This window comes from Cupressus sempervirens, chromosome 1, assembly GCF_028749045.1.
Source record: "Cupressus sempervirens isolate cs-2001-9-10 chromosome 1, ASM2874904v1, whole genome shotgun sequence".
NCBI classification, from domain to species: domain Eukaryota; kingdom Viridiplantae; phylum Streptophyta; class Pinopsida; order Cupressales; family Cupressaceae; genus Cupressus; species Cupressus sempervirens.
In genome coordinates, this window is record NC_143118.1 from 857,368,162 (window position 1) to 857,440,250 (window position 72,089).

Sequence of the window (72,089 nt, forward strand, 5' to 3'; positions counted from 1 at the left end):
AAAGCGAATTAGCATCAAAATCTGGGTAGACTCTTGTGATTTTGCTTATGCTATTTTCGCATCTTGCGCTTCCTTTCTTCTTCGTGTCTTCCATATGTTTTCTGAGGATTTTCCTATTTTGGTTGTATGCATTCTCAATATGGGTAGTTAAAATTTATTTGAGAAAACCTTATATGCATAGATCTAAAAGAGGTAACGGGGCAGGGGTTAAATTATAACCAAATTCTTTAGAAAATTTTACTGAGAAAATTTAGAGAGAAAATATTTTATAGGAAATTCTTAAAATTGTATATATATTCTTTGTGGAAAATATATATATTTTCAGATCTGCATAAATATACACTTATATATACATATAAATATATATGTTTATGTTGTATAAAATTTTGCACACACATACACACACACACACACACACACATATACATTTATATATATATACAAACGTATGTATATATATACATATATTTGTTTAATTGAAAAAAATGAATGTTAAATTGCAATTGAGAAAACCTTATTAAGAAATTGCATCACAATTCATGTCTGAGGAAAGCGTTTTAAAAATGCTATTAAAAATAATAATAATAAACATAAGTTTGGGCGGGTATATAACCCGTACCCCCTACACGCCCTACGGTGACACCATACCTGTAGTCATGGGCCTACGACGGTAGGCATGGGGTCGCACAGCTTTTTAATAGCTGGCAGTGACTATTATTAAAATAGTGTTAGTATGTGATAAAAGTTTTTTTTTTATATTATATGATATCAATCGAAATTGTTGTAATTCGATTTTATATTCTATTTTTTTATAAAATGTAATATTAATAATTATTTATATATTTATATATGTATGTATATATATGTATATATATATATGTATATATATATATGTATATATATATATATATGTGTGTATATATATATATATGTATGTATGTATGTATGTATGTATGTATGTAAATATGTTATTAATAAATTTAAATTATTATATAATTGATAAATGATTTATATTAAAGGTTCATCTTTTATAATGGTGAATTATTTTATAATATTACAATTTAACTATTAAGATTTAATTAATTGATTTAAATTATAAAAAATATATATGAAATTTAATTAATAGTTTGATGGGGGACGTTTTCAAACAAAATATTATAATTGGAAGATGGATTTTTTAGACTTATAAAGAAAAACCTTTATCCATCCAAAACAATACATGTGTTAGGTAAAACATGCAATTTCTCTACTCAATATCTAAAATTGAAATTGAAAACTAAGACCTCCACATTTAATTCAAAGATGTAATTTTAGCAAAACCAAAACATGTGCTTGCATTGTGTTTTCTCTATGCTATTTGCTTTGGGTTTTGGGTTGACTAGTGTTGACCAGTTATAGGACATCTACCAAAGGCTTGGGGGTTATGATTTTGATGTTGTGATGATGTCTTATTTTCGATCTTTATTAACCCAACCATGGTTATGTGATGGAATGCTCTATGTAATATTTGTAATTACTAATTGTTATAGTTTAGATTCTTATGTATGAGACACTTGACTTAACCATTTTTGAGTCATCGATTAGTTATCCTTGAGATATTTTCCAATCGCCATGATGGGACTAAAATGTTGATTTATGATGTCATGTTGTGACATGTTTTGACTCAACCATTTTGGAGTCTTCGATCAGTATGATTTGAGATATATTTTGGTTATTGAGAACCAATGGATACTTTTGATTTTCAGTGATGTTTCAGTTGCCAATAGAGAGTTGTTGTGGTCATAATTTTCTATGGATGCTTTTCAGTTGCTCATGGAGATTTGATGCTTTTATTGTGGATATTTGATGTTCTTATTATGGATTATCTTTTGATTTTTCTTCCTAGTCGCTTGTATAAGACTGGGGTGATTTATGATTCCATGAGCTTAGGGTAGTTTATCTGCTTGTAGTGTCGAGAAGTGGCTTGCAATGGGGGTCGGGGCCCTAAGAGGCTACCAGGGTAACTCATTGTAAGTTGTTTAATAAGTGAAAACATTCACACCTAATACTAACTAAATGAACCTAAAAAGATAATTGTTTTGTTCTCGCCCATGCCTCGAGGGCTAGTACAGACTAGGGTGGGTGTAGAGAGAATGCATGGTTGCGACCTTGCATTCCATAGTATGCCTTGTCAGTATGAGAGGATACTAGTGGCCACATGAGGATCAGTAGGGACCCATGGAGTTTAGCTAACTGCCAGGGTAACTTCTACATGATATATGCGATGACACTTTCCCACTTGCATAGTAGGTTTCCTACATGTCATTGTGTGCCTCTGGGGATTAGATGTTGGTTTTGTGATTGGAACCTTTAAGTTAGTATACTTTTAGGATTCCTGAACTTAGAGAATATTTATGCTATGTGATTTTGTTAACCTGTTTGGGAATTGAGATTATCTCCTCAGCATAGTGGGAGTGGACCACTTAGGTTCCACGCGATCGGGTGGTAGTTTTTTTCCACTCTTATCATTTGAGATCTGTCTGAGACACCGTGACTAATGCATTCTTTGTTGTCATCTATCTTCATAGATTATGATGGTGGACAGGTATCTTTACTTTGATGATTTTCATATGTTTAGATGATGTTATCTTATGCTTTACTTTGCATGTTAGATTACTTTCTGCATATGATATAGTGTATATAGGTGTGACATTCCTACTATGTTAATACTGATGATCTCTTTGGTGATTTGGAATGTTACGCACAGAGGGATGGCTAGGACCCACGATGGTCTAATGATGCTATTAACGGTTGGGAGGAACCGTGCACTTAGTTTATTATGCTTGATCTTTTATGATGGATGTATATATCTTCTATGATGATGTATCATGTGTACCATATGGTTATCTTTACTTTGATGTATCATTGATTAGAATAGGATGATGTACCTTATTCCACATATGTATATCCTTTTAAGCTTTTCATACCCTGTGACATGTACAGTGGATGATTGAGCATTTAGAAATGTAATGTATAAACATTGGACTTATCATTATTATTTCATGTGATTGTTGTATTAGATGGATTCAATAATGTTAGTTGATTTAGATGTAATTCAATGTTAAGGGATCCTTAAAGAATGTAATATGTTATGTATGTTATGTTTACTTTTAGATGGACATTTCTATTGCTTCCATTATTGTGTATAAGTTATAAGTGGTATTTACTTTCATGTTTTAAAAAAAAAATGCTACCAAACTTAGTGAAATTCTAGGTTAATTCTTTGGATCCCTTGGTGGGGCATTACACATCAAATTATTGGATTAAAAAAATTCTGAATCTGCATATTTTGATGTTGTGATAGTTAATTGTGCATATATGGGTAGAGATTGGTTTGAACACACTATTTTGGTGTATCACCCCCTTTCAGATTAGATTAGGTAGATTTTCTTCATTCATTCCTTCTCCCTTTTCCTTCTGAAGAGTAGTTAGATGCATCCTGATAGCAAAGGAAGTTAGCCTTCTCTAAAGAGTCAACCTCATTGTTCAAGTCCCACAACTTGGAGGTTGTTTCCATGTTTCACAAGGTTGACTTTGGCTAAAAACTTTAGGCAAGGTTGAAAAATTTTGTGAAATAGTTTTTGGCACATCTAGTGGGGCAAACATATCAAAAGATTTCAAGTTCACTGGTGTCAAAGAAGAATTTCAAGATTGATGCTGAGGAGATAGTGTTGCTCTCATTATTGCATGCCTCCAAGAGGCTCATTTTCAAGCACTTGGCAACTCTACCACAATTTCACATCTAGTTTCAAACCATATTTACTGTGATTCATGCCCAAATCTAAAACAAGGGCATCTTTTAGAGGTAAGTTTCAATACACAAATCTTTCATTTTTAAATCCTAGAAGAAGAAAGACTAGAGTATCTTTATCACCGGTTAGGAGTGTAGCATTAACACATACCCCTACAAGATCCATTTCCACTCCTCCTTTTGTTAGATCTCAAAAAGAATACCATCTGCTCATATTAATACATCACTTTCTTATATGGCTAGAGCTCATGTTTTTGCCACCTTTAATGGTGGAAGTCCTCTCCTATTGGCTCAAAGACATGCCATACCAGTATTTGGCTATCTAATTGCTCTTAGCATTTCCCATGCCTAGTAAATGAAAAAGGAGAAGTCACTCATTGCTTGGTTATCTATCTACCCAACTATGCATTAATGGTCATTGTTCCTATCTTCTTAGGGTTATTCTTTTGGAAAAAGATTGGATTTTCATTGCACCTAGATGTGTATAATGATTTGATTTTCTCCATATTTGCATGAATGTTCCCTATAACTTTAATGACAATAGTTGTAGTGTGACTTTCAGTTGAGGTTATTCCAATTATGATTGCACTAGAAAGGCACATTTTTGTAAACCTTCTCAGGGTTGATCTTTCTCTATTTTTATTGGCATGCTCATTGTAAATTCCCTTTGCCTCTAAACTTCATAACATTTTATTTTTTCCTCTTTAGGCATTGATATAATATGTGAGATTCATTTTCCTCTCATCAATGTATTGTGGATATCTATAATTTGCATGATTTTATCTCCTTTTTGACTAATGAATGGTATATTGTGAATTGTTCTTCCTTGTGTCACTCACTTAGCTATTTGATTTGCATGTGACTATTGGATTAAAACAAGTTTGAATCGACATGTTTTGATGTCATGATAGTTAATTATGCATGTATGGGTAGAGATTGGTTTGAACACACTATTTTGGTGTATCATCCCCTTTTAGATTAGATTAGGTAGATTTGTTTCATTCTGTTAGGTGCATCCTAGTAGCAAAGGAAGTTACCCTTCTCTAAAGAGTTAACCTTAGTGTTCAAGTCCCACAACTTGGAGCTTGTTTCCATGTTTCACAAGGTTTCTTTTGGGTAAAAACTTTAGGCAAGGGTGAAAAATTTTGTGACAATAGCTTTTGGAAATTCTAGTAGGGCAAATATATCAAAAGATTTCAAGATCACTAGTGTCAAAGAAGAATTTCAAGATTGATGCTAAGGAGATAGTGCTGCTCTTAGTATTGTAGGCCTCCAAGAGGCTCATTTTTAAGTACTTGGAAACTCTACCCCAATCTCACATCTAGTTTCAGACCATAGTTACTATGATTTATGCCCAAATATAAAACAAGGGCATCTTTTAGAGGTAAGTTTCAATACACAGAGCTTTCATTTTTAAATCCTAGAAGAAAAAATACTAGAGTATCTTTATCACTAGTTAGGAGTGTAGCATTAAAACATTCCCCTACAAGATCCATTTCCACTCCTCCTATTGTTAGATCTCAAAAAAGAATACCATCTACTCATATTAATACATCACTTTCTTATATGGCTAGAGCTCATACTTTTTCCACCTTTAATGGTGGAAGTCCTCTCCTATTGGCTCAAAGACATGACATACTAGTAGTTGTCTATCTGATTATTTTTAACATTTCCCATGCCTAGTAAATGCAAAAGGAACACTCAATCATTGCTTGGTTATCTATCTACCCAACTATACATCAATGGTCATTGTTCCTATATTCTTAGGGTTGTTCTTTTGGAAAAATATTGGATTTTCATTACATCTAGTTGTGTACAATAATTAGATTTTCTCTAAATTTGCATGAATGTTCCTTGTAGCTTTAATGATAGTAGTTGTAGAGAGACTTTTAGTCAAAGATATCCTACTTATGATTGCACTATAAAGGCACATTTTTTTAAACCTTCTTAGGGTCAATCTTTCTCTATTTTCCTTGGCATTGCTCTGGCATGCTCATTGTAAATTCCCTTTTCCTCTAAACTTCATAACATTTTATTTTATCCTCTTTAGCCATTGATATACTATGTGAGATTCATTTGCCTCTCATCAATGTATTGTGGATATATGTAATTTGCATGATTGTATCTCCTTTTGACTAATGAAGGGTATACTGTGAATTCTTCTTCCTTGTGTCACTCATTTGGCTATCTAATCTGCATGCGATTATTGGATTAAAACAAGTCTGAACTGCATATTTTGATGTTGTGATAGTTAATTGTGCATGATTTGGCAGAGATTGGTTTGAACACACTATTTTGGTGTATCACCCCCTTTTAGATTAGATTAGGTAGATTTTCTTCATTCATTCCTTCTCCCTTTTCCTTCTGAATAGTAGTTAGGTGCATCCTAATAGCAAAGGAAGTTAGCCTTCTCTAAAGAGTCAACCTCATTGTTCAAGTCCCACAACTTGGAGGTTGTTTCCATGTTTCATGAGATTGCCTTTGGGTAAAAACTTTAGGCAAGGGTGAAAATTTTGTGACAATAGTTTTTGGCACATCTAGTGGGGTAAACATATCAAAAGATTTCAAGTTCACTGGTGTCAAAGAAGAATTTCAAGATTGATTTTGAGGAGATAGTGCTGCTCTCAGTATTGTAGGCCTCCAAGAGGCTCATTTTAAAGCACTTGGCACCTCTACCCCAATCTCACATCTAGTTTCAAACCATAGTTACTATGATTCATGTCCAAATCTGAAACAAGGTCATCTTTTAAAGGTAAGTTTCAATACATAGAGCTTTCATTTTTAAATCCTAGAAGAAAAAAGACCAGAGTAACTTTATCACCAGTTAGGAGAGTAGCATTAGCACATACCCCTACAAGATCCATTTCCACTCCTCTATTATTAGATCTCAAAAATAATACCATCTACTCATATTAATACATCACTTTCTTATATGGCTAGAGCTCATGCTTTTTCCACCTTTAATGGTGGAAGTCTTCTCCTATTGGCTCAAAGACATGACATACCAGTATTAGCTCTTAAAAGTATGTACCTGAGTTTACTAGTGAAACTTCCATCTCTCCCTTAGAACACATCCAAAGTTTCAAATGTGTGTAATATATATGGAATATCTGAAGATGATGTTGCAGTCAAGTTTCTAGCTTCATCCATGAAAGGAAAAGCACTATAATGGTATAGAGGGTTGCCTCATAACTCTATAACAGATTCAGATGGGTTAGGAGCAGCCCTATGCAAACATTTTGAGGATAAAAATGACTATCTTTCACTCCTAGATTAGTTAACTACTATAAAGAGAGCACCCCATGAATACATGACTGAATTAAACTATAGATTCCAAAAAACATGGGATAGAATACCAACCCTAGTGAAGCCTACCCCTGGTAATGCTTTCTTACATTACCTTAGAGCCTTCAATAGTGATATTGTCACTATAATACAAATCATTGGAGGGGATACATTACCTGACGCTTATGATATAGCAATAAGGGTAGAGAATATTTTGATACAAGGAGGAAAGCTAGCTCCAAGGCCTCCTATGCCCTTCTTTCCTGATATGCCAAATCATCAACCATCAGTAGCCCATATTCCCACACCTTCTATATCACAACCCCTTTCTCTAGCCCCTCAAGCTTCCACATCATCTAGTGAATTAGAAGAGTTGAAGGCCTTAATGTAAGACAATGGGAAGAAGTTACAAATGCAAGATAAGAAGTTGGAAGATAGCTTCTTTGTGATTCAAAAGGTGAGCAACAAAGTGCTGACTTTGAAGAGATGGAAAGCTTAGGGTAATAGGGGGGTAATAGGGCTCCTCAATTGCAATATCAAATTCCTTCAAGTGGTAGGCCTTCAAATCATAATCAAGGGAATCCTTCTTTTTGTCAGAGTGGGTAGAATTTTCATGCTTCTACTTCAAATGCAAATCAAAGTAGGGCCTTAGTTCCTCAAAATAATATGGCTCAAGATCATGATTTTTGTCCCTCTTACAATTACTCCTATGCCCATTGTATGTGTCAAAAGGTTGAATCCAATTTATCTTTGGCCACTCAAGAACCTGTAGTAGGGAAATTATATAATGTAAACCAACCCAATGATGCTTCACATTTACAACAACAAGGTGATTATTCTTTCATGAATCATCAAATAGAAGAGCATTGTCATGTGAATCAAGATTCCATGACTCACAACACTAGGAGTAAGAGGAGAGCCATTGAAAATTCCCCCTCCTCCTAACTATGCCTTGACATCAAATTCAATACCTCATATATGAGCAGTAAATGATTAATCAAATGCTCCTCAGTAGAAAAGGCAAAATAATAGTAGAAAAGATGTGAATGGCACCCAAGTTATCCCATCTCAACCTCCTACACATGAAGCTCCCAAGATTCCTACCAAAGAACCTAATGCATCATTCAATGTGATAGAATAGGTGAAGAAAATAAATGTGGATATTTTCATGTGGGGTCTTGTTACTACTATACCCTTGCAAAAGAAGTTTCTACAACAAGAATTGGATAGCATTGAACCAAAGGATCTACCATTTAGCATGGAAAGTAGCACAAGTCTTGTACAACAATAAAAGGTAGGAGAAACAAGTAAGAAAATTAGACCTGCTCCATTTTATGTTTCTTTGATCATAGGGGATAGACTAGTCCACAATTGTATAATTGATTCAAGGGTTAGAAGTTTAGTAATGCCTAAGTGTGTAGCTGATGTGCTAGAAATAAAATATGAGCCCATTGTTAGGGATGTATTTAGTTGGATGGTAGTACTATAAAAATTGTAGGAATCCTTAGGAATGTTGAAATGGCCCTACATGCATGCCCTAGTTGTATTGTAGTTCAAGATATATCAGTTGTTTAAGTTAAGCCACACTTTGTCTTCTATCTTTCAAGAGATTTCATTTCCCAAATAGGTGGCTACATATCCTCTTATTGGTCATACATGTTTTTCAAAAAAAGCTATGGAACTAAAGCTTCAATCAAAGTAGAGCCCCTAGCCATCCATCATATTGAGCCCTACACTCAAGTAACCTCATCAATATGAATTTCACTACCCTAGAGATAAATGAAAATGATATAGTGCAAGAGCTTGCTACTTCCCTAGAAGAGATACCTAATTTTCACTTAGATGAGTGGGCCAATGCATATTAATTTGATCCTATATCAGAAACCCTTGAAATGGGCCTTTGTACTTATTGCATACTTGAAAAGGCTAGTCTTGTCCCTGACCTTATAAAGAACAAAGAGGATACAAGTGGGATATGGAGCATGTATTTTTATGGATCAAGGGATTGTGTGATGTTGGTTTCTCCTACACTAGAAAGGTACTACTTGTCTTTTAAGCTTCAATTTAGTTGTACTAGTAACATAGAAAAGTATGAGGCATCGATTCAAGGTCTCCTACTTGCTCTAAAAAGAGGAATTAAAGCATTAAGTATATATGAGGATAGTAAGTTGATTGTCAATCAATTGAGAAACTAGAATGTCACCAAAAATGGTTTTCTCAAGTCTTATAAACAAAGAGTTTGGGATTTTCTTCAAGGTTTCAATGCATTTAATATTTAAAGCATCCCTAGGAAAGAGAATAGACATGCTCATATAGAATTGTAGTAATGGGTGCATCTTATGATGTATGAAGGAGCGTTGAAGATGAGAGGAAGAAACAAATTAGAGTGGTGGTTAGGCCTACTATTCCTGATAATAATGTCAATTGGCAAGTGTTTGAATCTGATGCACAAATTGTGAGTTTCATGTAGAATGAAGTAAAGTTCAATTAAGGAGTCTTCATTATCTATATAGATTGAGGTTTGTGAGGGAGAATATTCTTCAACCCTAGAACAAGAACCCTATTCTAATTTTTTCTTTTTAGCAGCAGGTGTAGTAGGTGGGCTTTCTAAATAATTTCTCTTATAAAGAGGTGTAGGTTGTACACCTTTTGCCACAACATACCCAACCTTTTTTTGTAATTTATATTGTCCTGGTAATATGATTACTCTATTAGCCAACCTAGTTTCTACCTCAGCTACCTTTTCTGAATAAGTTTGGGTTGGGATTGCTTTCTTTTCATTCAAGGTTTGCATAAAACTAGCAAAATTGTTCATAAGAAAATCCATTTTGGTACCTCAATATTTCTTATCAACAAGGGGATTATATTTTGGCTCAAAAACATTGAAAAATTCAAGTACCTTATTGTATGTACTTTCCACTTTTCTTTCCTAACATTTTGTTCTTGCATTGAAAGCTGATTTCTAATTACATCTTCTAGGAAGTAAACAATATGTTCATGAGATTTGGCTCTTGTTCTCTACTTGAAAAAAATCATAAAAGCCCTTAGGATCTGTGAACCAAGAATGGGACTGGGTCATCTAATATTTAACTAGAAACTTTTTTAAATACCTCCAGCCCTTTTGACAAAAACAAAATTATGAATAATAGTGATATGAGGGAAAAATGTACCTTAAGACCTGCCAATCAGCTCCTTTTCTTCTAACACTCCTATCTATCATAAGATCTCTATAATCCCCACCTTCAAAGGTACTTGTTATGGCAGTACATTTGGTTTTCCAAGGAAATCATATACTCTAAATATAGTAGATACTACATATGGGATAATGTCCTCCCAATTATGGATTACCTTTAGTCATTTAGCATAATCCTTTGGTCCAATTAATTCCAATTGGGACTGAGGTATCCTAGGGTTATCTCCAGTCAGTAGAATTATGAGCTTGGAGGTGAAATACCTATCAAATCTGATGAAACTAGCATTAGTGACCTCCCATGTAATGTCTACACTCCACAACTAGACAGGAATATTTTCTCCATCTTTCTCTAACTCTAGTTTCATTTCTTTGGAGAAAAAGGTGATACCATTATATAAACATATATACATCAACATGGAATACCAACAAAAATGTTTTTCAACTTTTCCCTAACTTATACCTATTAGTCCATTATGAATTTATTCAGCTAAGTATGTGGCAAAATCAAATATTAAGCTAGTGCCATATTGCAGTGTCTAAGAAATGATAAACACAATAGATCCTTGGATATGCTCTTGTTCATCCATCTCAAATATCTTGCAAAGGGAAAAATAGAGTGCCTAAGCCCTAAGATTAAAATATTTCTTTAACAATGGCTCTGGGGTATTTGCAGTCACTGATGACAACTAACCTATCTTAATAAAATGTTCTTCTAGTGACCCTCTTCTTAAGTATGCCCTTTGTGCATCATATCTTTCTTGCAAGTCTTCCATGTCAATTTTCTCATGTATTGTATGATTAGGATTTAATTTTAAAACTTCCTTAATTAACTCTAGCAAAACCCTAAAAAGATTATCCCGAGCATGATTTTTGACTATCCTTGGTATGGGGTTGTATTTCTTCACCATTATTCTGAGTAAATCATCATCAAAGAAGACTCCTAGGAGAATTAACCCACCTATGTCAAATTCCCATACAATGTTTAAAGGAGTATCAAGTTTTCTTTTTGCAAACCACTTATGGAATAGCTTTAAACCCCCAAAAGATTTCTCAACATCCCTCAACCAATTTTCCTTGTCATAGAAACCCTTACTAACCAATAACCTAGGGTTTTTTGGTATCAATTCTTTTCCTTTGGAGGATTCATTGGTAGATTGTGGCATTTTTTCTAAAAATGTTGTTTATATTATCTTAATATGACTGGGATTTCTCAATTAACCAAAAGTTTTAGTACTTATCCAATTTTCCTATTTGGTTCACTAAATAATTTTTTTGCAATAATTCATGACTCTTAGAGAATGCACTTTGAGCTCTGAATATTTCCATAGATATCTAAGAATTTTGTAACCTTGGTATTAAATAATGATAAAAAATGAAAATCTTATGGCAATTGGTCTCACACAAAGTCACATTGATCAGAGTTAATGCTCTAATAGTCACATTTTAGGTCACACCATGAAATTTTAAAGCTAACCATTGATTTACATCAAGTCAGATGATCAAGCTTTAAAACTAAAAGGTTGCATTAACTTTTTTTGAAATAGGATAGGTGTCAAAACCTTGCTTCCCTACTTTTCTTAAAGTTTGATCAATTTTATAATGTAGGGAAGCAACAATCATTGATCTCCAAATGATCGATGATCGTGAAAGATTCTTATTATTAATGTATTTTCCTTAAGACTTCAAGCCCACTGAGCCAACTAGCCATCCACCTTTTCATACACAAAATACCCTAGCCAATCAAGATAAGGCATTTGGTACATAATCCATGTTAGCATTACTTGGAAACCTTCGAAACAACTGACCCCACATGTCCATGTGTCATAATGTTACTTCCATGCTTTCTTTAAAGCTCAATCCCCTTTATATTATGTAGAAGTGACAACCATCAATCTCCAAATGATCAATAGTTCCATAAGGTCTACTTTATTTTGATCTAGTCATCAACTATATCTAATGAGGTATAGCCAATCTACCAACTTTTTTTGACAACTTTCCAATTGTTCTGATATGTTTCCTTTATGCAACCCACAAAATAAATGACATCACCAATCCATGTGGCATCATTGTGCTTCCCTACTTTTGGTAAAGTTCTACCATCTTCATAATCTAGGGAAGTACCAATTGTTGATCTTCTTAAGATCTAATGGTTAGAAAATTTTCTCAATCTATAGTGTTTCAAAAGACTAAATAGGACCCTAAGGGACAAGTGTCATGACTATGCTTCCCCACTTTGCTTAAAGTTCTGACATTTTTAGAATGTGGGGATACTCCTATTGTTGATCTTCTTTTAGATCAATAGTTAGGAACTAAAATCTATAAAGGTTAAGCATTTTTAAAATAACATTGTACTAGTTAACTCAAAGTACAACCCATGGTTAAATGGAAAAATGTGCTGAGGTAAAAAAAAAATTAGGGAAAAATTGAAAGACATGCGTGAAAATTAAAAAATAAAGTTTTTTCAAGGGCACTTAGGGCTCATAAATGTTTCCCACATACTTTTGAAAATTTGAACAAATGCAACCCTATCTCTAAAACAAAGGGCACAAACAACATTAGGATAACACAAAATTAGAGGTTTTATCTAGGGAAAACATAATTTAAAACACATAACCCCTAATTTCAAATAGTCAATTGGATTTTCACTATAAATTGTAGATTTTTTTTAAAGGTGAAAAACCAGGCCGAGACAACCATCATCTTTTTCTCTTAATGTTAATCATATATGTGGTGGACAATTGAAATTGGTTAACCCACTTCTCATTGACATTAATTAAGTGCCTACTTTGGATTATTTTCCTGAAGATGAACCCTTGATGGGATTTTTAGGGGTATATAAAGATTTACCTAAGTTTCATCACAAGCGATGGAAGCCTTATTGTTTATGTAAAGATGCTTATTTTGGAGAACATGATAATTAGGATATTCTTCCTTTACTAATGAATCCTCCAATATGAAGTAATTTATTAATAACTAAGACTATTGATATTCAAATGGATGAGAATAATCCTTAAAAGATAATAAAGATTGGGAAATGTTTGAGTTAAGATGAACATGATAAATTGGTTTCCCTTTTACTTCAATTCAATGACATTTTTGCTTGGACATATTCTGATATGTCAGGTATAGATTCTAAGATTGTTACTCATAATATTTTTTTTAAACAAATATGAAACTTGTGAAGTAGAAAATTTGAAAGATGAATCCATGCATTGCTTTATTAGTTAAGAGTGAAGTTGAAAAATTATTGGATTATGGATTTATTCATACTATTGATTATTCAGATCAGATCTTAGACACTATGCTTATTTCAAAAGGAGAAAATAAGATAAGGATGTGTACTAATTTCAAATATTTAAATAAGCCATCCTTAAAGGATGATTTTTGGTTACACAACATTGATACGATTATGGATTCAACAGTGGATCATGCCTCGTTATATTTTATGGATCATTTTTTGGATAAAATCAAATCTTTATTCCTCAAAAAGATCAATTTAATACTACATTTATAACACCTTGGGGAACATTTTGTTGGGTCATGATGCCTTTTGGATTAAAAAATGTGGGAGCAACATATCAACAAGATATGACTTTGATTTTTCATGATTATATTCACAAGATCCTCATAGATTATGTGGATGATATCTTAGCAAAATGTATACAAAGAGAAGATCATGTTACTATTTTATAACAAATCTTTAAAAGGATTAGAAGTTACAACATGAGATTGAATCCTACAAAATGTGTTTTTGGAGTAGATTCTGATAAATTATTAGGATTTATAATCTCTAACAGAGGCATAGAAGTGGATATAGAAAAGATTGAAGCTATTATTAATATGCCTCTTCCTAAGAATATTTCTCAACTATGAAGTTTACAAAGTAAAATACAAGCTATTCATCGATTTATTTCTAATTTTGTTGATTGAACTATTCCTTTTACATCCTTTCTTAGAAAGGATAGAACTTTCTCTTGGAATGATGAATGTAAAAAAACCTTTGAGAAATTTAAGGAGCACCTTGCAGATCCTCCTATTTTGCAGCCAGCTCATTTTGATAAGCCATTTCATTTGTATACTTCAGCAACTCTGAAGGTCGTTAGTGCCTTGCTCATTCAAAATGATAATAATGGTAAGGAAAGACTTGTATATTAAATTAGTTGGACTTTACTCGATTATGAAACAAGATACACATATTTGGAAAGACAATGTCTAGCTATAGCTTATAAATTTCAAAAAATCTGGGCCTTATCTTATAAATTATGAAGTCAATGTGATTGTCAAGTGTGATCCTTTGGAACATCTTTTCTCACAAACTAATCTTTCTTGCTATTTGGAAAAGTGGGTGATTTTAATTAGAGAGTTTGATCTTAATTTCATTTATTATAAGTTTATTAAGGGACAAACTTTAACAAATTATCTAGCTGAAGCTCCTTCTCCTCATTTGGATACATGTTCTACTTCAATAGAATTTCTTGATAATAATATTTTAGCTATTCAACAAGATGATATTTGGGAATTGTATTTTGATGGATCTAAATGTAAGATAGGTTATGGTGTTGGTATTATTTTAATTCCTCCTATGAAAAATCAAATCCCTTTATTATACAAATTAACCTTTTCTTGTACTAATAACATTGCAGAGTATGAAGCTCTTATAGCTGGCCTACAAGTAGCTTCATCCATTAATACCAAACACTTGCAAATATATAGAGATTCACAATTGATTGTTGAAAAAATTAAATGAGGTTATCAAGCTAAAAATAATAAAATGACACAATATAGAGATTTGACTCTTGATGTGCTTTCACAATTCTCCTCTTATATGATTCAAATATTACCTAGGAAAAATAATCAACATGTGGACGCCATGGCAAGCGCAACTTCTTTGGTGTGTCTTGAAAGTAATGCTAAAACTTTCAATTTACTATAAAAACTCTTAAAAACCCTACAATTTCTAAAAAAATAACCTCTAATTGTTTCAGTTTACATGTAAATGAATGGTGTTGCCATATTTTTCATTTTTTGAAAGATGGTACTTTTCCTAAATCAGCAACAAGAAACCTGCATAATCATATTAGTAAACTTGCATAATGAGATATTATTTTAGGAGATACACTTTAAAAACACTCTTACTAAGGATTATTATTAAGATGTCTCAATAGAATTGAAATCCCGGTAGCTTTGGTAGAAGCTCATTCTAGTTCTTATGGAGGGCATTTTGGTGGAAAATATCTGATTAATAAATTACATAGAATGAGATATTATTGGCAAACAATGGAGCAAGATTGTTTCATGTTTGTTAAGAAATATCCTCAATGTCAACAACATAGTAATTTGATTCATGCTTCTACTCGTGAGCTTTGTAATCAAGTTTCTCCATGGCCTTTTAGTATTTGGAGTTTTGACCTTATTGGAAAAATATCACCAACTTCTTCTCAAGGGCATACTTACATTCTAATTTCTATAGATTACTTCAAAAAAAGGGTTGAAGGTTTCCCTCTTCATTCAACAATTGTGGATGTTATTTTTTATTTCATCCTTAACAATATCATAACATGGTTTGGTATACCTTCAACAATAGTTTTGGATAATGTTAGTTCTTTTAAAAACAAGGAAGTCACAAAATTCTTGGAGAAATATTGAGTTCAACATAGATTTTCAACTCCTTGTTATCCTCAATCCAATGGTCAAGCTAAAGAATCGAATAAAATCATTGACCAAATTATGAGAAAAATAGTTAACAAACATGTGAGAGATTGGCATACTCAAGTAACCTATGCTTTGTGGGCTTATAGGACAAGTGTTTTTACTGCCATGGGTACTTCTCCTTACAATCTTGTTTATGGTATTGATGCTATGATGCCTTTGGAATTAGAAATACCTTCTTTATATGTTTCATTTCATAGGATAATTGACAAAGATACTTTTTGGGAACAACACTTATAAGAGCTAGAAATAGTGGATGAACAATGAATGCATGCATTAGAACATATAAAAGCTAGTCATAAATATCTATAGAAACAATATAATCACAAGGTAATTGAGTGAACATTTTTGGTTGGTGATTTAGTCCTATATGAGAATCAACAAAATGTGAATGCTTTACCTAGTGAAAAATGAAGGTTTAGCCCTAATTGGCTTGGACCTTTTTTTTGTCATTCAAGACTTTGGTCTAAGTACTCATAAAATTGTTGATATGGATGGTGTTTCTTTTAAGGAACTTATTAATATAATGAATCTTAAATATTATTATCCTTAAATTCATTCTTTATTTCCTTGTGCATTTATGTATTCCTTATAATATTTTTTTTATAGGATATGTAGTTCTACAAATAATTACATATTGAATATATTTATGCACCTTCTTTCTTTCTATTAAGTTTTATATCAAACATAGAACTAATTAGTAGAGAAATTTTCCATTCATCAAAAGTGTTTCAAGTTCTAATACATATGTGTCCAATGGCCATATTTATCATTACATCTATCACTGTGCTATGATAGCCAATGGCTTCCAAATCTCTCTTGTCAATAATAGGAAGATGTAGATCTATGTGTTCGTGTATGGCTACATGATATTCTCATACCATGGAAGCACTCTTGAACACTCTATAGCTTAGCTATAGGCTTCTCCTCCCTCTCTCTACACATCCTTAGCTCTCATTGGACATGTGCAAAGATATCAGCATGCCTTTCAAGATATTTGTATCCAAGAGAGGACTCTTTCTCGCTCACTAGTAGTCAGTAGGATATGCATATATACTTCAAAATCTTGGATATAAAGCTCTTCCGCTCTGTTATGCTAGTTGTAGAATGAAAATTACATTTATCAATATTGTACTTTTTCAAATCATGCTACATATTTAATTAAATATCATATTTCATAACTGGGTCCCCCTCCTAGATGTCACTAAAAGGTCTAGATGGTGGGGGCATGGAGTGACTACTCTTTCCATGCTTGCTATGTATAGGCCTCACTAGTGGTGTCTCTATGTGGGTGCTTATGTAAGGAAACTCAGGTGTGCAAATAGCTTCCTACACTAATCCCTTAAGGAAAGTATTGTTCAAATTCCTATTAAATCCTTACAATTTCATATTCAATATTATGTAAATAGTAATATTGCACTCAACCATGAATACGAAAAATAGATAGAGAAAGAAAATACATGAAGACAAAGATATTCTTGTGGGGAAAAACCTTTCAGTAAAAAAACCCCACCCCTCCAAAACCTTCACAATGTATTATACTCAACACAAAGGTTGCAACACACTTGCAATGCAAGTTCTTTTAGGATATAGAAGACTAATTCAATAGCAATATATTATACCAACAATACACCTTCACTCTCTCCTATCTACAACCCTAAAAATGCTTATATCATGTTCTTTCCATTTTTAGGGAAACTTCCAAAGAACAACCATATTAGGGTTTTACCATTCTTCAAAAAAGTAGGAACCCAAAAAAAAATTTAGGGCAATGTCTCGAACCCCATGCTCTAGATGGAGACTTGAGTGTACAGTACTCAATGATCAATTGCCACATGTCTTCCTATCTTCACCCATCATCAGATCTTCCATATATAGTTCTTACACATCATAGGAATCCATAATAACCATTTCATCCATCATCTCCTTACACACAATTCAAGATGCCAACACATGCAAGTGGAGTGACACATCAACATGCCAACTAGACATGTACACTCACAATTAATTACATTATTTGCAAAAAATAAATTTTCAAAACAAATAATAAGAATAGGAATTATCCAAGGTTGATACACCTTATTCCTAATATCCTCCCACTTGTTGAAAACCTTTTAAGAGCAATAGGAATATAATACAAGCTAACCGCTATGGATCGAAAGGCCCATAGACTCCAAACACCGTCTAAACTTATTTGTGCCCACTAGTTTTTTCAATGCATCTGCAACATTCTTTATAGTATCTACCTTCTCCAAATTTACTTTTCCATCTTCTACCATATCTCTCACAAAGTGAAACTACACATCAATGTGATTCATTTTGGCACAGAAAGTTGGATTCTTTGCAAGGCAAATAGCACTCTAACTATCACACCAAATAGTAATATACCATGTATCAACACCAATATCAGAACACAATCTCCTAAGCTAAATGGATTCGTTACAAGCATGAGTAGCAGCCATGTACTCAACTTCTGTAGTGGACAAAGAAACCACAGGTTTTCACTTACTCATCCAATTGATGGCACCACCAGACATAGTAAATACATAATTTGTGGTGGATCTTAGCCTGCTATCATTATCACTTGCCCAATCTAAATCCATAAACCCATGAATACAAATTGAATGTGGAGCTCTAGAAGAGTTACCATGATAACAAATGGAGTAATATAATGTACCCCTCAAATATCTAAATACTTTCTTAATTACACCCCAATGTACCCATCTAGGATTAGCCATAGACTGACTCAAAACTCCCACTTCTTGGGCAATGTCTAGTCTAGTATAGACCATAGCATACATAAGACTACCAATTGCACTAGTATAAGGTACTCTACTCATGTCCTCCACCTCATTGGGAGGTTTTGGACAATCATCTATAGATAACTTTATTCCCATAGAAACAAGAACACACAATGGTCTACAATCTACCATGCTAAACATGTCCAACACAGACTTCACATACTTACTCTAACTCAACCAAGGTTTTTTGCTAGACCTATCTCTATTGATTGCATAACCAAGATGTACCTTTCTGCCCCAAGATCTTTCATCTCAATTTGTGCTAACAACTAAGATTTAAAATTAAAAATCATATCCTTACCCTTCCCAAACAGCAACATATCATCAACATATAATGCAACAATAAGAAGGAAATCATTTTCAACTCTTAAATAAACACAATGATTTGATTTTGATCTTATAAATCAAATTGACAACACAAAGGCATCAAAATTAAGGTTCCATGTCCTAGGAGATTGTTTCAAACCATAGAGGGACTTCTTTAATCTGCAAACCAAATATTAGTTACCTTTAACAATGTAGTGCTTAGGTTGTGACATATAAATATCCTCCTCCAAATCACCATGAAGGAAAGTTGTCTTCACATCCATCTATTCTATCTCTAAATCATATGATGTAGTAAGAGATAATAGAAATCTAATGGATGTCAACTTTGCAACAAGAGAGAGCATTTCACCATAATATATTCCCTCTACCTATGAGTACCCCTTTCGCAACCAATCTAGCTTTGTACCTTTTAACACTACCATCTGCACAGAATTTCTTCTTGAACAGCCATTTGATACCAACAAGTTTTTTTCCTTTAGGAAAAGGTACAAGGTCCCAAGTTTTGTTTTTATCTAATGATGTCATCTCATCATCCATGGCCTCAATCTAGGAACCTATATCTTCCATATCCAAAGCCTATTTTATAGATCTAGGTTCATCAATGTTAGTAATCAAAGAAAATGCACAACTAGAATCTAACATAGAATAACCAAACCTTTCTAGCTACTTTGTAACTCTCGTGGATCTTCTCCAGGGCTGAGGTTGACATTGTTCTTCCTCTTCTTCTAAACTATCAGAGCTACTAGAGCTCTCCTCATCATTAGACCCAACATGGTCTTTTTGTTCAGTCTTCTTAGGGGTAGGAGGCAACTAAACAATATCTCCTTTATTTTATTTTTCATCTAGTTGTAGCACAATAGGAGAAGATGTTAGCTCTCTAAAAAAAACATTTTTTTTATACAACACAGTACTAGTTGTAGGGTCCCAAAGCTTGTATCCCTTCACACCAATAGTATATCCAATGAAAATACATTTGATAGCTTTGTTTTCCAACTTAGATCTTTTCTCCTTTAGAACATGTGCATAAGCTTCACAACCAAAGACACAAAGATGTCTAATTGAAGGCTTCTTACCAAACCACACCTCCATGGGTGTCTTACCAACAAGGGCTAATGTAGGAGATCTATTAACCAAATAGCAAGTAGTGGTCATAGCTTCAGCCCAAAACCTATATTAAAGACCAACTCCACTAAGAATACTCCTAACCTTCTCTATCAATGTCCTATTCTTTCTTTCTGCAACTCCATTTTGTTGTGGAGTATAAGGAGTTGTCTTATGCATCTTAATACCTTGTTCTTTATAGAATTGTTCAAACTCTACTGAGAAAAAGTCACCACCATTGCCAGTTCTCACACACTTAATCTTCTTCCTAGTCTAATTCTCTATAAGAACTTTAAATTTCTTGAACCAACCAAAGACTTGTGTCTTACTTTTCAAGAAATAAACCCATGTCCTTCTATTGTAATCATGTATGAAAGATACAAAAAATATAGACTTGGAGATTGAAGGTACTTTTACAAGACCAAATACATCAAAATGAATAAGATCCAAAACATCAAAAGATTTGTGAGAACTAGAGTAAAATTGAACACAATTTTGTTTTCCATAGACACAATGTTCACAAAATTCAAACTCAAGGTTACAACCATTTAACCCCTCAACAAGGTTCTTTTTTCTCAAGGTTTTGAGACCCTTCTGACCAATGTGGAAAAATCTCATATGTCACAACATTGTCTTTTCTACAAGAAGCTTGTCTTCCAATGTGTTTGCACCCTTAGGTACACATGTTTCACTTCCATTGGAACCAATAACCATAGTCTTCTTTGCTACTCATTTAGATGGTGGGGATGAAGTGATAGCTACTTTCTTCTATGAAATAGAATAACTATTACACTAATAAATACATGCATCAAGCTGAAACAGAGTACCTCTTCTAGTGCCCTTAGCAAGCACCATAACTCCTCTCATCATCTTGCATCCATCTTTAGATAAATAACTTGCACACCTACATGATTTAGAATACTTATAGATAATAGGTTTCATGCCAAACCAAGGATGTGCATAACCCCATTGATCCCCTTTACTCATCCATCAGCGAATTTGATAGTGACCCATCCTCATCCAAGTATATTTAGGTGAGAATCATCACCCAAGTAAACCTTTCCACCATCAAAAACTTCATACTTTAAGAACTAGCTATGATGAGAGATCATATGGAAAGAAGCACCCAAGTCTATCAACCACACATCATTAGATGCATGCACTACCAAGGCTACAATGAAAGCATCACCATCTTCTTGATATTTTTCTAAACCTGAATATGAGGCTTTCTTCTTCTTCTTTGGCTCTTTATAATCTTTACAAAAGTTCCCAGTCTTATCATAGTTCCACCATTTTTCCTTCGATTTTCCAAGATTCTTTGATTTTGTATGGGATTTGGATCTACCCTTTCTAGACTTGTTGTCATTTTGTTTCCCTCTGTCGTTGGATCTCCTACAAACAATAAGAGCTTCCTTGGCTGAATTTGAAGACTTTCTCCTCGTCTCCTCAGATAATAGTTAAGACACCACATCATCCATTCTACAAGTGACTAAAGTACTTCCAAGAGCCATCATAAGATGGCCCCACAAATCTAGAAAGGAGTGTAACAAGGTCATACATTGATCCTGCTCCTTTATCTTGACACCAAATGATGTCAACTATGCAATTAGTAAATTAAAATCATTTAGATGATCTATAACAGATCATTCTTCCTCCATTCTTAGAGAATAAAACTTCTTCCATAGAAACAACTTGTTCACTAGAGATTTGGCCTAATACATAGACCCAATTCATGTCCACAAACTATTTATGATCTTCTCATCAAGAACATTTAGGAGAATTCAATCAGCTAGACAAAGTCTAATGAGACCCTTATCTTTCTAGTCCTTGAGATAGCAATCTTCTTGAGATATTTCTATGGGTCTCACATCAAGTGAAGCTACCTCCCATAGATCAAGATCTTCAAGAAAGTCTTCCATCTTGAGTTTGCACAACTTGAAATTACAGCCATTAAATTTCTCCACCTCCATTTTTCTATATGATGAACTAGCCAATCTACAAATAAGATTTAGAATGCTTTGCATAAAACTCCCACTTAACTTGAGATTAGCTCAAAAAACCCTACCCAACAACTAGGATCAAAAGTTGATCAAGCTCTGATACCACTTGTAAGGAAACTTAGGTGTACAAATAGCTTCCTACACTAATCCCATAAGGAAAGTATTGTGCAAATTCCTATTCAATCCTTACAATTTTAGATTTGATATTATGTAAACAATAATATTGCAATCAACCATGAATACAAAAAATAGATAGAGAAAGAAAATACATAAACAAAAAGATATGCCGGTGGGGAAGAACCTTTCAGTAAAATAACCCACCCCTCCAAAACCTGCACAATGTATTATCTTGAACACAAAGGTTACAACACACTTGCAATGCAAGTTCTTTCAAGACATGAAAGGCTGATTTAGTAGCAACATATCATACCTATTGTTGGTGTTATGAAACTAAGATGGTTTCGAATTACCCTAATGAGAATAAGGTACATTTAGGAGTAGTTAAATCCCATCTTAAACATACCATTTCAAGCATCGAGCCAACTATAAGGCTGGACCCTTCTTCTACTTCAAGCTTTGCAAAACCTAGGTGGGTGGACCTATAGATTCTTTATATGGTACCAGTTGTCAAAGCATATACTGAATCTAATACAAAGCAAATATAACCCTTATTTCTCCTATACTTATGCAATAACAAAGATCTACAATAACAAATTATAATTCTATGAAATCCACAAGCTGAGTGAGGGTAACACTTTTTAGCTCTTCAACATGAAAGGGAAAAGCATTTGATTAATAATGTTGATTTCAAAAAAACCCCAAATATATAGTAGTAAGAACAAATTGATCCTGTAACTGATCAGTGCCTTATCTATTGGGAAATTCCATGAATTACATACATACATCTATGATATCAAGGACATATTTCATTCACCCAGACATTAGATCTATCTTATAACTTTGTGAATTAGACATCAGTGTTCATAAAGACCTCATTCTCATGAAATATCCTTTTCAAATAACTAGCAACCCTATCAAACACATCAAGCATTTACTTGGCCCTTTGTTCCAATAGCCAAATTTATCAGATAGACAACCTTAAGGGGATGCAAATGGGTCTTAGTTCCTTTCTCTTAAACCACATAAGATTGTAGATTATAGAGATAGGAGACAAAAATCAAAATGAAACTAAAGAGATTCTGCTCATTTATATTTATTTCTTTGAAACTATACATTTAGATGCATGAAATTAAAACATGAAAACACCTAATAGATTAGAACTAGCTATATTATTTTCCCTATTGTTGTTCATACAAGAGAATTATGCTAAAGAATGTGGTGTCACAGTGATGAGAACACATCAAAATTGGAACCCTAGTTTCACAAATCTAAGAAAACTCAAGATTAGAACACACATGGTATCACAGCAATGAGTAATTTTTCTCCCAAAACTAGAACCAACAATGAATGAGAGAAAGAAAAATATACAAGAGGATGAATTCCTGGATCTGTTCTATGTCTAACATGTGTCCACTTGGAAAACCTCCTCAAGAATTTAAAAGCATCTCTCTAATCTCTCCCCTCAACTGGTAAATCAAATCCTCACTCAGTTTTCTTGCCAAAAGCATAAAATATCTTCAACATTTGATGGAAATCATAACTAATTTTAATGCCAAATCTGAGATTAAGGCAAAGGCAAAAAATTAGTTAAATGACCTCTAAAAGCAAGAAAACTTTTCAAAATTTGTTTTTCTCCACATTTAGGCTTCAACAAACTTCAATATCTACCCACTAACCAATTTTGATGATCAATGATGAATTCTACCCATTCTGCTGAGAATGCCCTAAAAAATACAAATTAGCTTATAGACTGTACCACTAAATTCCTGTGCAAATTCTAACCTTAGATTTCAAAAATTCATCTCCTCCTAATTCCACTGGTATATTGGAGTCCATGTTTTGGGAAAAAAATGTGCCTCTAGTAGCCATTTCAAAAATAGGCCCAAGACTATGAAAAAAGCAATAAAAAGATTGAAATTGACAAAAATTTAAAATTTCTATAGTTTAAATTATAGAAAATTCATTTAAAACCAAATTTCCCAACTTGCTCAGAACTGGAAGAAAGATATTCATATTTTTAAAAATTTCAAAAAATCCCCTTATATCTCCCTGCCACATGTCAAATTTTGAATGGCCACTCACATAATGCCATGTGTCAAACTATGAATGGCCACCTCATTACATAGTCAATACCTTACTTGCACCTACCATGTCACCATAGACTAGGACCTGCTACCACATCGTGGCCAGATGCTTGCCCACTTCGTTTAAACCGCATGCATCTCTGCAAAGTGGGGAAGCACCATGGCACCATGTCTTTGCTATGACACATGGCACTTCTCCATGCTAAATTCATCATGGTAGTTACTTGGGAATTAAAAAAAAAACATATCTATATCCAGTTGGAAATCTGCTAGAGGGCCCCACCTCATGCAACTTTGCCTTTTAAAAGGTTGTGTCCTTTTAGACACTATGTATTGGAGTAGAAATGTATTTAAACATTAAAACTCCTATCATCTACCTAATGTGAGATTATGCCTTTGAAAACATGGAACTCTCTCTCCTAGTAGCTTCTTCCAAGTGCTTCACAAGCCTTTTCATTTTTCCTCAAGCTTTCTTCATAGCTATGTCTTTCACTGGCACCTTGATTTGATTCCACATCAAAATGTTGTTAGTGATTCTTAGAGAACCAATGCCACTGTCTCTAAATCCCTAGAATAGAAAGTGATCTAGCCCACGTGTAGGTGCAGAGTTGATTTGAATTGTTCCAATTTCCATTACATTGCTAATCATCATTGCTTTGTTGATGTATCTTGTGAATATGCATCCCTAAAGTCCAAAATTGCTCACATTGTAGTGATGAATGCCTTCCTCAATGGAGTTGATCCTAATAATAAGAAACATAGGGTCAAATGGCTCTTCCCAAGAAAGTCTCATGTCAAGTCTAATGTGGTCAACTAACAAAGGCTAGATAAGATTGTCCTCTCTCTTGTACTCTTGGAAAAATGTGGCTCCTTTTTGTTTGGCATTATCGTGGGTCTCCAAATTCACTGTTGCTTTGGATTTTTCCTCTGATTATCTTGTTTTTAGCAAAAAATTTTACTAACTCTACCATGGGATGCCTCCCTCATCTTCAACATGGGGTGCTCTTTGCCTCAGATGTGGATTGTAGTCCTTTCTCTATCATGACTTCCTCTATTTTGCATGGGCAGCTCTATGTGTTTCGCATGAAGCTCCCTTTTGACTGCTGCCTCCTTAGGCGTGGATTTTTCCTTGCTTCCACTTGCTTGCAGATCTCCTCTGGTAGTGAAATGTTAATGCTAATGTCCAATTTCTAATATATGCTTCCATGTATTGTTTCCAAGTTTGAAAAAGGTGGAGAACTTTGTTTATCTTAACTCTCCATGTGGCAAACATCTGCTAAAGTCAATACCTTCTCTGATGGGTATTCCTCAACCAACATTCTATCTCCTTTTTGTTTATTCCCTAATTGCTTGAACTTCTAGTTGTGTCCCCATCATCTAAGTTATGCCCATCTTGAGGCATATGTTTCTTAAAGAAGTCAGTGTATTCTTGAATTAATTTGAAATCTATCTAGCTACAAACACAAATCAAAAATCTCTTGAAGATGTAGAAGGGAATTTCTTATTTATTTCATATCTTCTGATCTCCAATGATGAGATGTCAATTTAGCAATAGTGGAATCATTCAAATCACCCTAATCACCTATGTTGAACATCTTCGATCCATGGTGACTTGTTCATCTGATGAATTTAGCTGGGTCCCATAGTGGGTCTAGCTAAAAAAAAAATTGAATTCAAACACCAAAACTATAAAATTAACCCATTAGTCACCTGACACTAATTTGAAAAAATTTCAACCACTAGAAACAATTTTGAAACTCATTTTACATCTTTTCGCAAATTGTTAACTTCATGCCAAGCGATCCTTTGACCAGCTTTAAAAACTAATCCAAACAAATAACTTGGCTATGAAATCAAACCTACTGATTCTCTATTCTGCGGAATCTTACCCTATCAAATCTCATCTCATGATGAATTCCTAGTCAAAAGATATTGGTTGTTAAAGTTACCCTTTCAGAACTGCCTACAATAAAACATGTCAAAAAACAATAAAACATGCTCAAATTTGGCTTTGAAAACTGGGCAGACTAACACTTGGGGCAACCAAAACTAGGGCATTGGTTCACTGTCATGAGGACAATATGAATTTTTGATTAGGGCTCATGATGAATAATGGGGCAAAAATGGTGAATTCTCAAAGTGGGCTACTCAAATTTGCAGAGCTAGGAACAATGACAGAAAAATATTTTTTGTGAACAGAAAGGACCTAGGAAAGTGTGCAAATGGATTCGTCAAGATTTGAAAATAGGCACACTTAAAGAATTTTTGAAGTATAATATAGTGGTACAATCCAATAAATCTCACCTATCATGGATTTGGAGATATGACATCACCAACAAGGGTACCGACAAATTTGCATTTCTTGACACCAATAAAAAGTTATAAATTGCATTTGGAATCGCATTCGTAAACTTATCAAACAGATTCATCATAAGCTCAAAATTGAAAAATAATAATTCTTTGACCTTTAGAATGCAATACAAAAGGAATTTTATCATTTTAGTTAACTGGATCAAAGTTATAACAAGTCAAACAGGGCCTTCTAGAATTTTGGACAATTCACATCAACATGACAACAATAAATGAAAAACTTTGAGGGATTCAAAACCTAGTCAAATGGATTTGAAATGAATTGAAATCTGAAACATAGGTTCTATAATATGGACACTAAACATTCCCAAAGTAGTGAGTCATGAAACATTATTGGGTGTGATATATTCAAATGCAGACTGGGCTACTCTACATTGTTTGACACTTCGGCAAAAATGCAAATTTGGACATTGCTCAAAATGGAACTTCACGAAATGGTACGGAATGGAAATTTATCTTCATGCAAGGTGTTAGAAACATTAAACACCTCTTAGGCTTCAAACGGTCAGTTGGGTACACATGCATCAAGAAGCACTTATAGGGCTTATTTTTTCAATGGTACTCAAAATCAAGGTTTCAATTTTGAGTCCCAACACCAACAATACACTTTCACTCTCTCCTATCTGCAACCCTAAAAATTCTTATATCATTCACTTTCCATTTTTAGGGAAACTTCCAAAGAACAATTGTATTAGGGTTTTATCATTCTCTAGAAAAGTAGGAACCCAAAAAAAAATTGGGATGATGCTCTAAACCCTGGGTGCTAGATAGAGACTTGAGTGTATAATACTCAATGATCAATTGCCACATGTCTTCACGTCTTCACCCATCATCAAATCTTCCAAAGATAGCTCTTACATATCATAGGAATTTGTCATAATTTTTTCAACCATCATCTCCTTGCACACAATTCAAGATGTTGACACATGCAAGAGGAGTAACACACCAACATGCCAACTAGATATGTACACTTACACTTAATTACATATTTGCAAAAAATATATTTAGAAAAAAAATAATAAGAATAGTAGTTATCCAACATTGAGACACCTTATTCCTAAAAGTTTGGAGGCCATCATGATCTTAGTTGTGACATGTGAAAAATATGTACACCTACATCAGTATCACTAGCTGGGGGTATCTCCTCTACTCTCTCCTCTTCTCTCTCCTCCTCTATGAGATCTCCCTTAGAGATGTGCTCCTCCTCATCTCTAAAATCCTCATGCTCCTCTACTATACCACCATCATGGTGTGTCCTCTCTGAAAAACCCGGATCAACTATAAGATAATCCTCTAGGAAGATGGGGCAAGTCTCTTGTAGATTCCAATACATTATTTAATCTTAGCTCACACTTGAATAGGTCACATCTGATGGTAACTCAATATCCTCTATCTCATTTTCATCACTATCCTCTATGTCTACTATCAATGATTGGCATATGGTGTTGGATCTATGACAGTACCTTGTCAAATGTACATAGTGAGGTACTTCTCTAAGGACTCCCTATAACAGGTTGAACTGTCTTATTGAACTTGATCACAGTAGTCTGGCATCACTATATGATTTTGATGACCCTCTAGAAGCTTTTATCACTATGAGTATCTCATTTGGAATCATGTATCTAGCCACTCTATCATCTAGAGTAGGGTCTCTATATCACATTTTCACTAGGGATGTAGTCTAGAAGTACATTCTAATAGAGGATGTCTCCAAACTTCTAGGCATTTCTTAGAGGATAAGAAAATACTCTCCATGCACTTGCATCTACCATCATTGGAACACCCTATGGATGTGTACATTTCAAATGCTCAAACAACATATTGACAGACTCTCTCTCTAATATCTCACTAGCTAACATAGCTCATGGTACAACTGGACTAACATGTTGCGACCCTATGAGAACATGGTCCTCTCGATCTCCATCCTCTGTATAAGATGGGTAAGAGGTGTAGAAAATGTAGTGCCTTTTAAGTTGGATAACACAACCAAGGATACTATACCAAGGATCACTCTTCATACCAAAGGTGTAGGGCCTGACAATATGGATGAAAGAAGGACATGATCTAATCGGGTTTGTATCTATGGAGCTCATCCCAAGAAATACTCCTTATCTATAAGGATATCCTCACATAATCATTGTGCTCTAGGTCTGACAATCTCACCTTGAACTAAAAGCCACAAGATTTTGTAAATATCCTCCAATTTCACTATGATCTCTCTTGAGGGAAGATGGAAGGAGCATCTATCCTCATCCCACCTCTCTATCAGAGGTGATAGCATTGCTCGATGTAGCCTAATCTATGGTAGGACTAATACCCAGTACATTCTTATGTCTCTTAGTAGTTGTATCTCATCCTCATTAAGTTCAAATAGTCTATCTATGATGATCACTAGTAACTTTCCAAAGGGATGCTCTCAGAGATGGACCATGTCCTCTAAGTACAAATAAACATCATATCAATATTATACATCATCAAATTTGTAAGTCCAACTTGACTAGGTCAAGGTCAACCTCACTTAGGTTATGGTTGACCTTCTTAGGTCAAGGTTGACCTTTTTGGATTAGGGTTGACCTTTGTGGCTCAAGGTTGACCTCATCCCAGAATAGGTAGAGACCTTCCAATCCATGTTGACCTTCTTGGGTCAAGGTCAACATTTATGGGCAAGCATCAACCTTTAAGGGTTAGGGTTGATCTTTCCTATAGAAATCAAAAATTTGGAAAATACAGGAACAAATAATAGCAAACTCACCTCAGAAAGTGATCGTTTGGTAGCTAAGCACTATCTCAGAAGCTTCATATGCATCGCTCGAACTTCTTCTCTCCTCAGCATCTTTCTTTCTTTTTTCAAATCTGAAAATGGTAACAATGAGTAAGTATGACTTCATTTTCCTTATTTATAGTTAAAATTAGGGTTTCTTTTAGGTTTTACTTATGGTAACTTGGATTCCCCTTCTTATTCATTTAGATAGACATCTCTTTTTTCATCATAACTTGAGTTCGGTAACTATGTTTTCAATATCATCAATAGTGTTGGAATGATGATTCAGATACCTAACTCCTTGAATTAGTTTAGGAAGGGTGGGAATCCTTCTAATTAATTTACGTAAGAATTTTTCAATAAATTGCATATTCAGTATATAGAGTTATCCTTATCACCCTATTTCACCCTTCAAAAGTAGAAAGCCAAAAAAAGGGGGGCATATGGGGCTTTATGCACTTCTCAAGTGTCATTTAGTAAGATTTAGGTGATTTATGTATTTTTATTAACCTTGTATATCATATTTTCTAATTTTTTTTGCAAGATCTCTACATCAAGGGAATGGCTATATCTTTTTTTAATTACTATGATGTTTTCTTAATTTAGTTTGCATATTCATGTAGTTTCATATCTATGCTAAAGTGGGGGATAAATGTATCATTTTAAAATGAAATCACCTCCATCTTGATAATTGTATCACCCTCTTTTAGTACATTTTTCATGATAGACATGCATTTAGGATGCATTCTATACTTGATTTCCTCATTCTAGGTGAAATTAGGGTTAGGATCTTGAGAATTCTCCTTAATTTCCCTCTTCTATTGCTCTTTTTTCTAGGTAGGACTTAGGTATAGTTCCTCCTAGTCTTCATCATTTTCATCATAGAATTTTGTTCCTATTTCTAGTAGTCTTCCCTATTTTTATATCATTTCTACATCTCCGAGCATCCCTGGGACCTCCCGTTGTCTATTCTATCTTGATTTGGACCCTTAGGTCAAGGTTAAGGTCAACCTTGACCTAGGGAATAGTCAAGGTTGACCCTCACATAGGGAAAGGTCAAGGTTGACCCTAATCTAGGTTAGGGTTGAGTTCATCCTTGACCTTCTTTAGGATTTGATTCCCCTTTTCAAATTTTGGTCCTGGAGGGCCCCTAAACCAATGTTGGGCTTGCGAATCCAAATTCAAAAGGGTTTTAATTTGAAATTTATTTATTTATTTTCCCTCCTTAGTTTGTTATTACTATTGGATCATAACTTGAGGTTAAATCTAAATTATGTGTCCTCACATTACTCTACAAGTCTTACCATGAAACCTCTATATAAAGACTCTCATTTTGCATTCATTTACAATAAGAAGTCATGATAAACACACTTGTGTGATGGTGAAATGAAGATGCAAGATCACAAGAGGATGATATATAAGATCAAGCAATTATTGATATCAAGCATTTTTGTGAACACACCATTGTGAACATCTACTTGGAGCAAGAGAGATCCTATCTTCCTTGATCCACCATTATAGATATTCAATATTTCAAAGATACAATCATGGGGTCATAATTACGGATTATGAATTTGGTAGGGGTAATTTATCCTACCTTGGGGACTTGGTATGCTTTCTTATCTTATTTAAATCTATGCATTGCTTTCTCATACATACTCATGCTAGGGTTTCAATCTAGAGGATTAGATCTTGGTATTACGCATTCAATACACACATGCATTCTATTACAACTAGCTATTTTTGGAGGTGGAGATCACCAAAATGGGGGTTTTACTAAGGAAAAACCCTATATAGCCACCCCAAAAAACCATTTTTTAGATATATATACAGTTGTTGTTTGAGAATTGAAGTATAGATCTGAGTACCCTTTTTAGTAAACTTTTGGGATATGCGAACAAAATTTGCCTTGGAGTAGTGCAGCTCAAGGTCAACATTTGGGTCAAGGATGACTTTCAATGAGGGGTATAATTGTGCCTTGTGGTAAGATTGCACCCCAATATCTAGGTCAAATTCAACCTACTTCTAGAAAGATAATTTTTCTGGGTTTTCTCCATTGTTGTTTTCTAGTCCCAAATTTGTTTCTAGAATTTCTAGAAACTATATATAGACATCAAAAAATAAGTATTTCTAGAATAATTCCATCATGAGGTATGTATTTTATCTTTTCTAATTTCAATTATTTCCAGATTTACATTACTTATTCAAGTTCAATTCAAAAGTACAAATAAATAGTATGGAATGTTAGATGCATTGTCAAAGCTCCATTTTTATCCCATTCAGGTATAAAGGAAAGATGTTTTCCTTTTTTGTAAAATGTATCATGTATCAATTACTGTATGAAGTGTGAGGTGCAAAAAGGATCAGAGTATTTACTCAATGTGAGTAAGTGATCTAAGGGATTATTGGATGCAAGTTTTGTGATCTAGTTACAAGATCAAAAGGAGTAGAAGTTTGGTTGACAGGATAGAAAAAGAGGAAGTACTATTCATTTCTATTATTCTACAAGGAATAATACAAAGATCATTTGGAGAATGAGTTCCTTGGTCTTTCCCTTGAAGCTATTTGTGTAGCGGTTCTAGTTGTCTTCTACAACTCCTAACAGGATTGGAATCTCCTAACAGAGATTCAAACTCTCCTAATAGGGACTGATATGTACTGAATGTTGTTATAGACTCGTAAGAGGGTCCATCCTCTAACAAGGAATATTTATATTAGTACATCATCTTATGAGTACCATCTCCATCGAGGTTTTCTCTCTAATGAAGGGTTTCCCTAGTTGACATATCTAGTGATATTAGTTGGATAACTAATTCCCCGCCACCCCCCCGATGATTATATTAGTAGACTATATATTCGAACACTTACTCAAGTTGTTAATCCTCTTATGAGTATTTGTGCTTTCATACCAATTGTTATAAATAGATAATACTGAGAGGGGGGTGAATCAGTATTCTACAAACTATTTTCCAATACAACTGGATATTATTAATTACTTTGCAACATACATATGAAAGTAAATGAATAATGTTGAATAGTAATTAGAACCATACACAAAGAGAACTCATAACACCATATTTTTTTAACTAGGGAAACCTTGGCCAAGGAGAGACCCTAGTGGAGATGGCACCCATAAAATGATGCACTAAATTAAAAAATTATATTAAGGATATTGACCTTGTTAGGAGTATATGAATTGCATATAGTGTCTCGATCCTTATTAAAGGACTAGGCCTTGTTAAAAGCCTCAACCCTATTAGGAGTTTCTTCAACCTTGTTAGGAGTTGGCAGTACAAATACAACTATATGCAAGAAGACCCCACTACACAAACATGCAATTATATAATTCAGTGCCTTAAAAAAAATCAAATAGATATAAAAACCTCTTTATTACTGATTGATGTACTTCACATAGCTCTGATCTTACATCAAAATTTGTATCATAGATATCTCATACAAGTTCTCATATCACATACTTAGTTGGCATAGGCATAATATACTTCACATTTGAATTACTACATTACTCCATATTTCACTAGTAATGACTCTTTACTTATACTCTTTTCTTTCACAAAAAATCTTGTGTAGTCAGCTTGATACATTCACATGTTATGCTAATTTAGGGTAAACACGTAGGATGTCATCCCTACTCTTGGTGTTTTTGGACTACTAGGTTTCTCTAAACCCAATATCAGGGTGCACAAGATGAAAACAAGCCTACGAATTGGCTATGTCCCATACTCAACAAGATTAATCTTAGCTCTAAAAAAAATTCAATAGAGTACACTAGACTCTCTACACTTTAGGCTCTACAAGGCCAAGGCGGGTGCACCTCAGGGATATGAATGTGACTGGTTATTTTGATTTTCTCTTGAAACACTTTCTCACTATTACTTCTTCTTTCAAAACTATCCCTTATGGAAAATAATAGTCACAATTTATTTTTAGATTTGCAAAAAATGTTCTAATTACAATAGCTAGTTATAACCAAAAGGAAAGCTATTACAAATAAGTTTTGACCAACAACTTTAACACTTCATTACATAAAATGTAAAATTGATTTTTGATTGATATATGTATTTTAAAACCAATTGAATCATCAACTTGTAACTAAAATTAATTTATCAGTTCCTTATCCATTGTTATATAGAGTCAAAACCAACAACTTTGGATCTATTTAATTGACTTGCAATTAAATTTTTCAACAATGAACTTTGAATCTCATTCTTATAATATCCCTCTCATATACCCAAAACCCTATCACTTATTGAAATCAATTACTTAATTCTTTGAACCAAAAGAAATCAATAAGAGACATACAATTTATCTGAATTGCATTAAACTAAAAAAAAAATGTTCACTTCAATCCCAAGATCATAGATATGCAAGAAAGGAGACAAAACTTAGTTAAAAGATATGAAAAACTTCATTTTGTATTAATTTCCTCTTAAAATGAATAAAATACTAATATAGACTTGAAATATAAATTAGAACTTCACAACTTGATCATTCATATTTACTATATCTTCAAATTTACAAGACTGGATGCATTCATTCAATAAACAAAATTGGACGGACTGTAAATGACATAAGACTAAAAAATCTACAAACTTCCCACCTCTACTTCACATCTTGGAAATCCTTATAAAGGATTATGATATGGTATTCAAAAACAAACAATTGATATCACAAAGATCCACCAATTTCTCAATGAAACCCCAAATCGGGTATGCTGAAAATAGTGCTAAAAGCTTCACAACTTCACCAATTATTAATAAATCTGAAAATGGAAATTTTTACAGAAATTTCAGCAGCATAACAGCCTACAAATTGACATTTCTAGATCCGTATAGCCTTTACACAACAGCTCAAAAATGTAGGACCAAAACTATGCTCATCGAGCTCCCGAAATAGCACAAAATATGCCCGAAAACACCACAAAAACACTAATAATCTATATCAGAAGTTTAATCACATCCCAATATATGAAATACTCAACTGTAAACACCAAACTCCTACAAAAACACACCTGAAAACTCACAAATTTGCACTGTTCAGCACAAAGGCAAACTCTGTATGAGCATGCACATGGAATGGCTTCAAACTCCCATCCTTAGCCTTCTTGGAAACCTGCAAACTCCCGTTCTTGGGTCTCCCTGGAAACCTGCAAACTCTCGTTCTTGGGTCTCCCTGGAAACCTGCAAACTCCCGTTCTTGGGTCTCCTTCTCCACAGGTTTGGCAACCTCTGAAGAATAACAAAGAATGAGCAAAAATCAAGTTCTGGAATGAGCCCAAAATGCCTCCAAACCCCTTAAAAGAGGGCATAATTGTAACTCACATCTAAGAGAGGTTAATGAAACTTATTTTAATAATAATTTTCATTTATTAGTCCAACGGTTTCCAAAGATTAACCCCCTTTTTCCGAAACTTCACTTTCTTGGGCCCGCTTGCCTTAGCAAAGATTTTCTTTTTTAATTATTTGAAAAGGGGACATGAAAAGTCCTCCCCTCCCAATCATTTCTTGTCCTCAAGCAATGGCTGAACAATAAACCAATCAATCCAACTGGATCCCAAATGTAGTCATGAACTATACTACTACCAATTAACACAAGCTCCTGTAATATCCTCTGCAATATGACCAAGAGGAATCCATAATCAAATTGACAATTATAGCTCAACCAAACTCTGAAATCACCACTACCACAATCAAAAACCCATGAGGCACAAACTCTTAGAACATCAGAACCCAAGTAAAGTGGACAAATCAAACTACCAACATAGTAAATACCATCAACGCATCCCACTGGCCTATATGGAATGTACAATCCAACTCTGTAACAATGGTGAACCCTCTCGAATGAAACAATACCAAGTATGGAGAATCCACACACTGTACAACTCCTGCAGTCAACACAACTCTGCAAATCATCGGCCACTATCTCATAACCATAACTCCCATACACTGCTGATGGTGAAAAGACATTACAAGATAAAGAGTAAGAAATGGAATCCAAACCAAATTTGTCTGCCATCAACTCCTCAGCACAAGGATCAAATGCTAACTGATGTACATACCCTGCAATATAATGTTGATAAAAAAAACCAACCTCAGTCAACAGCTCACCATGAAGAAGTGATACAACCCACTGTGACTGATCACCAGCTAAGTCAAGAGATGTCATAGCCAAAGGAGTAGAATCAATAACAACACCTGCTAAAGCATCACTCCAAAACTCCTGCCCTAAGTCATGTATTATCAACCTCACAGTGTAATGCCGATAGAATGCACCAATCTCAGTCAGTGGCTTAGACTGCAATCCAGATGTAACTAACTGCAATCGATCATTAACCAAGTTGGAACTGACTACTACCTCTGAAGACATTACGAAGGGAGTAGTATTACTAGTAGGAACCATGCCAACTATCAGCTGACCAACATCACACATGGTCTTTGATACAACATCTCTAGTCTTCGTGCCATTAGTACTAGAGGTCACCACCATGTCAGGCACACCACAAAAATCTGCTACAGCACCCAACTCAATTGAACCTGACTCTAGTGGGAATGAACCTGATATGCCAATGTTAGTATCAAGGATGGATGCATCCCCATCTCCACTGTCTCTAAAAATCTCGGCCATGGACATCCTCGGATCACCAAACACCATAGCTTGTGACTGTATAGAACCAGGTAAAGACTGTAGTCGCTCTAACTCCATGGTCACCTTAGCCAAATGAGACTGTGACTCCTTGAGAGCCAATTGTGTACTCTCAAGAATCTCAGAAGTCACCTTAAGCTACTCAGTAAGATCACTCACCTCGTCTTCCTTGGCCAACAATGCATCATATGCTGTACTGCCTCACTCCATAAGATAATCTCTATTGGCTACCAACTGCATATAATTCTGTCTCAAAATCTGAATAGCCTCCCATAAAGAGTGGATCTCTGTCAAGGAAAGATAACTTCCTCCCTGCTCATCACTAGTAGGAGAACCCCATCCATAAACTACTAACAACTGACGAGCAGCATCGAAATGTTGGCAAGTGATAGCAATTTCTTGGTCACTAACTCTCAACTGATTAGACACATGATGGCACTGGCTTGACTGTCTCCTACAAACCTCCTCTGATGCACTGTCTGAAGGAGTGTCCTCAAAGTTACTAGTCTCTAGAGTATTACCATCCATATCCTGTGAATCAAATCTAAAGCTCATATCAACATACGGAGTATCAAAAACATTAGCATTGCTGTCCAACTCCTTTATACCCAAGGAAACTAAGTCTTCAAAACTGCCCATTGCATCCTTATGGATGTCATCAATGCCAATATGATCTTGGGACTCATCTATACACACTGCCAAATATGAAATATCATCAACACATTCCAGCAAGTATGGCCGACTGGATATATGAACAATGCCCAACATTGGTGTATAAAAACTAATACCAACATCAGACAAGATACTGGCACAAGAAAAGACAACACCATGTAATCTGTTAATCAAATCCATGATAGCACCCAAACAAACACTGCTACCAAAAAGTGTTAAAGATCTCCAGTCAACTGAATCCCAAATGCCAATATAACAATCTCGAGTCCATATCCATAAACTAGAATCAACTGGCAACTCAAGCAAACTCCTCACCTGAGTAATATGACCAATACCAACTAACTCCACATACCTATGATGATGAGATAATGAAGTCACACTACTATCTTTGTTCACCTTCAGCTGGCTAGACAAATCATGTGAAGTACTACCAGCCTCAACCTCATGTGATGAAGCATCTAACTGTGTCTGGTACTCTTTCTCAGCAAATTCATGAATGCTCAATGTCTGCTCATCTCTACCAGGTATCTCACCATCCTGTACAACAACATCCTCATAATCATCATCTGAACCCACTACACTGTAGTCACTGCCTGTTGTAACTATACCATCCTGAATACCTGTGGCATCACCCTTTGACGACCTATAAACAATTGTCTCAATTTGAGTATCAAGTTGACCGTTACTATCAATCTGTGTAATATCCTTTCCCACCACCTCCTGTGGCAGAGTAGAATCTGAGAACTCTACCTGGCTATCAGCTAGTTTCTCAAACTCCTCATGCAAGTTCTTGGGAATTGTGTCATCTGTCCTGTGAGAAAATTTGCGAAATAGAAATCCAGTCAACTTATCCACCTTAGCTGGGTCAGATAACATGTCATTCATTATACGATGGTGCTCAACCAACTGTTTAGACATGTCATGGCTTATTTTCATAAGTTTATCTCGAATGTCTAAATAACCATCCTTTCTACTGTTTTGACTTTGGCTATCAATTGTCCAAGATCATTTCCTCTGAGACTCTGTACTATACCTGTCCATTCTGGATAAAGTAGAGTGTAACCCCAATAGGATATAACTTCTTCAAACACCAAGAACTAACATGCAAATGATTAGAAGTAGCATGCAACCATAGATTTGGACATGCAACTGATTAGAAGCAACATGCAACCACCAAATTATGACATGCAAGATCTGGGTAGTTGTCAGAACTGACATGCAAGATCTGGGTAGTTGTCAAAACTGACATGCAAACTTCTACAACCACCAAATTCATCAAGAACTAACATGAAAATTATTAGAAGTAGCATGAAACCATAGATTTTGACATGAAACTAATTAGAAGCAACATGCAACCACCAAATTATGACATGCAAGATCTGGGTAGTTGTCAAAACTGACATGCAAGATCTGGGTACTTGTCAAAACTGAAATGCAAACTTCTACAACCACCAAATTCACCAAGAACTAACATGAAAATGATTTGAAGTAGCATGCAACCATAAATTTTGACATGCATCTGATTATGGCATGCAAGATTTGGGTAGTTCTAAAAATTGAAATGCAAGATCTGGGTAGTTGTCAAAACTGACCTGCAACTTCTACAAACCCTCAGGCTGGCAAGATCATGGCTCTGATACCACTGAAATGTCCCCTTGTCTGATTTGATATGGTATTTCACACCTCTAATCAGATTTTCAAAAACAAACAACTGATATCACAAAGATCCACCAATTTCTCAATGAAACCCCAAATCGGGTATGCTGAAAATAGTGCTAAAAGCTTCACAACTTCACCAATTATTAATAAATCTGAAAATGGAAATTTTTACAGAACTTTAAGCAGCATAACAGCCTACAAATTGACATTTCCAGATCCGTATAGCCTTTACACAACAGCTCGAAAATGTAGGACCAAAACTATGCTCATCGGGCTCCCGAAATAGCACAAAATATGCCCAGAAACACCACAAAAACACTAATAATCTAGCTCAGAAGTTTAATCACATCCCAATATATATATTCAGCTCTATTTTAAAATTTAAAAGTCTGATATACAGCAGCAACCCAAACTGATATGAAATACTCAACTGTAAACACCAAACTCCTACAAAAACACACCCAAAAACTCACAAATCTGCACTGTTCAGCACAAAGGCAAACTCTGTATGAGCATGCACATGGAATGGCTTCAAACTCCTGTCCTTAGCCTTCTTGGAAACCTGAAAAATCCCGTTCTTGGGTCTCCCTGGAAACCTACAAACTCCCGTTCTTGGGTCTCCTTCTCCACAGGTTTGGCAGCCTCTGAAGAATAACAAAGAATGAGCAAAAATCAAGTTCTGGAATGAGCCCAAAATGCCTCCAAACCCCTTAAAAGAGGGCATAACTGTAACTCACATCCAAGAGAAGTTAATGAAACTTATTTTAATAATAATTTTTATTTATTAGTCCAACAGTTTCCAAAGATTAACCCCCTTTTTTCGAAACTTCACTTTCTTGGGCCCGCTTGCCTTAGCAAAGATTTTCTTTTTTAATTATTTGAAAAGGGGACATGACAGATTACAACAAGCTTCAGATGGGAGGAGGAAATATTGATTATCAACATCCTTAGTGAAAATAAATAATTAAAGGAGTGGCAACTAGATGCAGGCTTCTAACATGGAAAGCCCATCCTATTTAAGTGGGTTAGGCGGGAGTTACCGAGACATCGAAAAACATCTTTAAAAAATCAATCTTGACAAAGGATAAACACACATTCATTACATGGTATAGTGTATTGAATAGCATTGGAAAATACCAAATTATTATTAGTTTAACATTGGAGTATTTTTTAAAGAAGGAACAAAAGCACATTTCTCATTTTGGATATGTAAAATGGAATTAAAAAAAAAGGGAAAATAGTCCCATTAATAAGGAAGGATATAAGAGCTAGAGGATTAAAAAGAAGCAAAAAAATTAATTTAGAAGAATACAAAAAGTCATTTTTTTATTTGAATAATAAAGTAAGAAGAGGACAGCTAAAAAGTAGCCTAATTAATAGGGATATGTCTAGATTTTAGGAAAATAAAGTGGAAACCAAATAAGAGGGACTAAAGACACAAAATTACTATATAAGGTGATTTGGAGAAGATTTATATTACTATATAAAGAGATTTAGATGAGAATTTGAATTAATAATTAATTTAATTTTAATAAATAAAATAATAGTGAGAAGCATATAAAATAAAGTAATTTTAGACATATTGGGCAAGAGAAGTTTAAAAATAAGGAAAGATGAAGTGAAAGAATAGAAGGAAAGAATTGATGTATTTGAGAAATAGTTTTCTTATATTTCAATTGGAGGAAATATCAAAAATATTTACTTGAATTATCTATACTAATATTTTAAAAAAATTCAATAAAAGCATACCCCAAGTGGGAACATTACAAGGTGAATGAGGTGGAGAAGTATGGTGTGGTAAATTTCCTAATTGTAAATCCTATGAAGTTTGTAGATCCTTTCATGCTCTTCATTTTGAAGAGTAATATGAATTAGAAAGAATCTCTTTAAAAGGACAACATAGAAGAGATGCATGCAATTGAGCACGAGGTCACTGAGATGTATAAAGAAATACTAAAAGACATGCAAATAATAAATCCTACTTGCATTTTATAGTTTGATGATGGGAGCACAGATTTGGAGACCTTGACAAAGAGTTTTCATGACACCATATTTAAGATTAGAGATGTTAACAGCCCTACTCCTTAGGATTTTACTGCCATGGCTAATGTAGAATCAATGATGTATCTAAATAGGGATCTCATGCCTAAGAAAAGCAAGAGAATCAAAGAACTAAAGTGGCATAAAGATGCTTGTAGGTTAAGGTTGCTCAACCTAAAGAATTCACACTCACACGCAGTACAGGAATTCACAAGCACTTTTTGGAGCTAGAAACTAGTAAAGAAAACCACAGCGAATGATGACAAGCTTGGCAAATAATTTTAGTTGCAAACAGTTGCATTTTAGTTTATTGATTTCAAAATTATTTTTAACTGTTTATGCTCGATAGCCATTTGCAATTGAGATGGATGGGTTTTGATGAAGGCCTATTGGATTTTTAAAAACTATATATGTTGGGCCATAAGACCAATAAGGGTTACCTTTTAGGTAGATACAAGCCAATTTTAGTAGTAGTAGTATTTGAAGGCTTTTTGAATAGTAATCAAGGAAAAGTGGGGATAATATATGAATGTTGTTTCTTTCCAGACTTTTTGCATAGAGATTTACATTAATATATCTATCATTTCTCATTATGGTTCAAGACTTTGAGTTTGAACTTATTTTCTTATAGTCACTTTGCGAACTATTATGTTGATTATTGATAACATTGATTACTATCTTAAATTGTTACACCTGATATTTTAGTTCTTATTTTGTTTCATGTTGTGGAATAAATGTAGTTTTTATTAAGTTCCACTTAGTTTGAAGAGACTCTGTTCTTTTTCAATTATTTTCCATAGCTAAAAATTACATACTGTACCTCCTTACCCAAGAGTGTGGGAGAGATCCTTAAGCACCTTCTAGTAAAAGTGCATACACATGTTCATTTTATTGTTAATTTAAATTCATTGATAATCCATCAAAGGGAATTGTACCTTTTAAAATTAAAAGAGAAATGGTTAATGGAATGCTTAGCCAACTATTGCGAGCATCATTGATTTCCCACCTTGGGCATACATTAAATTATTTAAGTTTTAGAGGGAAGATAATCTATTCATAAACATGATCCAAACACTACTCCTAGCTAGTCCAAATCCACACTCTGGTAGAAAGCTTTACAAAAATCTTAACTTGTGCTTGCAAGCCCACTAAGCAATCTCCTAGTTTCAAGCCACAACTACTAGCTCTTCAAAGTTTGCATCCTCTTCTCCAAGATGGATAATCATGACTAAAAGACTCTACAAAACCCCCTACTTATACCCAACTAAGCCACAAGTTGGCCTAGTTCATTAAAAATGAAATTAAAACACTTATATTAAATATATTTGAGCCACAAGTTGGCTAAAATAAAAATTAAATACCCAAAGTTGGCTACAACACAAATTATATACCCAAAGTTGGCTCACTGACAACTTAGTACCTACAGGAACTAAGACTAGACTGAGTGTTAGGGAAGTCAAGTTGAGCATTAGCCAAACTACAAGCATCGTTGAGCTTCCAGTGCATGTTGAGAAATCAACACATACTAAGAAGCCAATACATGTTGAGAAACCAACACACATCGAGTACATAGATAGTGTCAAGAAATAGAATATTCCAAGCTCCAACAATGACCAAGACCCTTCAATGACCAAGGTCCTTGGTCACAACTAGACCCTTCAGCAACCAAGCACTACTGTCTGGTGACTAAGTCCACAACTCTTAGCCAAAATACCTCCAACATGCAGGATTTCTAAAAACCCTAGGATGCTCCTACATTAGACACTCTAGGTTTGAAATGATATTCTCAATAGTTGGAAGAAAATCTTCTAGGATTTAGCACATAAATCCCAAATTAGTTCTTCACATACATATCCTCCAAGTCCTCAACTTGTACATCTTTCCCTTGATCTTCTTATGCTTCTTCACATCCATCCTAAGTGTGTTATAGGTTTTCTTTCCATGTTGATCTCCAACCTTCTTAGAATCCTTCAATTCAATTTGGCTACCAAGACCCAAGTTCTTCCTACCAAGCTCTTCATTATACCAAGGAATCAAGGAATGCTTCCTACCACCTTTCACAATTGTAAACACGTTCTTAACACAATCATGCATAGCCCTATAATCATACTACCAAGGTATACCAAGAAACACATGACAACTATTCATTTCCACAATATCATACAATACTTGATCTTTATACTACCTAATCTAGACATCAACAAGGCATTGTTCCCTCACTTCCAAAGCATGCTCACCTTGCAACCAGCCAATCCTATAATTATAAGAATGTCTCACTCTCTTCAAACCAAGTTTCTAAATCATCTCCTTAGCAAGAAGGTTATCATTACTACAACTATCCACAATCACCTTGTAGACTTTACCACCAGACTTACAACAAGTCTTGAACAAAGTAGTCCTCTGACAAGAGTCCAGTGTCCTCTAACTAACTAGCACGTGTTGAGCTACAAAACTCTCTCCTTGCTCAAGTTAGCTATCTTGGACTTCAACCTCATTCACAATAGAAGCTTTCCTTCCATGAGGACATTCAAAATATCTATGCCCTTCTTTACCACATCTGAAGCAATTACCTCTAAACTCACCTCCACCTATCCTCCTTTTCTGATTAATAAGTTTTGGTTCACCTTCTGCACTCAGTTTATCTTTTTCCAAGCTATCCTATTTCTCCTTCCCTCTAGAATTACCTTGACTTTTCCTTTTCAACTACTCTTTTGCCTTCAGAGTGTACTGATAAGCATCCTCAACTAAAGAAATATACAACATATGAACCTTAGTCTAAATATTGAATCTCAAACCATTAATGTACTAAGTTATATTCTCATTTGACAATTTTGTATGCCCAGATTGAATAGTCAACTTGTAGAACTCATCATTGTAATCTTTCATAGTCATATCCTTCTATTTTAGATTTTGTAATATTTTAAACAACTCAAGTTCATAATCAATAGGAATGAACTTAGCCTTCAGTTTAGTCACCATCAATCTCCATCTAGTGATCTTCATCTCACTTTCCTCTTCTCTATCTCTTTACAATTATTTCCACCAAAGAGTAGCATATCCTTTCAGCTTAGTTTGTGCCAACCTCACTCTGAGTGGATCTCCAATATCCTCTAACTCAAAGTAGTCTTTCAATTCACCAATCTAATCAATCAGCTCTTCAAGAGTCAAAGTACTTGAAAAATTAGAAACCTCCATCTTATGCTTCAGCCTCAACTAAGAACCATGTCTAGCAAACTAAATAGCCCTATTTCCCATAGGTATCCCACACGATCAATTCTATCCTTACCACTCAATCCAGCAATTTTAAATTCTTTAGCAGCTTCCTCATAACCATCTTTAGTACCCACATGCCTAGTTACACCACCTAAAGAACTCACAATTTCAAAAATCATGTCACTCTTCATCAGTGCCATCTCAAATTTGAAACTAGCTTTAACCTCCTCCATTTTAGATCTAAAATCTATTTTAACCTTCTTTGAAATCCTTTCTTCTACAAGATCACTAAAATCATCAATTTTCCTAGGGTCCAATCTTCTTAGAGGCATCTTCCAAGATTTTCATAAACCCTCTACAATAGATCCACAAATCTAGAAGATCAATCAACTCCACTAGATCAACCTCCTTTTCTAGCCTTCACCCAAGTCATGGTGCAAACTCCCTCAACTCTAGTCTGTCTACACACTTAGGAAAACCTTCACTCTGATGCCACCTAATGCACTAAGAATCTAAGGGTACCCCTATTCAAGGTAATCTAGATTCCTATAAATAACCATATAGTGAAAATAGAACAACAAAGCAAGATCTAATGCCAAATCACAACTCTTTATTCATAAAATAACTAATTACATGCAATATGTCTAGCTATAAGGTCTTCTAGGTTAGGACCAAATACAACATAAATTATAATAATAGTTTTACAAGATCCCTCAATATCCAATCCAACCACTACTCCCAGCTAATCCAAATCCACATTCTGGTAGAAACCTCCAAGGAAATCTTAACTTATGCTCACAAGCCCTTCAAGTAATCTCCTAGTTTAAAGCCGCACCTACTAGCTCTTCAAACTTTGCATCCTCTTCTCTAAGATCGATAATCATGACTAAAAGACTCCATAAGACCCCCTACTTATACCCAAGTAAGCCACAAGTCAACACATTTCATTAAAAATTAAATTAAAACCCTTATATTAAATATATGTTGAGCCACAATTTGACTACAACACAAATTAAATACCCAAAGTTAGCTAAAACATGAATTAAGTATCCAAAGTCATCTCACTAACAATTCAACACCTATAGGAACCAAGATCAAATTGAGCATTAGGGAAACCAAGCCTAGCATCAACCAAACCGTAAGCACTATCAAGATCTGAATGCATGTTGAGCAACTAACACATGTCGAGCAGCCAATACATGTTGAGAAACCAACACATGTTGAGCACATAGAGAGTGTTGAGCAATAGAAGATGCTAAGCTCCAAAAAAAACCAAGCCCTTTCAATGATCGAGCACCACTATTTGGTGATTGAGTCCACAACTCTTAGAAAAAAATACCTCCAACATGTAGGATTACTAAAAACCCTAGGATGCCCCTGCATCAATTTGGGTTTGCAAAGATCTTGGAAGATGCTTTTGAGAAGATTATACCCTAGGGAAATTGTTGATCTCTATAATGTTGTGGAGACTAGGATTTCAAAGAATATTAGATTAGATTTTGGATCTGAAAGGCAATTGATGAATAATGAGGTCGTGGGAGCTATTAGTGTTGTGCCTAGGAAAGTAGGTACTAAAGATGCTTATGAGGAAGTTTTTGAAGACTTTGAAGTTTATTGATCTAGTAAAGAAGATAAAACTAATCACATGGAATGACCTATGGAAGATAGAATTGATTCGTCAGATAGATTTGGATCTCATTTGAAGTTGAAGCATGAGATGGATTTTTCTAATTTCTTAGTTACTTTGAATCTTGAAGCCTTGGTTGATTGGATTGGTGAGCTAAAAGACTACTTTGAGTTAGAGGATATTGGAGATCCCCTTGGTGCAAGGTTGGCATAGACTAAGTTGAAAGGATATCCTTCTTTATAGTGGAAATAATTGCAAAGAGATAGAAAAGAGGAAAGTGAAATGAAGAGTACTAGGTAGAGGTTGATGGGGACAAAATTAAAGGCCAATTTCATTCTCATTGATTATAAACATGAGTTGTTCAAGAGATTGCATAATCTAAAGTAGGAGGATATGACTATGAAATATTGCATGAGGATTTCTACAAGTTGACTATTCAGTATGGACATAAATATATTTCTAAGGAAAAGGTGGCTAGATATATTAATGGTCTAAGATTCAATATCTAGGATGAGGTTGGTATGTTGAGTATTGCTTCGATTGGGGATGCTTACTAGTATGCTCTTAGGGAAGAAGAAAAGTTGAAGAGAAGACATCAAGGTAGTTCTTGTGGAAAGGAGAAGAATGAACACTCTATGAAGGATAAATAGATTTCTAAAGATGAATCTTAAATTGTTGGAGAAAGAAAGAGAATAGGTAGAGGTGCATTTAAAGGTACTTGCTATAGATGTGGTGAAGAAGGGCATAGATCTTTTGAATTTTCATAGAAGGTTGGCAATAGAATAACTATTGTGATGAATAAGGTTGTCCATTTAGTGAATGAACACGAGAAAGATGGAGAGAAATTTTTGATTCACAAAGTGTGGCTTGGTAAGAAGACACTAGAACCTTGTCAAAGGAGGAATTTTTTTAGGACTCATTTTAATTCTAAAGGTAAATTCTAGAATGTGATTGTGGATGGTAGTAGTACTGATAACCTAGTTGTTGAGGAGATGGTTCAGAAACTTAGTTTTAAGAGAGTAAGACATCCTTGTCCTTATAGGATTAGTTGGTTGCAAGATGAACATACTTTGGAAGTGAAGGAGAAATGTCTTGTTAATTTTCATATTGGACAATATGTTGATCAAGTGTTATGTGATATTGTGGATATTAGTAGTTGTCACATATTACTTGGTAGACCTTGCAAGTATGATTGTAGGGTAGTGCATGATTGTGTCAAGAATGTGTTTATTATTGTGAAGGGTGACAGGAAGAATTCCCTGATTCATTTGCATAATGAAAAACTTGGTAGGATAAACCTATTTTTTGGTAGCCAAGTTGAGATGTGGGATTTTCAAAGGGCTAGAGATCAGTGTGGTAGATCGAGGCAAGATGTAAAGATGGAAAATGCTGGAGAGGTTTTGCAAAAATAGAAAAAAGGACCTAACTATATGAGTTGATCACTTGGAGGACATGTATGTGAAAAAAAAGTTTAGGTTTTATGTGTTGAACTCTGAAAGATGTTCTTCCATCCATTTAGAATATATTTTCTTCAAACATGGGGTGTCAAATGCAAGAGCATCCTAGGGAAGTCAATAATCCTATCTATAGGGGATTTGAGCTTAGATTTGATGAGTTATGGTTTGCATGGTTGGGGATGTGTGTGAGACATCTTGGGAAACCTTGTCCTAAGAGTGCATAGAGTTTGAAGTTCTTGTCTTGGAATTAGAGTCATTTTTTTTGGCTACTGGTAACATGTTCATGATTTACTGGCAGACATTGGAGATTGTATTCATGAGATTTGATCTAAAAGAGTTGGAATATGCACTATTTTATTTAGATAGTTGGAAAGAAGGTGGACTTATTGTTAGAAATGGATAATACTAAGAGGGGAGGTGAATCATTATTCTACAAAAAAATTCCCACAACTGAATATTGTTAATTACTTAATAACTTTCATATGGAAGTAAATCAAATATGTTGAAGAGTAAATATAATAATGCACATAGATAACTCATAACACCATTATTTGATAACTAGGGAAAACTTGGCCAAGGGAAAACCCTAGTGGGCATGATACCCAATAGATGATTCACTAAACAATAGAATCCCATTAAGGACAATGATCTTGTTAGGCGTCTATAAAGTACATATAGTGTCTCGAGTCCCTATTAGGAGACTAGGCCTTGTTAGAAGCCTCAACCCTATTAGGATTTTCTTCAACCATGTGAGGAGTTGGTAGAACAAATAGAATGTACGCAAGAAGAGCCCACTGCCCTAACATGCAATGATACAATTCAATTCTTCACAAGAATAGATATACATACAATACTTGTTGTATGTTTTACTTCACACTTGTTTTGATCATACATTAGAATTCACATCACATAATAGATTTTTTAGATCATTCATACAATAGTTTACATATCACTTAACACTTTCTTTTCTATCAAAGATAGCACACTTATCCTCGCAAGATAAGATCTTTACTTATACCTCACATATTCACAAAATTATGCTCAGTCAGCATTCGTGTGTTCACACACTTGACATAATAATGTCCACATTGTTTTCTTATCATAACCCATTAATTAGTTTGTAACCAAAATAATTCCTAAATTCATACAATCCAATTCACTTCTATGCTTTGTTCTATACTGCTAAATACTCACATTGGTATTTAGATCATAACTTGTGTCATACTATCCATACATATATGCACACTGGCATACATCATCATGATACTATCACAAAATTGTCCTTAACTACACAAGAGCTAACTCTCAATGAGTCATCCATGCACTTAACATATGTTCACTATGTTGCTGCAAACTGTCTAACACTTAGACTATTTTCTATATCTAAATGCATAAATGAAATGCTAAATGTATGTTACCATAAATGAAAACCATGAAGACATCTATCTAACCATATTTTCAACAATATCCCCCTTTGGCATTAATGGAAACATTTAGAAAAATTAGCTAAGTCCCAAAATAATTTCATACATAACAAAAACAAAAAATAAAGTAACTACAAAATTGCCTTTAAAACATAATAATTTTATTCATATTTTGATTTATCATTACATTCCTTATCACTCCTTACATTGATACATACATAAGATCTCTCTTAAATATACATATACATATACATCTATACATTTTTCCTTCTACATAATATACTCTCCCTTTGACATCAATAGAAAAAATGTCAAAAATTGTATCCACAAAACTTTGATCTATTGCAAATCAACCTATAAATCTAGAAAAACAATCTACATATACAACCTTTAGTCATTCTATCTCTTTCTTATAGTTCTCCTTCACTGTCTCTATGATACTAATTATTGCACAAAGTGCATAGGATGCCACTTCAACTGTACTCAAACAAGTGTAGGAAAACTTGTCATAGGAAGCCTTAGCTATAAGACATTCCTTAAGTTGTCTCTATAAAACATTGATCTTAGATGACAAAATTTCTCTAAGATTAGAGAATATCCTTGTTTCTTTCTCTTTCTTAGATTCCAATTCTTTGACCATGCCATGTATCTTCTCCACTTCTACTCCATAGTCTTCAATTCTAGATTTTGGGAGTTGTAACTTGACAGTGAGTGTTTCAAGCTCACTTGTCTTACCTTTAATCTGACTCTCATAGTCTGCAAGGTACTTGTATGACTGCATACATTGTCCATACAATCTTTTTCCCTTATCAATATGTTTTCTTAGTCCCTTGATGTTTCAATCAAGTGCCTTCAGATCATTGTGCACATTGGTACAAATTGTGTTGAATAGAGCTACATCATGAGTAACTTGAGCTAGCACTAAAGCTACTTATGCTAGGGTTTTGAATTCCTCATCAAATATTTTCACCAACTCCATGGCCTTTGACTACAAGTCTAGAATAGCTACAGGTGTAGTAATTTTCCTCTACATCCTATCCAAGATTTTAGTTAATGTCTTCTCCAAAGCCTTTACAGATTTATTCTTCTCAAATAACTTACTCAAAGCTTTCATTAGGCTTTTTTGATCTTCATCATCAGATGGAATAGATATTGTTATTGATGTTCCAATTTTTTACTACTGAAGCTATAGTAGGAATAAGTCTAACTACCTTTATCTTCTCTTCCTCTACTCTCTTCTTTTCCTTAGCATCCTTCTTTACATCCTCTTCATCTTTCTTCTTCTTCTCTTCTTCTCTTTTCTTCTTCTCTTGTTCTTCTTTCCTTTTCTTTTCCTCTTCTTCTCTTCTTTTCTTTTCTCTTCTTCTACTAGTTTCTTCCATGCATGTTCTCTTTGTATCCTTTCCTTTCTCATTGCCTCTTCCTCTTTCTTCTTAACTTCTTCCTCATCATCAAAACTAGAATAAGCATTAAAATTTCCAACAATGGATTGGCCAAATGCTACAAAAGGATTTTCCTTACTATCCACATTTATGTTCATACTATTCATTTGTATGGAATCAATACCCATAACAATGTGAGGTGTTGAAAGTTCATATTGTGTCTCCTCTTCATCTTCCTTTTCATTGGAAGGTGTATCTTTGTGTACATACATTGGACTATCAACCTCTATCTATGCACTCACCTTAGGTACTGAGGACATATATTTTACTATAGAAACCTCTACTTCTTACCTAACTTCCTCATAATTTCTTCCCATAAGAATAATTTCTCTTCTTTTGTTCCTCAACAAGGGCTCAATACCCTTCAAAACTATTTCTAATTCCTCTTTGGATTCAACATCACATAGTTTTTTTATTGTAGTGATCCTCATATTCAAATCCTCTTCCAACACTCTCTTCTTCCTATTAATCAACCTATTGTATAGGTCTTCAAGAATCTTATTTTTTATATTTGCAAACTTCTTCTTCTTCAATATCATATTTCTTATAATAGCATTCATTAATTTCCTTCTATCCATGTTACTATACATACTATAATATTTATTTAACTAAACAAAATTATCATCATTTATTATCTACATATTTAGATTTTCTACCTTGGGTTTCCAAGATTTCTTGCCTACTATTCTCCTTGCTTCCTAAGCATCTTGTTCAATAGGTTTATCTTCATCTTCATCTTCAGAGCTTTCTAAACTACTTATTTGCATAGTTTTCCTCCTCTTTCCTAGTCTACTAGTAATTTTCTTGACCCTTTTCTTGGCTTGTGGTGCAGGCTCTTGCTTAACCTTTACCAATATTCCTAAGTTATTCTACATAGTAGGTGCTTCCACCTTTATCTTCCTCCTAGTTTTTTCATGACTTATGCTCACTAGTTACACTTGTACAACTACTACATAAGGTGTAAAGCGAGTTTGAACACAAGGTTTTTCCACTATCACTCCTTCTAAAGGTCCTTCCATAGTAATGGGAGTTGCTACCAACACCTTGGTTTGACCACTGGCTTTCATCTCCAACATAATTCCTTTAATCTCATTAAATTCTTGTCTTGTCATGCTATATTCCTTAACAATAGAATCTATATCCTTTTCAACATTTTTCCTACTTTCTTTACTATATAGTTTAGACTAAACTATTCTTGATCTCTCCTCGTAGGTTCCCCATCTTGGGCACTTTGTTTCCTACTTAGATTCAAGTATGATCTTCACATATCCTTCTATGAGTTCTATGCTCATTTCATAACCCATAGGCTTAATAAATTTGACTGTAGGAATCACTGCTTCCATGCAAGTGTTGTTTGTTTCCACCATGAAGCATAAATCTTCCTTATACTTCTCTACCATAGACGGACGTACTCTATACCTTAGTTTCATCTATGATTGGAAATTTTTCATCATTATATCAATGTCATCATCTCTAACATTCTCTATCTTGGATCTATAGCATTAATTAACTAACTTCATTTGTTGCTCATTGCTATTCAAACTTATGAATCCGAGAAACTTCCTTGAAGTACAAAAGAGTATATGAGTCAACAAAGACTCAAATATGAATACTATATTCTTATTTCTCTTCAACCTTGCAATGTTATCCAACAATTTCATTCTAAAGATCTTGCATAGGTTAACCTTTCTTCCTTCAACTTCCATTACATAAGCCGCATGAAGAAATCTAGCTAGTATTGAGTTTACCCTTGATCCATGGTTCAACTTGTACCTCAATATCTTGGTTAATGATTTTACTTCTCTATCCTAAATAGGTTCAACCTTCATGTTCCTTCTATCACAATTCCTTTTCAAGTTCATCTCAACCATTTTCCTAACATTCTTCTCATTTACACGATTACATCCTTCATTTATAAATCTTGTGACCTTGTGAATTAGGTCATTTTCAATGACAATCTTCTCATCTCCTAGCCAAAAGATATTTTTGGTGTAAATATGTATTTTACTATTTACACTTACTTAAGTTTACTTAGGTTAATGCATTATTTTATTATTTTTATTTGTGAGACACTTAGGAGTTTGCACACCTTTTGATTTGTCATGTTGACAACACAGGAGTAAGCAACTCTATTTAAGCACATGGTATCTACAACATTGTTTTGTGTGTCACACCCTTGTAGACTTATCCTCTCATCATTGCACTTACTTCCATGCTTAATGGAAGATAACCCATATCTAGTGGACATGTGCTTGGTTGTTGACACATCATGGTGCTGATTATGAGGCATTCTAGATGTATCTCAGAGGCCTTTATATTCAGGAACTCCTACTATACTCTCAAAAACCAGTTATTGAATACATTGTTATTCTATTCATACTCTGTCTACTTTGGTTTACTATGTGCTAGTGTTTGAGTTCTTAGTTCTTGGGTGAATTTTTCCCTTAGGCAAATTCTTACATGGTATCAGAGCAACTTGGATATTTTCTCTTCACAAGCCGTTCGAGACCTCTTGCTTGCTTCATCACCTCAGCTTGAATCCAGAGTGCTACAGAAATTAGGAGTGTCTAGAGCCAAATCTGACCTCGCCATTGCGTTCGAAATGCTAAACCGGTGAAAATCGACTATAAACTCGGCAACCTTGGCCTAAAATCGATCGTGAGAGAAAAGTTTTTTGCAAATCAGAATCCAAAGGCCCCAATTTGCAATATGGGAATGGTCTTTTTCAGATCTGTGATTTAATTTATTTTCGGATCAGTCATTTATTTTCTCTGAATTTTTGTCAAATTTTTTAAAATTGTTTTTGCCCTTCGATCACATGACTGAGAAAAAATTTTAGCAAACACGGGCAGTAACACCTCAGATCTACCATTTGGAAGTTTATTTGTTGTCGCAGAAGGTATATTTTATTTGTACATAAGCTTATTCAAATAAACTTTTGGTCGAGCGAGTACCCCGACCCCTACATTTCCTTTTACCACAACCCGAGCAACCCTCATCCATGGGCAACGCCAAACACCATCGCATTTTTGTTTTAACTTCTCACGACTTTGTTTTTAAATCAAAGCGAACACATCGCATGTCCCATGTGGGACTAAACCTGTGCACAACATTACTAGTTTTCGGCAACCTCTGACCCGCACGGAGTTTTTCAGCAACCAGTCATTTTTTGGTGAAGCTTCTAAACCCTCCCATCTGTATCTCTATTTGTATTTTTTGGCAGTCGCAAACTATCAACCAGCATCAACAAGTGGTATCCTGTGCTACATTTGTTATTTTCTGGCAAGTTTGGAGTTTTTGGCGATCTACAGAGAATCTAGTGACACTGCATACTCCATCCCCTACCATGTGAAGTGATCCTCTCGCGCCTGTGGAACAGATTTTTGGCATCATTTTTTCCATTTCTGGCTAAGTTTAAACATTTTTTGGCAAGTAATTTCGACAAGCATTGTATTTTCCTGTCTGTGCAGTGCAAAGCCTCCACATGACTGACATGTGGAGATAACGCAAGAGACCCATCCAGTCACATCATCAGTGATAGGACACTTGCCACACGGCTATACCTGGTTCCACGTGGACTGTGCCATGCTAGTAGCCTGACATTGCCATGTAATCCCATGGATAGCTGACTTCTTCAGCACATCAACAGTATGAAATCTGACACGTGTCTTATCTGTACAATATGGACAACACAGTCATCTTGCCACATCAGTCGGGGTGTACTTTTTTCCTAACGTCATCAGCACACTGCTTTAAAATTGGCACCCATCTGAATGTCATTCCCAGGAGTTTTACAACTATGTTGATGATCATCTGACCATCAAATTTAGACTCACAATTTCTCCTCTAGACCCCTCTTCAAATTACTTTTCAATTTGGCAGCCTGACTTTGCGAGCCCATATCTCGAACATCCAGACTCCAATTCAGGTGTAATTTTTTTTGAAATCAAGTAGAATTTCTTGAATTTTCCAATGGTGGTGTTTTTTTCTAATTTTGGTGCATAGATTTTGCAAAATTTGAATTTTTTGGTGACTATACCTGCATAATCCTGCATTTTGCAACTTTAAAAGCTCCGTACAAGCACATTTGGTCACTTTTTCAAGTTTCATTTTTTTGAAAGTGCATCTTTTTTTGTCTACTTTCTAGATCTAAATCCATATTCTAGGGCTGTGTGGACCAATTTCTCACTTTCAGAATTAGGCCTTCTTTGGCATTGAAAAGCTTTGATTCTTTTCAAAATTATTGTAAAACTAAGCTACAGTGCTTAAGTGACAGATTTTAGCCTCATAAGGTAGTTGTAAAAGCAAAATTAGAAAGTCCACTTTGTTCATTTTTGACAAGTGGCCCATTGTAAACGCACTACTTATAAAGTGCCAACAGCATCTCTTTTGGGGGGGGGTCTTTTGATTGAGTGAAAAGGGGGGGTGTGTATTGTGTTTTTTGTGTCTCTCTCTTGTGCTCTTTTCATTTTTGCATTATCGGTTTTTAATGTCCTCCTCTAACTTCACGCAACTATTCTACATGGAAAGATATTGCTTGGAGTAGATTAATGGAAAAAGGATATAGTTTGTATGTTGATGGTACAATTACCAAACCTACTAATGCTAAAGAACTCATTGATTGGAAAAGAAAAGACCAACAGGCTTTAGGTGTTATCAGGAGTTGTGTACATGGGGATCTTCTCTTTCACATTAAAGATTGTTTAGAATCTAAGGAAGCTTGGGATAAACTTGAACAGTTGTATGGTAAAGTGGATGAAGAAAAGGGATTTCAGATTGAAGAAGATCTACTTCTCTTGGATCCTAAGAATTATGACACAATTCAGGATTATATCATCAAAGTTAATGAGTATAGGGAACTTCTAAAAGATTGTGGAAATCACATGAAGGATGATAGGTTAATTCATCACATCTTGAAGAAGCTACCTTCTGAGTACACTAACTTTGTTTCAAGTTTTAATACTCATAGGTTGACCATGGGATCTGCTTACCAAAAACCTTCCTTTGATGGATTTGTAGACATGTTGATTGTTGAATAATCTCACTTGGTGGATTTTGGACTTATCAAGTCATCTAAGACCAAAGCCTTGGTGGCTAGTGATGATTCAAAATCTAGTCAAGGGGGAAAAAGCAACAACAAGAAGAAGCAGTGGAAGTAGAAAACATAATCTGAGACACAACAATCATCCTCTCAACAAGGCGGTTCTTCTTCAAACAAGAAGGGAAGTAATGAAAAGAAGGACAAACTCTTTTGTGCATATTGCAAAAAGCCAAATCATGACGAGCATCATTGCAAAACAAAAAGAATCAATGAGTTAGAAAATCTACTCAAGAAGAACAAGATTCAAGTGCTAGGTACTTCCAAGGATTCTACTTCTACCTCTTCAAAAGGTAAAGGTCAAGCACTTATGGAAAACACAAATTCTTCTTCGAAATGGATACTTGACTCAGGTGCCTCTTACCACATGGGTTCTTCAAAGGAAGACTTTTCTTCATTGAAGCAATCAAAGGTACCACACATCTTCGTGGGAGATGATGCTAAGATGGAAGTTGAAGGAAAAGGACATGTTGAAATGGAAGATGGGGAATTCAAAGACATTCTCTACGTTCCAAATCTAAGCTCCAATCTCCTATCAATTTACCAAATCACTCACCTTGGAGATGGTCATAAGGTTGAGTTCCTTCCAGATTTAGTGATGGTGCAAAGTCTCAAAGATGATTCATTGGTAGTAGTGGGGAAAGTCAACGATGACAAGAGGTTATACTCCTTCTCCCCCTTTGAGCCTAAGAGTCCTTCCTGAGACTTGTTTACTCACTCTACTTCACAAATCAACCTATGGCATGAGCGGTTTGGTCACCTTGACTTTCAATCTCTTTAGTAACTTTGCTTAAAACACATGGTTAAAGGTCTACCTAATATCAACTTTTCTAAGAGAGAGTTTTCATCTTGTTCAGTGGATATGAATCTCAAGAAGAATTATGATAAAGGGAAGTCTTCTCGAGCTTCAGTTGCTCTTCAGCTAGTTCACATGGTATTAATAGGACCCTTTGCAGTGACTTCAGTCAGCTAAGGCCGCTACATACTCACATTTGTTGATGAATTTTTGAGATTCACTTGGGTCTTCTTCCTTCATCATAAGAATGAATTTTTTCATAAGCTTCAAGAGTTCAAGGGTAATGTTGAACACATGTCAAGGAAAGCCATAAAAGTACTAAGGGTGGACAATGAGAATAGATATGTTGACAGAAGGCTTAAGAAATTTTGCAGAATTAAGGGGATTGATCTTTAGAACTCACCAGCATTCAGTTCGCACAAGACAGATGTTGCAGCTAGGAGGATTAGGACTCTCAAGACCATGGCAAGTTGCATGATTAAGGCCAAGTCTCTTGATCCTACACTTGAAGTTGAAGCCATTAGTAGTGCTACTCACATACTTAATAGGTATCCTCATCCAGCCTTAGATGGCAAGACTCCTTTTGAGGCATGCTGCGGTAGAAAACTAGTTGTGAGTCACCTTAGAGTATTTGGTTGTCTAGCATGGGAAAACCTTTCTTCCATAAGTTGCAAGGCACCGGCACCTAGGCCTTGTACCTTTATCGGTTATGAAGACACTGTGAAGGCTTCTAAACTAATGGATCTAGAGACACATGAGATTTTTTTGAAGAAGGATGTTCACTTTGAGAAAAGTTCACCAAGCTTATCCTCTACTCCTCTCTGCACATCCTACACAGTGGAAACTGATAGTGACACCAGCGATAGTGCTTTAACAGGTTCAGACACGTAGGGTTCTATCAACAGTTGTAGTGAGAGGTCACATCAGTCCAATCCACATGATTATATTGCCATAGTAAAACATCCATCACAGCATGGTACATTCTGTCTTCTAGCTCTAGCTTCACTTGACTTGGGAGACAGACTTGAGGATTTACATCTTCTCATTGATGATGATACTTCTACAGTTGTTGCGAGGGCCCACTCTAACCCTCATGTCCATTCTCTACATGATCAATCTTCACATGTTGGCATGATTGTGGATCTTTATGAACAACAATTAGTGGAGGGCTCTTTGTTAGTAGAGGAGACAAATGGTTCAATGGAACAGGTTCAACAAACATCCTTGCCAAATCTTCATTCGTTCTTTTCAGCACACTTGGAAGGGGTGAACATCAGCATCAACACAAGGATACTTGACCAAGTTTTAGGGCTAGCACACATCTTTAGGACTATACCTTTGGCATTATTTCTTCCTAAGGGGAGTAACACCATTTTGCATTCTTGGACCAGCTTCTTCATCGAAGCAGCTTTCACTTGTTGGCATTCTTCTTTTGGGGGGGAGCCTATTTTGTCTCTCTTCCTTCTCTTATTCTCTTATGTATATACTAGATGTATATCGTTATGGGGGGGTATTGATTACTCCATCCATCAATGCATCCTTACTTATCTCTCTTTTTGGGGGAGGGTTTTTCCCATGAGGTTTTCCCTCTTTCCCTGCTTTATGGGAGATTTGCATTTTCATTATGTACATGGGTACCTCATATGGCCTAGTAGCCAGGACCAATTATGCATCTTCATCCTATTTTTTAAGCTTAAGGGCATTCCCCTAAGTTGCACTTAAGGGGGGGTGTTGCTGTAAATACATATTTTACTATTTACACTTACTTAAGTTTACTTAGGTTAATGCATTATTTTATTATTTTTATTTATGAGACACTTAGGAGTTTGCATAGCTTTTGAGTTGTCATGTTGACAACATAGGAGTACGCAACTCTATTTAAGCACATGGTTTCTACAACATTATTTTGTGTGTCACACCCTTGTAGGCTTATCCTCTCATCACCGCACTTACTTTCGTGCTTAATGGAGGATAACCCATATCTAGTGGACATTTGCTTGGTTGTTGACACATCATGGTGCTAATTATGAGGCATTCTAGATGTATCTTAGAGGCCTTTATATTTAGGCACTCCTAGTGTACTCTCAAAAACCAGTTATTGAATACATTGTTATTCTGATCATACTCTATCTACTTTGGTCTACTATGTGCTTGTGTTTGAGTTCTTAGTTCCTAGGTGAATTTTTCCCTTAGGAAAATTCTTATAGATATCATCATATACCCTACTCAAAATAATTTGGATCCAATCATGATTATCAAATTTTGTGTAAAACATATACCTCACCAAATTTAAATTCTCCAAGTGCGCATACTCAGACTCTAGGGATAGGTCATAGTTACACATCTTTCCCAAGTCCTCATGAATTTCATCATCACCTATACTCTCAATCTCATAGTGAATGTAGCTTCTTATATCTTTGACATGTGATACATTATCCAGAACTTGTAAAAATGTGCCCATCACATCATCCAATAAAGATACAAATGGATGCTTCTTAAACTCATACCTTGGTCTATCACTTATATCATGCACTTTTTGACTTTCCATTTTAACTATAATTACTATAAAATTGGATTCAAGCTTTGCAAAATACCTTAAAACTATGATTTAGGGCTTCTGCAACTTTTCACTTCACAGACTTCACTTCGCACTTCAATTTGTCATCAAATCGCTCTTTAATTTTCTCAAGAAACTCTGAATGAACAAATGGTCCATACAATTTTTCTTGCAATCCTTAAATCATTTCAAATTGTACTGCACATCAAATGTGTATTCACCATAGATTCAAATACTGTCTCTATTAGAAGTAGGAATTACTAAGAGGTGGGGGGTTGAATCAATAATTTATAAACTTTAGTTGCTAATTGGATATTATTTATTACTTTGAACCATACATATGAAAGTAAACAAGTAATTTTGAATAGTAATAGTAACCATGCAAAAAGATAACTCATAACACCATATTTTGTTAACTAGGGAAACCCTAACTAAGGAAAAACCTCGATGGGGATGATACCCACTAGATAATATGCTGATATTTATGTTCCTTATTAGAGGATGGACCCTACTAGGAGTCAATGAGAAAATTTAGTATAGAGAGTCCCTGTTAGGAGACTTTGAATCCTTATTAGGAGATTCCAACCCTATTAGGAGTTGTAGTACAGTAGATGCAAGATGATCCCACTGCTCAAATATGCACTTCCAATTAAAAGAATAGCTTGCTACCCAAGCAAGTAATTAGACTTCTGGTTTATAGGTGTTTTAACTTCTTTGTTGATTGATCTTTGATCTTCATCTGGATCTTAGATCACAAAATAGCTTTACAAAACTTTGCATATATCACTTTAGAAAACTTTGCATATCATAATACTTGCACAACTACCACACTTGAATTTGCAAGATGTCATTTGCATAAATACCATGCCTTTTCACAAATTGTTTCTAGGTCAGCTGAGACCATATTATACTTTTCCAACTTACAGTAAACATCTAGGATGTCAGTCCTAATTGGTCAAGTAATTATTTTGTAAATAAAATAATTATGTCCTTTAATTATGTTGTTATGTTTCACTGGTAAAACATGAAGATCTCTTTATTGTATAGTTTGTACTAACTTTTGAGGTTGTACACATTATCATAAACACGTGTACTATCTCCATATAACCTTGCTAATCATAATATGATGTCAATAACAAGTTACATACAAAATAATACACTGATGTAAACCAATTTCATACTTAGACAATTTTCTAAGTACCAAAAGCTAAGTATCTTTATTTTTGAGGTTTCCTATAAGCATGTACATCATGTGTTGCCATAAATGACAACAAGTACATATCTTCATTAGCCAATTGTCAACAATCTCCCCCTTTGGTGTTGATGGCAAAAAAATAGGGAAAATTGGCTAAGTATCAAAAACTTGTCCAAAACATTATAGTAACAATACACTAATCATCTTTTACAACTTATCCATCTTACATATACTCCTCCTTTCAATATGATTTCATACCTTACAATTTTATCTTCTCCCCTTTACCTTATTTGCAATTTACTTATGAATATCCTCCCCCTTTGACATCAAAGACAAAGGAATGTCAAAAGAAAACTATCAAAAACTCTGTAATCATTTGTATTAAACTAATAATATTTTTACACTATCATAAAAACTTGTCTTGAGATTTTTTAAACCTTTGTCCATGTATCCTTGGTTGTTTAGCAGAGGTGAGAATTGCAGATAGGGCATATGATGCAATCTCAACTGCATTAAGATCGGAGTATAAAAAGTTTGAATAGTTGTCCTTGGCTTTGACACACTCCTCCAATTGTCTCTCAACAATAGATATTTTCAGAGCAATAAAATCTCTAAATTCATATACTATCTTCAAAATTTGTTCTTTCTAAAGTTCCAATTTCTTGATATCATTATGAATTTTGGCCACTTGTCCTTCAAATTCATCAACTTTGTTAGAACATTGTTGTATCTAGTTTGATAGATCCTCTAACTCACTTAGCTTTCTTTCAATTTTATTGTCAAAATCCTTGGTCAACTTGTGAGATAAGGTACACTTAATGTATAGTACCCTTCTATTATACTGACATTTCCAAAGTTCCTTGATACAAGTATCAAGACTTAGCAAATCATTCTTGATGTTCTACCAAATGGTGCTAATATATTCAGCAAATTTGTAAATTCCTCATCAAAAGATTTTAACACTTCATGTGCCCTCTATTTAGGATCTGCCTCTGTATGCTTGACTACTAAAGTACTATGTAATCTATCAGTAACCTCCATTAAGGTTCTTTGTAGGCTCTTCACTTTCTCGATCTTCTCAATGAGTTTTGTTAGAGATGAGATCAAGTCAATTTGATCATCATCATCACTTGTCAGGCTAGCAAGTGAAAGTGGAGTAGATGAACTAGAAGGTTTAGATTCATCTTCCTTTTTCTTCTTTTCTTCTACCTCTTCGATTCTTCTACCTTCTTTCTCTTTCTCTTTTTTTTCTTTTCTTTCTTTCTCTCTCTATTCTTCCTCCTCTATTCTCTTCTTCCTCTCTTCCTCTAATTTATTTTCTTCCTCAACTTTTCTCTTCATTTCTTATTCAAGCAATTTTCGCTTGGCTTCTTCTATTTTTCTCTATTATGCTTATAATAGCCTCTTCTCCTCTTCAATTTTTTTTAGTTGATCTTCTATAACATTAGCATAAGATTTAGGTTGTTTGGAACTCTCAAAAGGGTTAGTATCATCAATTTTAGTAGTAGCATTATTATGATCAATTTGCATTGTGTCACCACTTACTAACACTTCCAAAGTTCTAGGTGTTGCTGAAGGTGTTACCTTAGATTATGTCATCATCTAACTTATAGTTGTTGTTGTTTCACTTCTTATCTTTTCCTTCTCACCCAACATAAATAAAAATAGTCTCACCTTGCTTCTTAAGTAAGGTGCCAGACTCCTCAACAAATTCTTAACTTCTTCTTCATCATCAATCTTGCATATGGTCCTTATCATAGACTTTTGAAGTTCTATGTCTTCTTCTCAAGTTGGTGCCTTCTTCTCTATGAGTCTATCATAAACCTTAAAATTTAGCATACCTTCAATATCCTTAAGTTTTTTATTGTTAGCTATTATATATCTCATAGTAGAGATATCAATCTGATCTTTCTCAATATCATTATACAAATCATTAAATTTGTTCATTTGAACAAAGTTTCCTTCATTAGCAATGGCTGAATTTATCTTTTCAATCTTCGGCTTTGGAGGTTTTCTTTCTTTACTTGTTGTCTATTTAGAAGTATTTCCTTTCTCTACCTATTTAGCTTCTTCTTCTTCTTCTTTACTAGATTCAACAATTGTCAACAATGTCTTTTCTCTCTTGCCTAGTCCAATAGCCTGTTGCTTGACTCTTTTTGTCTTTGTAGTCACAACTTCCATTAATCTCTCTAATTTCCACTTCATCTCACTTGGTTGTACATCTAATACTACAACATATGGAATGCTCTATTCTAAAGATGTCTCTATAATAGACACTAATAAAGGTTTTGCATATGTTATTCCTTGTCTCATGATCTACCTAGCTACCTGTGACTCACTTTCTATCCTACCAGCCTCTATTAAATTTTTCTTCATTATTGTCTCTATCTTCTTATGAGATGCTTTCTCTAAAGATTCTTGATGGGTTGATCAGGTAATTTCTTCAGAAGTCCCAAATCTAAATTAGCTTGGTCATTCTCAGATTTCAATAATAGATTTATATATCCAATTTCTACCTCATCACTTAATTCATAAACTAAGGGATCAAGGAATGTTTTTCAAGGTTCTACTACTTGAATATGAGTTGAATCTGTATCAACCATAACATATATCATCTTTAAATCTTTCTACAATTGTAGGTGCAATTTTGAATCTTTGTCTCATCCCATTCTAAAATGTTTTCATTATTAAATTCCTACTATCCAAGATTTTATCTATTGGATGTCTTCTACATACATTTATAATCTTCTCCATGGTACATCTCTCACTACTCATAATTTCAATAACTGATAACTATGGAAATCTCTTAAGTACATGAAAGAATATATGATTGATCAATGATTGAAATCTAAACACACCATTCTTGGTCCTCTTGATTTTCTCTAGGTTTTCAAGAAGTTGCATTCTCAAAATTTCATTAAGGTTAACTTGTTCCTTCTCAACACAAATCTTATAATTTGCATAGATGAATCTTGTTGATAATTCATCAGTCTTAGAAATTGCACAAATAGAGTAGGCAATGAGTCTACTCAGGAATCTTACATAATCTTGTCTAATGGCATTGATCACCATGGCCTTCCCATTATAAATTGCTTTTGTGTAGCTCTCAACCTTCTTCTTAACAAGTTTCTCACCTATAGGTACACTACCTTGTTTGCTAAGACCAATTACCTCATGAATAAGGTTGGCTAAAATGGCAACTACATTGTCTTCCATCCATATTTTTCAATCATGAATTCTACTCAGTATGATCTATGTCCACTCATCGTTGTCCAATTCTTAGTAGACATGATATTTGAAAAGGTCTAGTTCTTTCAAATGTTTAAATTGGGGCTTCACATTCATATCATGGTTAAAGACTAATTTTGTATCTTTGTTCATACACTCACTCCCAATAGATTCAATTTTGATGTTAAGATAACTTCCTACATCTTCCAAATACACTATATTGTTCAGAGTAATGGATAATTTTGAATTAGGGTTTTCTTCTACAAGTTTCACAAAAATAACCTTCAATTTTGGTCTCTCCTCATTCTCAACATTATGAACTACTAACATATCCATGATTCTATCAAATATAGACTTTATCAAATAAATTTTGCAGATAAATGATAAAATACCTCTTTCTAAAAATAGGGTTTACTTTGAAATCACCTTGTCAAGTCACTTCTGAATGCTCTATACTTCTATGTAATTGCAATGAAGTGGTAATTAGGTCTATACTCCATTTTATTTCTCCAATTCAAACTTGCATTAATTGTGTACTTTGCAAACACAAAAAAGCTATCAATTACATTCTAAAATCAATTTTTTTTTGATAATATTTGCTCAATCTTCAAATGCTACCCAAAGTTTACCATAGCTTTCTTCCATCATGAAAATTCTCCAAGAATCTTCTCTCCACAAAATTCTCTATAAAAGCATAGTTTTCATATTCTGCTATAGAATTAACTTTCAATGTAATAACAGTAACTATTAATTCTTTCTCAACAAGTTCTGATAAGATCAAAATTTAAAGCAAGCTTAGATGCCATCTAAACTTATCTTGATACACCTTTTCCCAACTTCACCACCTCTAGTTCAATCTCTAGATGAAATTTCAAATTTTGGTGCTATGAAAAAGCTTAATTCAACTTAATTAAATCAAAATCAATTACTGGCTTCGATCTTCCTATCTCACCATCTTCTAACTTTTCTTTTGAGATATCTAATCCTTTTACAAATGCCTCATTGAGTTCTTCTCGAAGTTCACTGACTAGATTTTTTTGTTCCTCATTGTCTTTCTTAGTTTTGGAGTTCCTCTTATGGTTCCTTCTATCATTTTTGACATTTCTTCCATTGTTCCTTCTATTTTCGAAGTGTCTTCAATTGTTCCTTCTATCTCCAATTTTTTTTCCATTCTAAAATACTTTGTTGTATGTCTAAAGTTGTTGCATAACTGACATACTAGAGTTTTACTTATAAGATTCTATTGGTCATCAAGTGCATGAAAATTTTGATCTATGTGTCCAAATTTGTTACACATATAACACACGATTTATCTTCTTTCTTCATAAGGTCTTCCTTCTCTCGATGTCCTCTCATTAGATGTTCTTCTATCTACAGGGTTAGTATTTCCAAACATTCTTCTATTCCTTCTATCATTATAATATTTATTTTTTTTATAATTAATTTCTTTATGACCCATACTATGACAATTATGACAATAGAAATCTTTAACATGATTAAATGACTTATTTGTACAATCTCTTTTCATATGACCTATTTCATTACATGAAAAACACTTAGCTCTAAATTCATACCTAGTTTCTTTAGGAGATTCCACTTCCTTTGGTTCATCCAATATCTCAACTTCCTTGTCTTGTCCAAATTCTTTAGGTTTATCAGAAGATTATTGGATTCAATCTTATCATCAGATTTATCTTTTCCTTTTGGATCTAATCTATTTTTTAGGTTTCTTTCGAGACATGTTAAATAGATAACCAAGACTAGTCTTGTCATAAGTAGGTCTCTGTATTAAAATTGAATCATCAAGATTTTCTCTACTAGAATAAAGCTTCTCAAGTTGTTTATTGCACTGAGTTAATTCACCTTTCACAATAGTGTTGTACTTATGAAGTTCTTCATGATCTTCTTTCAATGTTTCAAATTCAGATGTCTTTTTTGCCAGACTCACTCTAAGATCTATATTCTTAGTCTTCAAATTATATTCAACTTAGCTAGGATCACACTTCAAGGTCAACTTAAGATTCATAATCTTCAATTCATACTTCAAGATCTTGTACTATGTCTTTATCTTTGAATAATCATCATCACTAGTTTCAAATTTAGTAGATTTAGGATTGGATTTGAGATGTTCAATCTTATCCTTCAATTTTTCAATATATACTTTGGAATCTTCATATCTATCCTTCAGCTTATCTTTTTCTTTAGTAAGGAGATCAATTTGTCCAAGTGCCTCTTCAAGGTTCTTCATCAACTATTCCATATCCATAGGGATCTCACTCAAGCTATTAAGCCTCTTCTAAGTAATTGTTCTCTAATACCAATTGTTAGAAATAGGAATTACTAAGAGGGAGGTGAATCAGTAATTTACAAACTTTAGTCACCAACTAGATATTATTTATTACTTTGAACCATACCTAAGAAAGTAAACAAGTAATGTTGAATAGTAATAGTAACCATGCACAAAGATAACTTATAACACCATATTTTATTAACTAGGGAAACCCTACCCAAGGGAAAACCTCGGTGCAGATGATACCCACTAGATAATATACTGATGTATATGGTCCTTGTTAGAGGGTGAACCCCATTAGGAGTCAATGATAAAATTTAGTATAGAGTGTCCATGTTAGGAGACTTTGAATCCCTATTAGGAGATTCCAAACTTGTTAGGAGTTGTAGTATAGTAGATGCAAGATGAGCCCACTACCCAAACATGTACTTCCAATTACCAGAAGAGCTCACCGTCCAAACAAGTAATTAGACTTCAGGTATATAGGTGTTGTAAATTCTTTCTTGACTGATCTCTGATCTTCAACTCAATCTTGGATCATAAAATAGCTTTACAAAAATTTGTATATATCGCTTCATAAAAGTTTGCATATCATCATACTTGCATAACTACCACACTTGAATTTGCAAGATGTCCTTTGCATAAATACCATGCCTTTTCACAAATTATTTCTAAGTCGGCTAAGACCATAATATACTTTTCTAACTTAGAGTAAACATCTAGGATGTTGACCCTAATCAGTCAAGTAACTATTTTGTAAACAAAATAATTCTTTCCTTTAATTTTATTGTTTTGTTTCACTGGTAGAACATGAATATCTCTTTTCCATATAGTTTGTACTAACTTTTAAGGTTGTACACATCATCATTAACATGCGTATTATCTCCACATAACTTTGCTAATCATAATATGATGTCAATAAAAAGTCACATACAAAATAATTCACTGATGTAAACCAATTTCATACTTAGATAATTTTCCAAGTACCAAAAGCTAAGTATCTTTATTTTTGAGGTTTCCTACAAGCATGTACATGATGTGTTGCCATAAATGACAAAAATTAAATATCTTCATTAGCCAATTTTCAACAATCTCTATATACTGGTAAGCTTGATTTCTAATTTCCTACTCACTACGATCATATCAAGACTTCTATACTTGACCATAGCCTTCTCTCTATGTCCTTAACCTTTTGTTATCTGCACGGCTTCCAACTTTCTATCTAACATTAGTTTTGACCAACTAATGCTCTGCTACTTAATTCAAGTAGGATGAGCCACAAAGAAACTGTGACTTCAATGCCCTATCAAGTGCATCAAAAAATTGTTCCTCCAAAACTATATAAGAGCTTTCTAGATCTTTAGTTGTCACAAACGCTTCCTTGAATTTTCAGCATGTTCCTTTATTGCTTCCTTCTGATTATAGTTACTATCATTATTATTCCTTCTATCATTTTTTTTTTGTTCCTTTTATTATTCTAATTTATGTTAAGGTTCCTTCTGTCCATTCTACAATATCTTGTTGTGTGTCTGAAGTTATTACATAACTGGCATATAGGTGCATTTCTCCTCTGATTTGTTCCATTTTGATCCTTAGGTGCTCTACAATTCCTTGCAATGTGTCCAAGGTTTTTACATGTGTAACACACGAACTGATTTCTCTCACCATTAGATGTCTCTCCATCATTGGATCTATTATGTAATCTTCCTCTTTCATAACCTGTAAGGTTAGTATTCTTAGACATTCTACTATTTGCATTATTATCATCTAACTTATGTTTCTTCCATTCTACTTGCTTATGTCCATAACCATGACAATTATAACAATAGATATTAGTAATGGGTTTAAAGGGCTTACCTGTGCAATCTCTTTTCATGTGTCCAACTTCATTACAAATGAAACATCTACCTCTAAACTCATGTTTTACTTCCTTGGGTGGTTCATCTTGCTTAGGTTTATCAACTTGTTCTATTGTATTAGGTTCATTAGATTTAGTTGATAAATCAATTAACTCAACTTTCTTTGATACTTCAGTAGATGTACTTAATTATACATTACTTAGATCTGATTCCTTAGCAAATTTAATAATTGGATCTAGTTCTCTTATGATTTCAACTTTCTTGGATGATTTCTCTCCAATCAGATATCCAAGTCCTATTTTTTCATAAGAAGGTCTCTGATGAAATATTTGTTGATCTATCTTTTCAATATTAGAATAAAGCTTCTCTAAGTGTTTCTTAGCTTGTGTCAATTCTCCTTTCAAAATAATGTTGTACTTTTCTAACTCAACATGTTCAATCTTGATAGTATCTAGTTTATATGTAACTTGACTTAACTAGGATCTAAGATCTACATTCTCAAATTTTAGTCTTGGTTCAATAATACCACCATTTTTCTTAAGCTCAACTATTTTTGGTTCATGTTTAAAGATCTCATTTTCCTTCTAAAGATCTCCTACTTCATCATTGTCACTAGTTTGCATAAATAGTTCCTTGACAGATTCTAAATTATCAATCTTGTCTTTTAACTTGCCAATGAAAACTTTTGCATCTTCATATCTATATTTTAGGCTATCTCTTTCTTCAATAAGAAAGGCATCTGCTCAAGAGCCTTGTCTAGATTTTTCTTCAACTATTCCATATCTTTAGGGATCTTACTTAAGCTTTTAAGCCTCTTCAAAGTAACTATTCTCTAATACCAATTGTTAGAAATAGATAATACTAAGGGGGGGTGGGGGCATGAATCAGTATTCTACAAACTTTTTCCCACAACTAAATTTGTTAATTACTTTATAACTTGAATATGAAAGTAAATCAACAATGTTGAATAGTAAATATAACCATGCACATAGATAACTCATGACACCATTATTTGATAACTAGGGAAACCCTAGCCAAGGGAAAACCTCACTGGGGATGATACCCACTAGATGATTCACTAAATAATAGGATCCTATTAAGGATATTGAACCTGATAGGAATCTATGAAGTATATATAGTGTCTTGAGCCCTTGTTAGGATACTACGCCTTGTTAGAAACATCAACCATGTTAGGAGTTGCTTCAACCTTGTTATGAGTTGGTATAACAAATACAATGTATGTAAGAAGAGCCCACTGCCCTAACATGCAATGATACAATTCAATTCTTCATAGGAATAGATATACATACAATAATTTTTGTCTATTGTACTTCATACTTGTTCTTATCATACATCAGAATTCACATCACATAAGGCTCACATATCTTTTAGATTATTCATAAAATATTTTGTATATCACTTAACACTTTCTTATCCACATAGTTGGCTCATAATAACTTAGTAATTAATTTGTAACCAAAATAATTCCTAAGATCATACAATCCAATTTATTGCTATGCTTTGTTCTATACTGCTAAATACACACACTGGTAGTTAAATCATAACTTGCATCATACTATTTGTACATATTTTCACACTAGCATATGACATCATGATACTATCATGAAGATGTCCTTAACTGCGCAAGATCTAACTCTCAATGAGTCATCCATACACTTAACATATGTTCATTGTGTTGGTGCAAACTATCTAACACTTTGACAATTTTCTATATCTAAATGCATAAATAAAATGTTGAATGTATGTTTCCATAAATAAATACCATTAAGACATCTATATGACCATATTGCCAATACTTATGCCTAAGGGGTTGTACTTTTATGTGGCCTTTTGAGTTAGTTATGCATTGTAAACATGGGTCTTGTCTTAAGTATTTAGTTATTTCATGTATTTAATGTATGTTGAAAATCCAACTTCTGGCTTAAGGATTTATTAATGTAAGGGTTCTTATTTGATGTAACTTGCTAGGATGACTTGTGGCTTGGTTTAGTATAAGTAGAGGGTATTTTTGAGTCTAGAATCATTATTCATTTAGCATGGAGTAGCTGAGAGGAACAAATTTGAGCAGAGTTAGTAGCTAAGTGTGGACTTGGGCAACAAGGCGGTTGCTTGGTGGCTTACGAGCACAAGTTTAGATTCTTTATGAGATTCTCTACTAGATTGAGGGTTTAGGCTAGCTACTGGTCAAATCTTGAAAGTTCTTGAAGAACTATTATGGTATTTTCTTAATTATTTGGTCGTAACCAAGAAGGCCTTATAGTTGGGCATGCTAAATGAAAATCTTGTGATTATATTAAGAGAATTGGTATTGTTTTAGATCTAAATCTCTATGTTACTACTATTATTCTAATGTGTGATTAATTTCTAGGGGCTAGGATATCTCCTTTGGAGATTCTCTTCCCTTGGAAAAAGTCATAATATTGTTGCTTCTTCTGATACAATTGTTTTCCCATTCTCTTCTAAGTAGAAAAATACTCCTCCCATGGAGAGGATGCTTTTTTATGTGGACTCCCTCCAATCTTCCCTCAATTTTTTGATTGCTAAGTCATGATTGGAGAGTACCACAAAAAAGAAGATAAAAAGGGTAGAGAAGAGTGCTCCTCCCAAGGATCTAATTTCTCAAGAAGGGAAAACTTGTACCTAGCTTCCCTATGAAGAAATACCAACACGAGAAATGTTGTGATGAAGATTTGTGAGGCTCATGTTGAGGGGAACATAGAACATCTCTCCCCAATAGATTTAAATATTTAGACATACAACACAGGGGGCCCAAGGCACAACACCACAAAGGACATGTAGAAGTTTACTGAGTACATTAGGCAACTACTAACACCACTCACCACTTTGCCAAGGGAGTCCTCTACCTCCAAACTATAGGAAGAAATTGTTTTTGGGAAAAGTGGTTGAGGATGGGTGGAAGATGTGGAAGTCAAGGGACTACCTATAATTGAGAAACTTGGCAATCTCTGCAAGGAAACCTTGAGGCCAAGAGAGGATATATTTTCTAAGTTTGAAGCATTGAAAAAGGATATTAGTAAGTATAAGAATATTATTTTTTCTTATAGTAATAAATTATTTTCTTATTAATTAAATCATATTGATTAATTATTAAGCCACTTATTATCTCTAGTTTACTTAAGCTAAACTTTGGGCATTAAATAATTAATTCTTTTATTAAGTATTATCATGCAACCTAGGTTAGTTATATTTTATGGTTTTGATCTCCTTTATAAGGATTTATCTCTTTGCAATAATTTGTTCACTTTTGATTATAACAATTTCTCTTTTTTCTCATCAAGAATGTCTCATCTGTGGATCTGGGAATTTTAGCCTCCATAGCTTGTGATTCTCTCTTTCTATGATAGGCATTTGCATGCAGGTGATTCTTGGGAGCTATGGGGTTGATCTTTTATCAACTTCAACATGGTATCAAAGCTCCACATTTGCATACCCCTATTATTTTTATGAGAGGTTTGGCTTGGCTTTCAAAATGATGCTATGTTTTTTAGAGGGTTTTCGTTCTTCAAAATGTTTCTTTGTGGATCTAGGGGGTCACTGATTTTCAAGTCACTTTAAGCCCATATGAACATAGCTATTGAGTTTGAAGTGCCCAAAAACTCCTATTTCCATATAAGGAAAATCCAATTTGGATAGTTGTAATTAAGGAAAAAAAATTTCCCCAAGGCCTTGGTATGCAAATCAAGGCAATTTGTGCATTCTAGAATAGAAAGATGGGAGTTTTGGTACAAAAATTGAGGCAATCTATGCATATTGATGTAGAAATTGAGGTGTGTCTACACAAAAATCAATATTGTTGGCACAAAAATCAAGTTAGTATGTGCATGTTGGAAAAGTAATCAAGGCACGTTTGCACAAAAATCAAGGCAAGTTGACAAAAAAATTGAGGTGATCTATAAATATTGGTATGGAAATTGAGGTGCATTTGCATGGAAATTGAGGTGAGTTGGTATACAAATCAAATCATGTTGGCACAAGAACTGAGGCACTTTGGCATAGAAACCAATGCACTTTGGCATGGAAATCGAGACATGTTGGCATGGAAATCAAGGTGTTTCACCTCTACTAGCCATTTGTAGCTACCTTCACATTTTTGCTCATATCTTGTGCATATGAACTCTATTTTTTACAAATAAGATATTGTTAGAAAGTTGATTTCAAGCTAGACAAATTAGTGCAAGTTATACTACTAAAATATTCTAGAATATACATATTTTTCTATCAAACTAAGGGGTTCAATTTTTCACTTTGAGAGACATATCTTGAGCATCCAATCTTCGATTTGGAAATTCTTTATATCATTCGAAAGGTCTTTATGTACTCTTTCCATTAATGCTGATTTGTTTTCTAGATTCTTCTCCAGGTACATTCTATAAAAAAAATTCTTTTCTACTTTATGGTGGATATCTGTGTTGTTTTAGGTCAAGGGATCGATTTTGTTGCTTTAAATGATTCATTTGTTGGAAACAATTGATTAATTGTGTATTGTCTTTGGCGTTACACAAAATGTTATCATTGCTAGTCAGTGTATGTTGAGCTTACTCATGCATTAAATATAATTTTCTGTGTCTTTCGAGCATTTCAGAGTTTTCCTAGTTCATAAGACAATGTCTATCGAGTTCACTTAGGTGACAAAGGAAATTTTATAGAAGTTGAGTGTTAACCGATCTCACTCAGTTAATGAAGGAAATGTTGGATGGAACTAGTGCTAACTGAGCTCACTTGGTTACCCAAGGAACTTTGTGAATATGTAGTGTTAACCAAGTTCACTTAGTTAACATAGGAAAACCATTTTGAGTTGATATCTATTGAACAAGGTCGAGTAACGAAGGATTTTCTTGTTTTAGCATATTGAGTTCATTTGAATTGTTTGTTGGTTCTAGCTGATTGAGAAGATGAATATTAATTATTCTAAGTTGTATTCAAGATGACTTAACAATATGTAAGATATAAATATAAGGTCAAGTTGAGGATTTAATGTGTGGAACATAATTGAATATTTGATGATGCTAAGAGGAAGAAAATTAGAAGAATAAGTAGAATATTCTTGTTGAGATGCAAAGATACATTCGATCAAGAAGGATCAAGTATAAATCTAGAATTGAGATCTATAATTAGTAATTCAATTGCATCAAAAATTAGGTCATCTCATTGTTACTCTATAGCCATTGTAGCAGTGATCTAAATCTCTTAACAGAGTTAGCTTAATAGTTATTTCTAAATTGTCTCACAAGGTGGCATTTCTATTGAATTGTCTAAAGACCTCTAACAAGGCCACTCCTAATAAGGTGA